General features: G+C 35.1%; 7 protein-coding genes across 8 annotated transcripts; 2 read left to right on the top strand and 5 right to left on the bottom strand.

Annotated features, from left to right (window-relative positions):
* Positions 1-13,887: 13,887 nt before the first annotated feature.
* Positions 13,888-16,931, bottom strand: LOC18601738 (PI-PLC X domain-containing protein At5g67130-like). The gene is made up of 8 exons (XM_007032786.3): positions 16,461-16,931; positions 16,248-16,370; positions 15,738-15,875; positions 15,531-15,629; positions 15,146-15,446; positions 14,728-14,951; positions 14,546-14,632; positions 13,888-14,110 (listed from the first exon to the last, which is right to left on the bottom strand). Exons 1-8 carry the CDS (start codon positions 16,545-16,547, stop codon positions 14,078-14,080), a joined length of 1,092 nt encoding a protein of 363 aa, XP_007032848.2. The 5' UTR covers positions 16,548-16,931; the 3' UTR covers positions 13,888-14,077.
* An 8,268-nt stretch (positions 16,932-25,199) lies between these two features.
* Positions 25,200-25,997, bottom strand: LOC18601737 (B12D protein). The gene is made up of 3 exons (XM_007032785.3): positions 25,867-25,997; positions 25,625-25,713; positions 25,200-25,528 (listed from the first exon to the last, which is right to left on the bottom strand). Exons 1-3 carry the CDS (start codon positions 25,888-25,890, stop codon positions 25,381-25,383), a joined length of 261 nt encoding a protein of 86 aa, XP_007032847.3. The 5' UTR covers positions 25,891-25,997; the 3' UTR covers positions 25,200-25,380.
* A 3,414-nt stretch (positions 25,998-29,411) lies between these two features.
* On the top strand, positions 29,412-31,790 carry LOC18601736 (COBRA-like protein 4). Its single transcript, XM_007032784.3, has 6 exons — positions 29,412-29,659; positions 29,755-29,834; positions 30,039-30,495; positions 30,652-30,799; positions 30,886-31,163; positions 31,260-31,790. The coding sequence occupies exons 1-6, from the start codon at positions 29,608-29,610 to the stop codon at positions 31,541-31,543; spliced, it is 1,299 nt and encodes a 432-aa protein (XP_007032846.2). The 5' UTR covers positions 29,412-29,607; the 3' UTR covers positions 31,544-31,790.
* A 245-nt stretch (positions 31,791-32,035) lies between these two features.
* LOC18601735 (COBRA-like protein 1) lies at positions 32,036-36,082 on the bottom strand. 2 transcript variants are annotated; one of them, XM_018119849.2, is made up of 6 exons: positions 35,773-36,082; positions 34,788-34,864; positions 33,961-34,417; positions 33,454-33,610; positions 33,064-33,341; positions 32,036-32,637 (listed from the first exon to the last, which is right to left on the bottom strand). In XM_018119849.2, the coding sequence occupies exons 1-6, from the start codon at positions 35,873-35,875 to the stop codon at positions 32,345-32,347; spliced, it is 1,365 nt and encodes a 454-aa protein (XP_017975338.1). In that variant the 5' UTR covers positions 35,876-36,082; the 3' UTR covers positions 32,036-32,344. The 2 variants fall into 2 exon arrangements, with proteins under 2 accessions (XP_017975338.1, XP_007032845.2); XM_007032783.3 differs by having other exon boundaries at positions 34,788-34,867; positions 35,773-36,081.
* Positions 36,083-44,197: 8,115 nt separating this feature from the next.
* LOC18601733 (Mitochondrial substrate carrier family protein) lies at positions 44,198-48,028 on the top strand. Its single transcript, XM_018118674.2, has 6 exons — positions 44,198-44,551; positions 45,339-45,720; positions 46,106-46,302; positions 46,595-46,742; positions 47,091-47,244; positions 47,591-48,028. Exons 1-6 carry the CDS (start codon positions 44,493-44,495, stop codon positions 47,614-47,616), a joined length of 966 nt encoding a protein of 321 aa, XP_017974163.1. The 5' UTR covers positions 44,198-44,492; the 3' UTR covers positions 47,617-48,028.
* Positions 48,029-48,308: 280 nt separating this feature from the next.
* On the bottom strand, positions 48,309-49,938 carry LOC18601732 (putative methyltransferase At1g29790; the record flags this gene model as incomplete). The annotated part of the gene is made up of 1 exon (XM_007032780.3): positions 48,309-49,938. A coding segment is annotated over one exon (1,323 nt), but the record flags the coding sequence as incomplete, so codon positions are not given.
* A 630-nt stretch (positions 49,939-50,568) lies between these two features.
* On the bottom strand, positions 50,569-53,922 carry LOC18601731 (small acidic-like protein). The gene is made up of 7 exons (XM_007032779.3): positions 53,730-53,922; positions 53,540-53,661; positions 53,391-53,443; positions 53,114-53,177; positions 52,988-53,030; positions 52,840-52,887; positions 50,569-51,310 (listed from the first exon to the last, which is right to left on the bottom strand). Exons 1-7 carry the CDS (start codon positions 53,808-53,810, stop codon positions 51,056-51,058), a joined length of 666 nt encoding a protein of 221 aa, XP_007032841.2. The 5' UTR covers positions 53,811-53,922; the 3' UTR covers positions 50,569-51,055.
* Between the last annotated feature and the right edge of the window lie 16,925 nt (positions 53,923-70,847).

Raw genomic sequence — 70,847 nt, 5'->3', positions numbered from 1 at the left:
TTTTTAAAAATAAATAAAGATATTTTAATCCAAAATGTTTAAATTTTATTCCCATAGGTATGGAATAGTTAATACCATGGGAGAATATGGTATTAGCTATTCCAAGCTTTTATCTAATTTTAAAGAATAGTCATTCCTTCTGAAATAGCTATTTCTTTCTCAAAAGCAAACTAAATAAGGAGATAAAATTTTGTAAGGAATAGAGAGGAAATGGCTAATCAAACATGACCTAAGAGTAACTGCCAAGCCGAATCTAAAATTCTTTAGTTTTCTTTTTTGTACTTTTAGCAAAATTTTTTACAATAGGTCCAAAATGTTAGTCAAACTTAGTCCAGAAATCCAAATGATTGAACTCCACAAATCATTCATATGTATGGAGATTCAGCTACTCAATCCATGCACACATAATTTTCCTACTCACCAACAGGAAATTTAGAAGAAAAAAAAAGAAGAAAGAAAAAGAGGGAGCCGCCTTGGCCTTATGCTCGTGGATATCCCTGGCATGTGACAAATGGCATAATAAACACCTTTTAATGTTAATAATTCGCACAGAAATGAGATAAAATAATTGAGAGAAGTATTGCCGACACGAAGATTGGTATTGATTAGAACCAGAACAATCAGAGAAACCCCCAAAAATAAAATCGAAAGAAACCATCATATATTAAAGACTTGAAAAAAAAGAAAGAAAGAAATCAGAGAGATAGTAATCACTAAATGAAAAGGGCAAAATAGAAAAGTTCTTAACTGAGTTGCAGATTTTGTAGGCTGGAAAAGGGTAATAATTAACTTAAAATAAATGTAGGTTGAAAAGTAAGTGAAAATTCTTTAGGGAGATGAGATGGAAGAGAGTGAGAGAGAGGGGGAGGGGGGGCAGAGGAGATAGGGGCAGAAGGGAAGAGAAGAGGAATGTCTACCCACACGCACACATGCAGCTCATATGCCCTTTTGCCTTCATTTAATAATTTGAGTATAAAGTTGTGATGTACATTAAAACCTTCCAGTTGTTGCACGAGGGCCTCTTTTTTGTTCTTTTCTGCCACAAATTGGTGCCCCTCTCCTTTCAATTTCCCCTTCATCACATTATTTTCTCTTCATTATTGATTTCCCCACACACACACACACACATATATACGTCCTGTACATGCATAGAAACATATGTAGAAACACACGTGTGTTGCACGCACACGCTCTTTCATATCTATGTGGCTATCAATTATTGCACTTCGACTGCTTGTCTGTAATGTATATGAAAAGAAGATGGATGTTTCTCCAAAATCTTAAAAAGGAATTGATTTCAGCGAAATTAACAGCAATTCTAAGATCACCACCTGTGTTGCACGCACTTGGATGCGCTTCTATAAATCTACATATCCATCAATCATTGCAGTCTGAACGCACACGTGCAATTATATGAAAAATAAGTAGATAATTTTTCTAAATTAAGTGCTATGCTAAGGTCATCACTCTTGTCGACACTAAAGTCTGATCGTGGAGTGAATTTTGATGCTTAGTCAACAAGTCAAGCCAAGGTCAAATTCTGATTTATCTCATTGTTTTTTTATCTTCTAGACATCGAATTGAATATCAATATCTTGGCTCTCATAAATCTAAATAATTGATTAGGATTGAAACCCTAAATTTTATTAATACAAAGATTTAAGAGATTGCATTTAATAGACGTAATTGAAATTTGACCTGGTCGGTAATGTGTTTGAAATTAAGACGCGTTCTTATTAGGCATAACGACTTATGTGTCTGGTAATACAAACGAAGCTCTTTGTCAGGTAGTTGTAGAATTGAAAGTAGTGTTGCCTAACATGTTGCATGAACAATCTCAATCGATGAACCTAGGCCGATGATTTTTCAGATGTGCCATATCTAAACAAATTTTTATCACCAAAGTTATAATGGTGAGGAGTTCGATAAGTTGTCGAAATTCGGGTTGTCTCTGTCTAAGTTAGGCAGTGATTTTGGGGGTTCTTCATCTGCTTCCCGACTAGCTCTAAGGCCGAGCATTTGTCTTCTTTTCAACCAAAATTTCATAATGAGCAATGTTTCCTGTTGGTGAGGGCATTAGGAAACGAACCATCTCAATCGCACCCAATAATTGTTTTCTTTGATAGAAACTAATATTTGCCCAAACCTTTTACATTTAATAAGTTTCTTTACAGTATTTGGATTATTATATTTTTTAAGTTTTTGCGAAATAAAGCAAAACAAATTATATAAAAATATGCATTAATTTTGTGTCTTGAGAGTTTCAATCTGAGTTTGCAGGCAGTAAAAGGAAAAAAAAAAATAGAACAGCAGAGAAAAGAGGACCCCGGTGGCACAGAAAAAAGACTATAAACAATGTCAGTTTCTTTGTAATGTAGTGAATTGACATGTTCTTATCTTTCGCCTCCCTCCCCCAATTAGCTGATCAGAAAGAGAGGTGTGGGGTTAACTCATAGGATGATTGAGTGCACGTGTGGTTACTTGTGTCCACGTGCACCTGTTTTTATTCACTGAAAATTGATTGATTTTTGTCTCGTTGCTTTCTCTCTCTCTCCCTGTTTCTCTGATATTTCTTCACCCTTTTCTCTTGTCATTTTGCTAACTGTCGCCCTCTATTTGGTCCCCTTCCTTTGTCTTATTTCTTTGCCTTAACCCCTCTTTCTTTCTTCTCATTCTTATCCCCATTCCCCCTTCCACAAGTCACAAGTTTTCCCTTTGGTAAAAGGTGAAAAAAAAAAATTCCCTACATCACTATGATATTACTTAGCATATAGGAAGAGCTATGGAGTTCAAGTGGGAGAAATAATTGATGTTCCTTGTGTTGTTACATTTGGCTTTGCCTAATGGAGTAAATTATAAGCCCTAGGCCAACAAAATTAGAATTGCTGGACCTAGGCCAATATTCTTGTTCCTACTTTTTCTTTTCTCTTCTCCCTTTTTCGTACTGGACCTAGTACAGTATTGTATGTTTGTGTCAATCTTGTACACATTATGTAGATTTACAGACTGTCTTTTAACTAAAACTATTCCTTCATCGACTTGTTTTATGATTAAAAAGAATTACTGTATATAAATTTTGGAATATCAATTTCAACAAATACTTTCAAGATTTAAATTATCAATTCTATAAATATTATTCTGTACATTGATGATAAAACGAGTTTACATTATTAAATCCATTGAAATATTCAGCTCAATTTAATAATTTCTTCATTTATAAATAAGTAGAATGTCTTTTATAAAAATTGTATATTAAGTTTTTTTTAATTGAAGAAAATGAATTCAAATTTTGCTTTTTAAGTAGAAAAATGTTATACCAATTAATATAAATTAAATACTCAAATATATATTATATATTAAATTGTACCTGTCAGGTTACTGACAGCACTTAAGGGTGAGAATATCATCTATAACTACATCTTACAAAATTTCTCGTATTTTAAAAGTGTTTTTTTTTTTATATAGAATTCTAACTAGGCTAAACTTTTCCACTCTGACAAGGAAAAGTCATAAGGATTAGGATACCATGAACTCACCAGCGACCCTACATTGAATGTTGCATTGCAGTAGCTCTTAGTAGCTCAAAAATAAGGACTTCAGGCTTAGTCTCCTTCATAGGCATTAGGGTCTACAGAGGGCAGAGAATTTGCTGCAAATGCGACAATGGGGGATGTCACGTGTGCTGGTCCAACCTAATTCTTGGACATATTGACTTCACTTTTCTTTATAGCGAGGCCTTCTGCTTAGAGAAATTATTTTAATGTCTCTCCATATAAGTCTTTGCTGATAAAGGATTTTACAAAATATAAATCTTTTATTCAACCTTAGCATGCAATACATACTTTTCATTCAAATCATGACGTGTAAACAATGCAAATATTTTTTTAATAAAAAAGCATTTATTACACACATCATATGTAAGTTATTTAATGATGTTAAGAAGAGAAGAAAAAAACTGCTTTGCTTGGAAACATGTCATAATTTAAGTAGAAAGATTATACGTTAACTTAACACAAAATAATCATTTAAAACGAGTTTTTTTTTTTTTTTACATTTTTACCACCTTGTAAAAATGCATTACTCACACGAATTTCATATCTCTATCTCATATTTGACTCTCTCTCTCTCATTGAGATTTTTCTCTAATAAAAGAATCAATTAATCATATAGTATAATAGAGTTACAAATAGCAACAGTTAGCACGACATGCACATAACTTTTAAACTTTTGGATAAGAGCTCAATCCAAAAATAAAAGGTAAGCAGCAAGGATAACATATTCAAATCTAATTTGTAACTATTTGTATTTGAAACTTATTTTATCAATTAATCTTTGAACTATAAATATATTATATTGAAAAGGATATGGAAAGGCAATTATATTTCCTTCATATTCAATTTTTTATATTGAATTTCTTTATGGTATCAGAATCATTGTAAGCTCTATTTAGTCAAGAATATTTTTTTTTTCTTCTCAATCGGCCATGGCTAGCTTAAACTAAGAAAATACAAATTACCTTTCAATCCTACACTTCTTTTCTCCAATCAATCAAATCCCTTGATTACTATTAATGTTTCTATGCACTTGCCTATAATACTCACCCCTCCTTAACTCTCTTCGATAGAGGACTCAATTCATGTCTTTTTTAATTGAATATAAGTTACTTCGATAAGTGGATGCTTCTATCCCCTAGCCTCTTGCCATTATATCACAACAAGATTTGAACCTATTTATTCTCATTGCTAACCCAACATGTGATCATTGGATTAGACAAGATTAGTTACTGCTTTTACATAAAAAATTAAACCTAGAAAAATAAGTCTTGAAATATTAGTTACAAAAGGAGGGAAAATATTAGGCAGGCACCGACATGGACACGCGGTTGCATTTGCGTGTCCTTTTTCACTTAGCTAATTTTTCTGTTTTTGGTTTTCTCTTATTCTAATTTATTAATTATTCAATTTCTTCTTAGTACTAATAGTATCATATCAGAGGTGGGACGGTGGGTCAAGACTTCAACAAAAGATTACTTCAGTCCAATATCTAGGAGGCTGGTATCCCTACCTTAATTAGCTTTCTCTTTTTAGGTAATATTAAACAAAACTTTCTCTTTCATTTTTATTAATATAAATCTCTTTCTATCTTTTATTTTTTTTATATTTGTGATCATGTATTATTTTTTATTTTTCATATCAACATTATGTAAATATTAAATAATAAATAATATTTTAAATAATTATTATTTATAAAAAAATATTTAATTTAAAATAATAATACAAAATTTTGATTAAATATAATAAAAAATAAATATTTATTTAAAAATTATATCTTATTTTAATTACAAAAGTTATTTGTACTATTGAAGGGGTTTTCAACTATATTATTTTTTTTTTATATTTTGTTCTTGCCAAGTGGTTTCACGAGAAGGAAACAAACAGTAAGATATATTTTTCAAGTACAAAAACCATCTTGTGACCCTTTATTCTGGCTCTGGCACCGACGTTATATTTTACTTCCACAATGATATATAGTTGGACATCATTCCTACAAAAATATTCTTTAAACCTAGAAAAATAAGTCTTCAAATATTAGTTACAAAAGGAGGGAAAATATCTAACTAACTAACTAAAAAATACAGAAAAGATAAATACAATGCATTTTACATAAAAATATTCCTTCTTCAAGCAACAAGTGATTTCCACATGATGCCCTGCAATCCTACTTTCTTCATTCTTCATTGATGCAGCAACCAAAGACTTCTGATTTCAAGCTCTTATTCAATATACAACAAAATTTTCTTTTTATACGCCTTCGTTTTGGTAAGATTGAAAAGGTTTTCCTAAAATGCATTTTAGCTTTTTCTCTTGTTTGGAAGGGGAGAAAATTTTTTATGAATGTAAAATGTTTTATGAGTTAATGGAAAAAATTGTGTTCACTAATATAAAATGTCTCACGCCCAAGAAAGGCGTAAGACATTTTCCTTCTATCATCTCTTCTTTTTGGGAGTGATATCACTTAGAAAATATTATCCTCATCTTCTTGTGAGATTGATCACACAAAGCAATAAAATAATAAAGTATCGTTATTTTTTTATCTCTTTATTTATTATTTTTTTCCAACAAAGCAGCACTAATTATTTTTATTCAAGCATTTCATAGGGATCATCTCACTATAATTATTTTCACTAAGAAATTGCAATCTTTAACATAATACAAAAACATTAAAGTCAATTAAAAAATTATATAAAATAAGAAATAAATTTTTCACATATGAAAATCTTTATTTTCTTTAATTTTTAATATATGATTTTTTTCAATTAACAAACTAACCAATATAACAGTATGATGAGAAATAAATAAATAAAAATGGTTAAATATTATTTATATATAATATTTTCAATGTTGAGAAAATGTTTTGAATGCATTGCATAATTGAGGAATGTTAATAGTTTTATGATGTTATGATAGAAAATATTTTTTACAAGATGATCCAAATAAGTAAAATTGATAGATTTTTTAATAAAATATTTTACACAAAAAAAATTTTCTCTCTACAAATTGTTTTACGATTATCAAAGAAAATTTACATATATTAAGAAGCTCAAGAAGAGGAAAGATATTTGAATATTAATCGTCTTAAAAGGAGGAAGTAACAATGTATTAGATCAAACTTGCCGGTGATAGAGAAGATCAAATGACAGAGCAAGAAGCGTTTAGCATAGAGGTCATAGAATCCAAAAGAGTATGGCAATGTCAAAGAAAAAAAGAAAAATTGTGATGATAAATCATAAACAAATTGAAGGACATGAAAATTAAGTCTATGTCTATAAAGAGAAGGATATTTTTTTTCTTATTAGAAGAACTATTGCGACTGCTTATTCTATAATTTTGTATATGCATTAAAGTTATTAGAGAGCGAAAGAGTGATGCATATGGATCAATAAGATTTTTCTTTGAAGCAGAATGGATGGGTGGAAATGATCGAATAGCATATGTAATTTTGAAAATATTAATAATTTTTCTTGGGAGGGGGGTTACTTCCAAAAAACATCACTCTTTTTCTTGGTACATGTTGATATATACGTGTAGAGAAAAATATGTCCAATTTATCAAACAACATGTTACCCTCCCTTGACATGTCAAAATCTGTTATTGCTTTAATTTGTGTACGGGTAGACAATTGGTTAAAAGCTCAAAATGATTTTTTTTTTTTTTATAAAATTGAGGATCAAAATTACTACACAAAAAGTATTGAAAACGATCTAAAATTATATATATGTTACCAAAAATTGTAATTGTCATCCTTATTGAAATAAATTAATCAATTCATAAAGGATATGAACTTTATTGTTTGGGTGAAGGAGGATTTGTATTCATACCCTTTACCCTTGAGCCAATTGCTTGGGTGTTTTCTTTTCTTTTTTTTATTATAATTTAATATATTGATAAAATTACTAAATTGTTAACATAAATTTCTTCTTGTGTTTCGGTTATGGAAAACACGTGTTTTGACTTTTGAGGAAGAAGGAAAGAAACCAGAATCTTATGTTTTTATTAAAATATATATATATATATTGATAGAGGCTTAGAAGAAATTATACTTGTCCATGCTTTGTAACATAAGATGCCTTTCAGCACAATTCTCCTTAATGGGCCATTGTTCAGATCCTGACTTTATACATAAAACAAAAATCATTGGTATAATATTATTTGCCACAAAGATGAGACCCTCCAATCGGCTTTACAGCAAAATCTCCTCCAATTGCATGCCCAAAGCAACAAACATTATTGCTTAAATAATTCCATAATGGAGGAACATCAATCTTTCATGTAGTGTTGATCAGTCATTTCATGTTTTTCCTTAGAACAATTCGATTATAATATTATTGACAAAACAAGTCTCATTCAGTTCAAATCATTCCTTAAAAAGAATCATAATTAGCCGATTCAATGTCAACTCATTTTTCCTCTTAGGGATCGCATTCATATTTCACAAAATGATGGTTAACTTAATTAAGCCATCCAAACCATAATGTTAAGCTTCAGTTGATACTGTTATTATAATTGGGGCTGCCATCATGTTGTTTAATCAGCTATGCTTTTAAATAAAGTGCGTCCAACATTCATTGAAGTAGGCATGAGAATGGGGTAACCATGTTTTTGTTAAGAAAGCATTTCAACCATTACAACTTAAGATTACAATTTGACAGTCTAAATTTTGAATCTTAAAACTGAAAACTGAGATTTATAATTAAGTCGGAAGATATTAGTGTTCATTTATATATATATATATATTGTTAGAAAAAAAATTAGTAACAAAGGAAAATAAAACAAGCAAAAATAGTAATTGGTTTAAGACGTGGTGTCACTGTACTTAAAGATAATTTTCACTCATTCGGAGTATAAAACTCAGTGCAAAAGGACTGTAGCGGTTATCTTTCAAAATTCAACAGACATTTAATCAAAGGCTGAAAAAACTTAAAAAAATTAAAACCAAGATATAAAAAGTCACTTCGACACAACCCACATGTATGTACGCCCGCAAGGGAGGGAATATGAAATTTTTAAAAGTTTGATTTATTTTTATGTGCGTGTGAACCCACTCTGCTTTTTTTGCTTCCAACAAATTTATAGTTGGTTTTCATATATAAAGCATTCACCTTTTATATATCTTGGTAATGTGAGATGTTTGAACATTTATGAAATATACTATTTTTCAACATATATAGTCCAAAGCATGCTCGGATTACATATGTACCACAAACTGCAGTCCATTTATATAGTTGTTTGAGGCATCTGTTACATCTAATCCTAGTATAGGAAGGGCATAGAAAAATGCTAATTAACTAATGCTTAGAAGCTCTGGCAACTGCAAATTAGGTGCATGCAGTATGATGAATTAAAGCAGCTGAAAGAAAGCATTATGTAATGGAAACAGAACAGAGAAAGGCATTGATGGCATAGAGTATTTTTAAGATAGAGACTATGAGGTGAAGATACAAGAGTTTTGCCCCAAAGTGTGTGCTTCCAACCTACATTTTGCAAAAGATTCTTAGCTTTTGGTTGGCTCGGATCCACAGCAGAAGCTGAAGGGCACCCCACCCCCATGTGTAAAGGGTCCCCATTTCGATTTGTTTTGATGCTAAAGTGCCTGTCTTTGCTGTTGTTTCTTTCATTCCCCTCTATGCAATTTAAAAAGCTTTCCCTTCTCTCCCATTTAGCCCACATTAGGTAACCTTATGTTGAAAAGGGGTACCAAAACCATGTGAGCTGGTGGCTGCTTGGCCACAATGAGGGTGAAACTTAGCTCTGGTGGGGCTAACCTCAGTCTGCAACAATCAAACAATGGAAACAATGCCCAACTGCACGTTGCCCCCTCGTGGGTATATCGTATCATAATCGTCCTTGCTAACATTGCAGACAATTGACAAGTACCAGACAGTTAAGTGAGCCCAAACATTTATTTTGGTACCAGAAATATTGAAATGCTTCATGTTCATTTTGCATCCCCTTATGGATGTATTTTCTCCACCCAATGGAAATATATAAATGGTTTGTTTTAATTAACAGGCATCCTTTTAGATTCTATTTCCCATTCTACTTGTTTTTTTCTCACTGCTCCAAGTATCCAATTTGATGAATGCTGTGTTGACTTCAAATATACAACCCAATTATTGGCTTCAAAGACTTTGTTAGCATCCATTTCTCCTCCTTTCTCAAACTCTGAGCTGGAATCTCATTTTGGGTGATCCAAATGCCTGTTGTACCTTTCAGTTCTATCCCCCTCAAGTCACTCTCTAAAGAAAACAGGTCCATGCATCTCTAATATGTTGGATAAGGAGTTTCATTTAACAAGGTAAGTTAACAGAGGAGCACTCAAAAGGAGTTGGCTGTCTATCACTCAACAGCTAACAATTTCCATGATAAAATCTAAACATCTTAATGATATGAAAATGAAAAATTAGAGGTAGCTAGAGACTGAATAAAACACAAAACACTATAGAGTTTAATAGTTATATATATATATATATATCTATGTACGCTACTATCAGATTATCTTTTCTGATGCATTATCTAGGTGAATTCTAAGAACTCCCCTCATAATACATTAAAAATCCAGACCCTTTTTTAGTTTCGAAATGACACTTTTTGTCCCTTTAATTATTTACTCTGTTAATCATTTCAGACCCCACTGTCGCATTGTTCAAAAATGCAAGTGGATAATTCGCAGACAACAAGTCTCTAATTTTTTCCACCGATTTCCTTCAATTTTTCTTCTGCGCTCATATTTCCAAATTTGTTTCTCTCCAACATTAAATCTTCGTGGAATCATTAAGAGTATGAACTATATATATATATATGTGTGTGTGTGTGTGTGTGTGTAATAAAATCGAGGGGAAAAACAGACAGCAATGGTGGGAAAAATGAGAAATGTGGCAGCAATGAAGGAGACCTCTAGTGATATGAATGACAAAGGGTCAAAAGAAAGAGAGAGGGAGAGCTGAATACCGAGAAAAAAAAAAGGGAAATAAAAAGTAAGCTTAAAATCTCCATTTGCAGATAAGTTTCAGAACAGAAACTCTGATATTTCTTTAATGCTTGAGGCTGGTAACCTACTTGAACTATGCTTAATCAATCTGGTTACTGTTACATTGGCAACAAATCAAAATTCTTCGCCACAACAAAGTTTAGGATTATGTTGTATATTAAATGAAATCCATGTAATGCCTTGAATCACCAATAACATGAAGCCTATTATTTCTGGCACGAAACTTCTTGGAAGCAAGCTAGCTGCTGTATATCAAACGGGGTTGTTAGGTTAATGATCATGCAGATCTAAGATTGATCATTTCATATAAAACTAAACGAGACTCTGTATCATAGCTCTTAGTTCTTGTACAATATTTATTGTTATCCAAAGATTGGCAGCATGTGTTAGATGCCTTCTAAACCAACCAACTCACATGCTCTGCACAAAAGTATGGATAGTTACTGATAAAATTTGACAATTGACCACTCAAGTCTTGAATCACCAGCGCCACCCTGCATTAAATTGACTGATGCAAATCATTTAGCACTATCTTTTTGACTCTTGCATGATCTTTCTTTATCTCATGATCATAAAATCAGTAAGTATTGATGTGTTTACATCAGTTTAAAGAAAACAATGAGTAAAAATCGATTAGATAACCTCATATTTTTAGAGTAATTAACACCAATTGATCAGGGGGTTTAATTAGAAAGGTGGCATGAGCTGGGATCAAATTGCTTCTTTTTCTTTTTAAGTGTTCTAATTAATTCTAGTCAATTTGCTTAATCAGAATTCTGACTTTTGTGTCTCACTATATATCTGCTTTAAGATTAATTAGTAGAATAATGCTAAGAACTGCAAAACCTGACGGTATATTTCTAGTCAAGAGACAAGAGTCAAGACTCATAATTAAAAGTTAAAAATATTAGCCTGACCATAGGGTATTATTAGACTATCCTTTAATTACAAGATTTGTGGGAAATTTGTCCTAGGAAACATAATGTCCACTCAAATAAACTGATGATTAATTATAATCACTAATCAAGCTAGACTAAATCAAATATGTCTCTTGCATCTAAACTAAATATGCATTTTCAATGAGATAAATTGGTTGCGGGCATGGCAAGCATGTACCAAGCCCTTCACGTGAACTCAAGAAGTTGATGAAAGAAAAGATTTAAAACCCTATATTTGGATATAGTACTTTGGCAAAGCAATGAAGCAAACTCTATTATTGAAATGGACAAAGGAAAGACGTATCGTTGATTGCCCTACCAGTTTGGCCAATATGTCGGGCCATCGGGGGAAGCTAGATGCTCATTGCCACCATGCTTGCAAAGAGTGAAGGTATCATTACAATTAAGGATCTTTCTTTGCATTTGTTATTTACTTATTTTAACCACTTTTAATCACTACGCTAATCTTTGTAGGCCATTTTTCATGCAAAGGAACATGGGATAACACCTTATTGTGCTCCAAGAAAAGTAATTATCTTAGCAAAAAAAAAATCAATAATCAAATATATATTTATATAGCAAATCAAAATGAAAGCACATTTTAGTTAGTACACGGGGAAAAGTCATGATTTTCCACTTCTTTTTTAATGGGAAAGAAAGATTTATATCTGACTTTTTAAACAAGATATATATAGATATGTACACTTAATGATCGAACCAAACGTCGAGATTATGATATTTCACTTTTAAAGCTTCATTATTGTGCAAAGCTGGAGAATAAAAGTGCATTTGCATTAATCTTTGTCCAGATTCCATATTTAAGTTCAATTAATATGCTTTCCTATATTAATTTATTCCATTGGAATTGGAGAGCATAATTGTCGACTACTTTAAGATCATGACAACAAAGGTTTATTTGTTATTGGATATGATAGTCCTAAGAATCATAAAACATAATTCAGCTAATTATTATTCTAAGTGGATGCATGAAACGACAGATTATCACCTTAATCTTTGCTACTAATTACATTGTCTTTTCAATTAAAGAAATTTGAGTTGTCTTTTATGAGTGTATTATTGCACATGGGAGCAGTTAGTGTCTATACACACCCATGTGTGTTTTAGTATTTTAATGGTTGTAATAACTATGAAAAAAATAAAATTATTAAACTTAAGTGGGAAAAAGGAAAAAAAAAACAGAAGAAAAGGAATATTAATAGAATTCAGATGCTGAAGAATAAGAATAACAGTAACAAACGAAAATATTGATTGATTGTGGATTTGTATGGAGGCCAATAGGCCGCATTTCTATAAGAAGAATCCGGCGGATGAAGCTCATGTAGGAGAGAATGATAAAGGGCCCAGTCCATCAATCTGTGCGTCAAAGATGTTATGGGCCTTCTTAGCTTTCTAAGAAGAACGTTCAGTTTAGCTATTTGAGACTTCAAGTCTAGTGTTGACAAGTCGATACTGCCTTACTATTTTTTTATACATCTATCTATGAGATCGTATATGTGAATGATGGTGAAAGCTATATTAAAAAAAAGAAAGAAGGGAGTCGAACTTACTTTTTTTTTAATTATGTAAACATTCCATTTTTTTTCTGATCAATTTGACTACTTTTGGTTTGTTCTATTTCTTTTGTTCTTATTTTCATTTATTTATTTTTTTTTATTTTGTTGATTTTTAAATTATTTCGAGATTATTTGTCTATTCTTTGAGTCTGAATCAGATTGGGTTTGATTTACGAATTGGGTTTTGAAACTAATCCAATTTGCTTTTCTTTGGATTGGTTCTAAGTTTTATTTTCTTCTTCTCGAGGCCCATGAAGCCCAATGGGATTTTTTTCAATCAGCTCATAAATTTTCCTTTTGCTACGTTAAAATTTTTTAAGTTAAAAAAATAAATTTTCACAAAGTAAAAATAAAAGAAAATCTAAAACTATAAAAATTTAAGGACAAATGATACTTGCAACCACTTATAGGGATTGCTCGTGGTTGTAAGTGTCATAAATTTCACATTAATAAAAAATGAGATAAATTTTGCATTGATAAATAAAGGTTTTCTTCTCCTTCATTTAATAGGTATGTCTTTTATGTTGAAAGTAAGATAATGACAAATAGTATCAGAACTTATTTAAATCTTTATTGATATAAAGACTCTCATGAGCAATACTTTCATCTACAGAATCGAAAGTATTGTCGATCGAATTTTCTGTCAATAATACTATTTTTTTTTTTTTTGTAATGAACCTGAATGTAACAACAAATCTTAAATTTGATTTGAACAATATTTGATTATATTATTATTATTATTATTATTATTATTATTATTATGTTAGATAATAGAGAGATCCTCCACTCTTTCTCATGCTGCACAATCACACAAACCCTAGTGTAGATAAGGATGCCAAGAGGTTTTATTAAATACTTGAACTCAGTATAGATGTTATAGTATCATGCATGTGTATATATATACAATTACTGTCAAAAGTTGTGTGAATAAAAGTAAATCTTATTGCTAAAAACACCTTCTTCACAATAAACTTGATGAAGCCCTCACCTCCGAATTTCCTCTAGCTGGAATTAATATTATGGTGTGCAGGCCCCTGAAGTTAATCCAGGCTGCAACAAGAAAGAAACACAGCATTTTCATTTGTCAGAAATTGTCTGACGGAGTAACTATTTTAGAGTAGGCTGCTACTTCTGTGCATAAGGTCCAAAACAGTGGAACCATACTTCTAAGAGAAAATTCGATGAGATGAAAGTTGCCCTAAGCATAAATTTTGCCGACACTACAAACTTTTCATTTTCATGAACATGCAATATTTTTTTTAATTTTTGTAAAAAATCAGATGTAACACTTTAACTTACATATATAAGATTTAAGATTCAATATATGATTTGAGAGATCATTTTTAAAGAAAAAGGTACATAAATATAATATCTGAAACTCACGATTATAAAAATATAAATAATTGAATATAAATTTAAAAAATAGTTAATATTAATAGGTTACGAACTAATCATGACATTATTTGTAATGTAATTTTGGCTTACCACACATGCATGAATATCGTCGCACCCACATAACAGCTTCCCATTCAAAGTGTCCACAGCTTGAAATGATCCTCCACCTTCACTCCTCTATGCAAACCAAACAAGTATGTATATATATAGGGTTTAATATTTCTCCCATCACACCAAATTAACAACAAAGAAGTAATTTAGAGCTAAAATACCTTGTAATAATCAACTGCAACAAAGTTAGCCCAACGGTTGCCAGCAGCACCATAGCAAGTGTGAAGCATGTTAATCAAATCCCCTGAGTTGTCCTTACATGTCGCTGAGTCGCTTGGTATTGAGTGAAAGTAATTTACCAATACTAAAGATTTGCTCGTATCATCCAGAGCTGATGACTCTCCCCTGTTTGGGCAACTTCCTGCTTGCATTCCACCGTTCCCATCTGCCAAATTAACATCCACGGAAAGGATATTTAAAAAAGATAATCCCTTCATTAAAATACAATTATATATATATATATTGTTAGCAAATGTTTAAAATTGTTAGCCATAGTTATGACTATTTGCACAATCTAATTTTATTTATTTACATATTTTTAACTAGTCTTTAATGTGTAATATAATTAGGATTGCTTACATTGATTTTCGACCATGTAATTCCACTGGTAAGCAATTCCTTCACTTGCTTCCTTGGACTGAATTGAAGTGAAAACAAGCAGTCTTTGGTTATTAGCAACCATGTCACTAACAAGAGGCCAATCTTCACCATTTTTAGGCATGCTTGATACAGGGAACCAATATTTCATCAAGCCAGCATCAGTAAAGACCTTTGTCAATCCATTTGGACCAACATAGTCTTCCAAGATCAATGTAACAATTTCCTCCGGATTTGCTGATAAGAAAGCTTCAATTTCCTTCAAATAGTCTATGGCTGGTCCCTGTTAGGCCAATTAAAAAAGAAACTTATGAAAGGGCAATATTAATGTAAGATAGGGTTGCCTAATAAGGGAAAATATACTTACAAATGCAGTATAATCATGACAGTTTCCTCCGAATGAATGGCACATCCACACATCTCCATCAAAATCATATGTATCAAGCATCAATCCCCTGGCCCCATTCTGCAGGTGGACTAGGCTAGTTTAATTAAGGTAGCAAATGGCTCTCTAGATAAGTAATCACAGAAACTAATTAACATGAAAAACCACTTTGAGAAAATTAAAACATACATTGAGCTGATTAGTAATGCTGTCTTCCTGATTGGTGAAAGTAACTCGAGGAACTGGGGTATGCAAAGGATATCCGTCGATGGCATAAGCATTGTGGGTTGTCAAGAATGCGTATTTGTTGAAAGGAAGAGAGTTATTCTATCCAGAAGCAGAAGAATTAGTATGTGCATGTGGTATTTGTCAGTGCCAAGGCTGAAATTACTTAAGAGATCTTAAATCCGAGCGGTAACCAAAGAAACCAATATGACATAATTACCGTAAAAATTCAAAAACTTAGAATATTCACTCTTTTGAAAGTGACAAACCAAATGGGCCAAGAGATTGGTTCCATGGCTCTTTCTCAGTCAAAATGAGCAAACGATTAGAAATAGTGTACCAGACCTACTGATGTGAAAGTGTTTAATGCGGCTGTGACTTTCCTTGAAGCTAGCCGTAAATGTCTACGACGTCCTTATTCATTTCTTTAACGAAGTAGAGAAAGAAAGAGTGGTTTGTTAGCTCATCACTAACCAGAAGCTTGAATTGGTCTGTAATGGTTGATCTTACGCATCTGGAACCTGAAAATCCTTGGGAGCAAGCGAAACAATAGAGTCCAGCCTCGCAATCTCCATCCGAAGAACATTCATCAAGCAACTGCATATTGTGACTAAGAACAATAAGGAATTCCAAAAATGCAACAAATTAAAACCATATACAATTAGAATGGAAATATTTGAGACAAACCCTGCACTGTCCATCAGAGCAAGCTGAAGCAACACTGAGAAACAGAGAAACTGCTGTGAGAAGAAGCAAATTTTGATAAGGACTCATAGTTGGAGATTGCAAGGATTGCAACAGAGAAGAGGCAGAGGTACAAGCCTTGTTAAATAAAATAAATCATACAAAAGCGATCTTCTTGGGGGAAAATTGCGGGGTTTTCCCGCTTAGGCTGAGAAAACAAAGGAAAATTTTCATGAGAAACAAGCATGATGCTTCGACATAGAATAAATATGGAAAAAGCAAGAAAACTGGAAAGTGGTTGGCAACCCCCTCAAAGACGATGGGATTAAGCAACAAGTTAAAAAAGTCCACCAAAAATGTGAACTCTATTATACAATACTCATGCTTACTACACTATGAACCGTGTAAGAGTAGGACCTTAGAATTCCTAATGAAAGAATTCTATGGTTGCAATCATAGAATCGATGGTTTCAAGGGTTGGATGCAAAGTGAGGTCCAACAAGAAATCTTAAATTAAGGTGTAAAACTGACGGAATTACTTTTTCTTCTTCTTTAATTAGTTGCTGTTGTTTCTTTCCTTTCGACAAGTAGCGCAAATAGTTGTTCACCTACGTCACTGAGTTAGTATTAGTTTTGCTTTGATTTGATCCCATCCAGAAATGTGGCAGTGAGTAAGAAAAAACGAGTCAAACTTAATAGCGTAGGAGTACTTTGCATTCTCCATTAATTGAAGGTTTATATTGTTATTCCCTAATTCTACAACATCAAATCTACGATCCACAATTGTCAAATGAATAATGAAGAGAGATGACCACAAGATTGTTCGGTCCTAAATCATAAATTGACCTTCTTTTTTTATAAATAAAATTAAATACTCTTTTTAAAATTAATGTTTTTTGAATTTTTCATTTCAAAATTCAATTTATTGTTTCTGTCAAATTAGGATGTAATATTTTTTTATTTTTTTAAAATATATATGGGAGTTTCAAAAGAAAATGAGAATTCAAATTTCAAATCTTAATTTTCTTAAGGAGGTAACATCTGCTAAACTATTAAAATAAAAAAAAGTTAATAATCACCGTTAATTGGAACTAATTCTTTGACAAATATAAATATGGATAGCATAAGTTATTTTAATTAGGTATAATATTTAAAAAAGTCTCTAAACTATTTAAAAAAATTTTAATAAATTTTTATTTTTTTATTGCGTTCAATTAAGTCACTATATATTTATTTTGATCCAATAAGTTTTTATATTTTTCTTTTTAACCAAATGAGCTCTTATGATAATAGTTGACTTAATTAAAATATCACTTGTTATTATATGACGTGATGTGTTGAAATATCAAAATTAATAATAATGTCGCATGTTAACATTTAATAATTGACGATAATATAGTTATGTAATATTTTTCGCCCTCCACGTCAACATCACATCAGTGTCATATAAATATAAAATACCAAACGATATTTTAATTAATAAAAATTAGTCAACTATTAGTCATAAAAGTTTATTTGATTCAAAATAAAAGTATTGAAACTTGATTGAATGTAATAAAAGAATAAGGGTTTATTTAAATCTTAACTAGTTGAAAGGCTTTTCAAACATTATGCCTTGTAATTAATATATTTAATTTAATTTTATTTATTTTTAATCTAAAAATTAATGTATTTATTTCATAGCCTTTATTCTTATTCTAAGCTTTTTTTATACCTTAAAAATGCATTGCCTCTTACAAATCTAAGGACTAAAATTGGAAGAGAATTAAATGGCATTTAATATATATATATATATATATATATATATATATATATATATATAAATGGGAGAATCACATTTGAAAAGGTTGAATTTATTATTAAATTATGCAAGAAATTTTTTTAAGAAAATTAGGCAAGGATTAATAATTTTAAATATTTTATTTGTAATAGTTTTTGCTAGCATCATTCACTTAGAATACAATAAATCGAATGCTATGAACTTTGTTAAATTACTCTCATCTTAATTTAGATTTGCATTAGGTAAACTTTATCATTTGAGTTATAATTAAATTAAGCTTAAGGAGCTTGTTACACAGAGAATGCTTTTCTTTGTAGTGTTATGGTCGTTATGGTTGTGCCGAAACGAGGTGATTTTTCAAAACAAGACCTTTGAATCCAAATAGATTGTTGATATAATCATTCTTCACCACACTTTATGGTGCAAAAGCAAATGGAATTTGAGTCATCACCCTGCCAACATGTGTCTCAATTATCCCACCATCTCCATCAACAACACCAAAAAGAGTAGGTGGAAAGAAAAACTCACATGGATTCCTCCCTCCTACGGCTCCTTAAAGCTCAACGTTGACAGAGCCGTTAAAAGGAAGCTCGGGCCTGCAGGCATTAGAGGAGCTTCAAGAGACCACAAAGGTGTCTTTCTAGGTACCTTATCCCACTCAATTGGCATCGAAGATTCTAACTTTACAGAGCTTCAAGCTATCCTCCAAGGAATTAGATTTTTCCTTGCTTCCCTATGGGTTGCCACTCACAATTTTGAAGTTGAAAGCGATTCTTCCAATGCCATCATTTAGGTAAAAGATCACAACAAGGTTCCATGGTGTATGAAACTCACCTCCAACACTATTAAAGCTCTCTTTAAAACCATCCAAAAGGTTACTTTCGGCCACATCAGAAGAGAAATGAACTCACTAGCAGACGATTTTGTTGAAGACGGGAGTCTGCAATGAGGAAATTCTTGTTGCTAAAATGTTTGAAGCTATTGGAAAAGAAGAACACATAATCTTATCTGTTTTTAACTTTTATCTTTATAGTATTTTATATTTTATTTTCTTGTATCAGAATAACCTGTGAGCTATCAAGAGTTAGTTGTAGAAGGCATGTGGCATTTTTTGGTTGTAAGTCACTGTCCACTTAGCCGACAAGGTGCAAGATGGTACTACTGTGTAAGTGCCCTATCCTATTTGTCTTTATTTCCTCCAAAGGGTGGTTATAGACCACACCATGTTCACAAAATGAAGATATTCCAATTACTATCTTCTTTATTCAGTATTTAATATTTTTACTCTGTTATTATGTCTGATCTGTGACTAATTTTCTTTATGAAATTTTTCATGGTATCAAAGCATTTTTGAGATCTTGAGGGACCGTGGTTGGTAAAAGAGAAGCTACTACTCATCTGTGTAAAGCTCTAGAGAAACCACATATGGCATCAACAAGCTACAACACTTTTACTCCTCCAATTTTCAATGGTGAATATTATCCTATATGGGTAGTGAAAATGAAAGCCTATTTACGTGCTTTTGATTTGTGGGACATGATTGAGGTAGGTGGAGAGCTTCCAGTCTTATTAAAGCAAGCAAACCTCACCATTGCTAAACTAAAACAACATAGTGAGGATGTAACCAAAAGATTTAAGGCACTGCCATGTATTCATTCTGCCGTCTCAAACTCCATTTTTACTCATATTATAGTGTATGAGTCACCAAAAGAAGCTTGAGACAAGTTAATAGCGGAGTTCCAAGGAAGTGATCGAACATGGTAAATACAAGTATTAAATCTATTGAGGGAATTTGAAGTCTTGAAGATGAGGGAGGATGAGTTGATAAAAGAGTATTCTAACAAGATTTTGAAGGTGGTCAACTAGCTTAGACTTCTCGGAAAAGATCTACCTGAGAAGCGTAAAATGAACAACGTGCTTGTGAGCCTGCTAGAGAAGTTTGAGGCTAAAATATCTTCTTTTGAGGACTCTAAAGATCTTACTAAGATCACTATCACAGAGCTTGTGAATGCTCTTCAAGCTCAAAAGCAAATGAGAGCCATTCGACAAGAAGACCATACTGAGGAAGCTTTTATGGCTATAGCAAAAGGTAAATCTTTTTCTAGAGAAAAGAAAATTAATAGTGACAAGAAATATAAAAGGAAAAAGGTGAATGAAAAAAAACCAGTGAAGTAGAAGAACCAATATCTTCCCTGCTAATATTGCAAGAAACGAAATCATATTGAGAAGTTTTGTTGGTTTCGACCAAATGTTAAATACAGATCTTGCAATCAACTTGGTCATGTGGAAAGGGTCTGTAAAGCCAAAGGAACTGCAAATGAAGAGAAGGCTGTTATTATGGAAGAAATAGAAGAAAAAGAAGAAGAAGTTTTCTTTGTTACATAAAAAGTTTTTAAGGTTGGAAAGAAAGATAGTTGGCTAATAGACAACGCCTATTCAAGCCATCTGACTGGGAATGAAGCCTTATTCACTACTCTGGATAGAAACTACAAGTCAAGAGTTAGAATCAGTAATGGTGATCATTTTCAAGTTATGGGTAGTAGCATGGTTGGAGTTCAAACTTCATAAGGAATCAGGTACAATTCTCAAGTTTTATATGTCCTTAAAGCTAGTCAAAATCTTTTAAGCATTGGTCAGTTACTCAAAAGTAATTATGAACTAGTTTTTAAAAACCTCAACTGTTCTGTGTTTGATTCCTATGGTAAGGAACTTTTTACTATACCCATGAAAGGTAAATGTTTTCCTGTCAATTGGATGGAAGTTAAGCAATATAACTATATGTCAACTAATGATGATAACAAGAAATGGCACAGGAGGCTTGGGCATATAAATTATAAGTCTCTAAAAATGATGTCTATTACAAATTTAGTTGATGGTCTGCCTAAAATTACATATGGTTATCATTTATGTGATACATGTATGCATAGAAAGCATGCCAAAAAACCATTTCCAAAACATAGCAAGTCAAGAACCACATATGTCCTTCAGGTGGTGCACTCAAATGTTAGAGGACTAGTTAAAGCAGCATCACTAAGTGGCAGCAGGTATTATTTGCTATCATAGATGATTTTAGCAAATTTGGTTGGATTTGTTTTATTAAAGCTAAATCTAAGATTTTAAGCTACTTTGTTAAGTTTATTGCTATGGTTGAAAAGGAGTCAAGCCATGCTATTAAAGTTTTGAGAACAGACAATGGTAAAGAGTATACTTTAGGAAAGTTTATAGATTATCTAAGTTACAAGGGAATAAAGCATCAGTATACCATCACATATAGCCCCAAACAGAATGGGGTTTGTGAGAAAAGGAATAGAACACTTATGGAGATGGTTCGATGCCTTTTATTTGAAAAAAAATGCCCAAAAGTTTCTGGTAAAAACTGTTCATGTTGCTACTACTCTATTGAATATGTTTCTTACCAGGGCACTTAACAATACAACTCCTTTTGAGGTCTGGTACAAGACAAAACCAAGTGTTACTCACTTAAGGGTGTTTGGTTGCATTTGCTATGCTAATATACCTCAAGCTGAAAGAACAAAGCTTGATGCAAAGTCACAGTTGGCTATTCATATTGGTTTTGGTGAAACTACAAAAGTATACAGACTCTACAACTTGGAAACAATGAAAGTTTTTATGTCTAGGGATGTAAAGTTTGAAGAAAATTTAAGGTGGAATTGGGAGAAACAAGAAATAGAAAAATCAGTTAACATTGATGTCGTTGCTGATTCAAATACTGGAAGGTATGTGCTGGATGATGATAACATTGATGAATTACTTGTGAAAAGTACTAGAACTCTACAAGATGTTTATGAAAGATGTAACGTGGCATTACTTGAACCAGTAAATTTCAATGAAGCTCAAGAAAATGAGGAATGGAAACAAGCAATGAAGGTCGAGATTAATATGATTTACAGGAACAACACGTGGACTCTAGTAGAAAAACCAAAGAACCAAAAGGTAATAGGTGTGAAATAGATCTTTAGAGCTAAGTATAATGCAGATGGATCGATAAATAAATGCAAGGCTCTACTGGTAGTAAAAGGGTACTCACAAGTGTATGGGTTCGATTACTTGGAAACTTTCGCTCTAGTTACAAGACATGACACAATCCAATTACTTATGGCTTTGGCAGCTCGAGAAGGTTGGAGAATTTGGCATATGGATGTAAAGTGTACGTTCTTGAATGGCTTTCTTACAGATGATATATTTACTGAACAACCTAAAGGGTTCATCAAGCAAGGAGATGAAACCAAAGTCTATAAGTTGAACAAAGCTTTATATGGGCTTAAGCAAGCACCAAGAAGTTGGTATGAAAGAATCAACTCCTACCTTTGTAGCAAAGGTTTCAAAAGAAGTGACACAGAGCATATTCTTTATGTTAAGAAAATAGATGAAAAATCTCAACTGATTGTTGCTATATATGTGGATGATCTGCTTATTACAGGTCTAAATGGTGATGAATAACAAAGTTAAAACTCAAATGACTTAATAATTTGACATGATTGATCTTGGTGAAATGTCTTATTTCTTGGGAATAGAGGTGATTTAAGGAGTAAATGGAATGAAAATTCATCAACATAAGTATGCAAAAGATCTGTTGAAGAGATTCAAGATGGATGCTTGTAAAGGTTAGCACACCAGCTGTGTTTGGAAACAAATTATGTAAGGAAGATGGAAGTCTTAAAGCTAATGAGTACCGTTTCAAAAGTATGACAGGTTGTTTGTTATATCTAATAGCAATGAGACCTGATATTATGCAAACTGTAAGTGTGCTTTCCAAGTACATGAACTTTCCCTCAAAAATTCATTATTCTGCTACAAAGAGAGTGCTAAGGTACTTAAAAGGAACCTTGAGTTTTGGACTAGTCTACTGTAAGAAAGATAGCTTAAACTTGCAAAGGTTTAGTGATAACGACTAGGCAGGCTGTTTAGATGATTCTTAAAGTACAACTAGTTATTGCTTCTCCTTTGGTAGTGGTATGTTCTCTTGGAATTCCAAAAAGCAAGAAGTTGTCGCACTATCGTCTACGGAGGCTGAATATATAGCTACTACTTCAGCAATAAACAATGCTTTATGGTTGAGAAAGATGCAAAATGATTTGGGTTTTATTCAAACAGAAGGAATAGTGCTCAGAGTAGACAATCAGTCAGCAATTGCGATTGCAAAAAACCCAATTCAACAGGGAAGGACAAAACATATTAGAGCAAAGTTTCATGCTATTCGTGATGCAGTAACAAATGATGAGATTGAGTTGGAATACTACTAAACGGATGAACAAGTTGCTGATATACTCACTAAGACTCTCAGCAAGGAGAAGTTCATCACTTTACGCACCAAGTTGAGAGTGCTCATGGTAAATCCCATGGAGATGTGTTGAATATGGGAACTGCATGAGGAAATTCTTGGTGCTAAAATGTTTGAAGCTATTGGAGAAAAAGAACACATGATTTTATCTGTCTTTAACTTTTATCTTTATAGTATTTTATATTTTTTTTTTCTATTAGAATAGCCTGTGAGCTATCAGGAATTAGTTGTAGAGGGCATGTGGCATTTCTTAATTGGAAGCCACTGTTCACCTAGCCGACAAAGTGCAATATGGTACTGCTATGCAGTTGCCCTGTCCTATTTGTCTTTATTTCTTCCAAAGCATGGTTATATATTGCACCATTTTCACCAAATGAAGATATTCCAGCTACTGTCTTCTTTATTCAGTATTTGATATTTTTACTCTATTTTTATGTCTGCTCTGTGACTAATTTTCTTTATGACATTCTTCAGGTTTGGCCAAAGTTGGAGTCTTAAGGGATGCTAATTTCAATACCTACTTTGTTCACCAAAGGGATGAAAAAATTTTGAACCTCTTGAGGATCTCTTGTAAATGATTATAAGGTTGATTGTCATGTTAAGCAAACCTTTTAATGGATTATTCGTGGGGTTTTGTGTTGGTTGATTTATCATTTTTGTTCTATTGGCACATCATGTACTTTTGATGTTTTGCCAAGCCTCGTGTGGAGGACCTTTTGTAGCTCTAAGCCTTAAGTGGCTCTGCTGTTCGCGCTTTGATGAGACAATGCTCAATATAATTTTTCCTTTAAAAAAAAAAATACATTATGGAATTACTTGCGTGTTGATCAGTTTGTGTAGCACAAATATCCTATGCTACAACCCTTTTCACCAAAACGGCTTTAGTACCTGCCTCAAGCACCATATTAATTATTTATCACAAAGGCCCAGCTTGTTTTAAAGCAAGGTCCAACAAGTCTGTTCGAGGCCAGCTATTCGTCAACTGGCCAGTCGTAAGGAGGCCGAAGGTGTGATTAACAGTTTGGAAATTGAACTACTATTACTTTCAAATTATGCCTATTAGATTAGATAAGCTATTTCTTAATCAAAAGTCCGAAGCGTATTCCCAGAATAGGATCGGAAAAATTAGCCTATCTTTAAGATTTCCCTTTCACATTTTAACATCTTAATTTTTCTTTTAAACATTTCTCATTCACATTTCAAAAACATAATTATTCTTTTCTTCTTAATCGAGTTATTATACTTTATTTTTTATTTTTAATTAATTTTTTAAAAAATATAATTTCAATTCAAATTTGTTACCATAAACAATCCCGTCCCAGATTCCATTCGATACAACATTACAGCTGCATTTTAGCATGAACAAATAGAGACTCGGACACCCCGCATATATAACCTTGCAAGAGTGACCCCCTCTGTTTTAGAGAAGCCTCCCTTCTTTTAATCAATATGTGTTGGATACATAGAAATACTTCAAAACATCTATGTATGAGAGGATTTAGCACTTATAAATATAAGCAAAAGTATTATTGTATTTATGTTTAATACATACGATCCATACATAAAAACACTTAAACCCTCGAACCTGAATAATATAAATATATAGCCTAATTTCACTGTATCAAGGATCCATAATCAAATAATATTCATGCAAAATAAGTAAACGAAAATCAAATAACTATGTCTGTTATTTTATTTACATAACAATAAAGAAAATCCTTAATTGCATCAATTAATGCTGTGTAAACCAAACCCCAAAAAGAAAGGAAAACTGAAGACTGTCATTTCTTTTTTCCATAAACAAATTTCTGCAAGCTTGAGATGGTTTTAGTTTGAATAGATCATTTATCTTCGGAGAAGAAATGGTTAATGGCAGGCATGACTTCGGGCGGGCGGGTTCGGAGGAACTTGCGTAGTCCATGTTCAGCATATTTTTCTCCTTCCTCGTAGTTTTCTAGCACTGCCTTGCTACGGTCAGCTTTGTTGATTCTGCAGTATCAAGAATGGGAGCAAGACAAAGCCAAAACATTAAAACATAATAATTAGAAGAACATTTATGAAGGAGATTATAGTTTTCTTATATACCTGACAGCAGGATTTAGGAAAACATTCCTTGTAAGCTGAAAGATGCACATGCTTGTTACAAAGGTCATGGCACCTAGTAGGGGGTACACCTGAATATTTAAGCCATCAACAAAACAAAAATGAAAAAAGTGACAATTTATTCATAGGAAAAACAAAAATAATGTGGTAGCTATCTCCAATAAACATTCTCACATAAAGTTAAATAAATCATTGCATTTGGCACCATTTTGCCTGCTCCTTACCTCTGGCTTCATCCAACGCCCCATCAGAAAACTTTTCTTCTTCTTTTCCCTTGTGAAACCTTAAAACACTCCCAAAAAAGGGTTACTGGATTTGCTTCACCTGGCAGATTTTGCTGATTATATTACTATTTGAAATTCATTTCAGTGCCCTTTGAGTATTTATAGTGTTAATGGGATTTGAAAGAGCCAGCCTAGGAAGCTTACCTGGCTGGCTAGACGTGTATTTCATTTCAGTGGGCTACATTTAACATTTTGACTCTACCCTCACAATCAATACCAAAACCAGGTGCTTTGGCCTCTTGTTTTCCTGAGTTGGTAACTTTGGAATAAGCCATTTTTAGCCTCCTTGATTGGGTTGACAAGTTGGGTTTAATTTGAAAGACTACGTAGAATGTTCTGATTCTCTTGGAACTCATCCACCAACGCAGCTTGTTACTAGGTAATGACTAGGAAGTTGTTTGTTTTTGTGGATTAGAATTTTCTTATGGACTTTGACTTTTATGTGTTTTTGCCGTTCCAAACTTATCTATCCTTACAACATGGTTATTAATTTAAGAATAATCAGTCTAGCTTATCTTCTTATCTCTAGCATCTCTTAATTTTCCATTAAATAAAAAAAAAAAGTAGATGTCATTCACTTTCTAGATTGGTAATACTACTATACATTCCTCCCTTTTAACTTTTTCCATCAAAACATGTTAAAAATTCACAATTTGGGCAAATAATATGTACTTTTGTGGTAAAATTCCCTTTTCCTTTTCCACCCAGTCTGTAATATATTGTTGGCAATGTAATTCTGGTAGATTTCTCAAACAGAAATAGAAGGAAATATCTGTAATAGGGTGTTCAGACCTCAGAGGTTGAGTAATTGAATCTGCATCTTATGTAAAATTGGATATGATTGGCTCAGCCCAAGGTCCAAGGCTTTTATGGTTAGGGCTGGGCCTAAACTTGGGCATTTGCTAATGTTGTTAAGATATGGCATTAGAATCTTACTTAAATCGAGAATTACATAGATCACGTCAATTAAGTTAAAAAATTAAGATTGAATATATAATTAAAAATTATTATACTTATAATTTCACGTTTTGACTAATTTTTTATATTTTCATTTTAGATCAAACAAATTTTATAATTATAAGTTAATTAATTATCATTGATTAAAACTCTATTTATCATTTTCATGTCAAATAATATTAACGTGACATATTAATATATCATAGTGGATAATAACGTAGTATGGTTATATTATATTTTTAATCCTCTACATCAACATCATATTAGCATTATGTAAGAATAAAATGACAAGTAACGTTTTGACTAACAGTTAATCAACCGTTAATTATAAAAACTAATTTAATCTAAAATAAAAGTATAAAGACTTCACTCCAAAAAAAAAAGTATAAAGACTTGATTAGATATAATAGAAGAATAAAAACTTCATTGCATTTTGTTAAGTAATGTTTTAAGGTACTTATGCATAATTTTTAATACATGTCACATCTTGATTTTTTAAATTTATTATGGACGTAATTAAATAGACCTATATAATGTAGATGAGGAGCTTAAGTCTCAAAGCCAAATATCTGCCAGCTCAATCTTTGGTAGAAGAAAATTTTATTGTTAAGAATTTTAATAGGGAAGTTTCTACGTTTCCTATTAGTAACTGAATAATTAGATTACGCATTAATGAGGTGGTGATAGCATTGTTTCTTAATTTCCCAACTATGACTGATGCTCACTTTGAACTTTGAAGCTTGAAAAAGTGCAAGACTCACTCAAAATTTCGAGATTTACCTAACATTTGATCATTACCTTTGATTCTTGCTATTGTTTAAATGATGCATGATATGAAAGATTCTTATTAATGAAGCAAATTCAAATGTGTGAATATCGTGTATTTTAACTCTAAGCTTTACATGACAAACTGCTGAGGCAGCCATATAATTTGAACCTTCATTTACTACAAGCAAAATACTAGAGAATGGAGAGGCTAACACCCAAAAATGGGAGAAATTAATAGACTAGTGTTGCAGCATAAACACGCCGATTGTGATAAGTTAATCGTGTGAGAAGGTAGAATGAGTCGGAAATAAATTGGAAAATGGCGATTAACAGATTGAAGAATGCACCAAACAGGTAAGAAGCAAGAAAGGCAAGGAAGAGAGATGGAAACCATGCCTTTTAACTTTCCTATGGAAGGGTAGGGTAACAAGAAGCATTAGGCCGATTGAGTAGAGGTTCGATCAAGTGCTGGTGCTTTACCTCTTTGCGTTTTTGCAAGTTTCACCATTAATGGCCTTTGGGAACCATGGTTGAGAGAGTTCCTTCTTTGCATTTCGTTCCTCTCCGGGGGGTGGGGGCCATAAAGAAAAGAGAAGCATTGCAAAAGACTGCAGGCAGAAAGAGAAGCATGCATGTGAGAAATTTTATTGTTGAAGCATTCAAATGATTTGTTGGCTTGTCATTTTATAAGAAGGGAACTCACTACTTGTCCCTACACTGTTTACTTGCCTGTAACTCTTCCTTCTGCTTCTACAAAAACGTGGGAAGAAAATCAAAGCTTTGAATAATGATTTCTTTTGTATTCATTTTCTCATGCACATTTTCCCAGTTAATTTCTTTAGCTATGCGAATGTTCAAAGACAATATTGGTTACAATTAAACTATGGCCTCTGCGTTCAATTGCATCTATTCTTATTCTTACACGTTAATTTCATACAATCATTTTTTATTTTCTAATCTTAGATTGACAAGTTTTTTAATAATTTAAATTAACACAAAAATTCAGACGATTCAAATTTAATCCAATAGTTGCTACTCTATTCAAAAAGATTAAGATTAAAATTAAAAAATTGAAATACCTATTCATCTCATACCTCGTTATTCATACTTCAAAAAAGGGAAAAAATATACACAAAATTAGTTCTTATAGGTCTTATTAGTATGTAAGATCAATAAAGAATTGAGTGATTATAGAAAAAAGAAAATACAGAATTGAGTGATTGAAAGATTGAAAGCAACCATCAGCTGATGCTTTAATATATAAAGAAGGAAAATTGTGATTCAAAAGCTTAACACTGTTCTCATTATTATAATGCTTTTGGCTATAAATTTTAATTATTATATATATGGGTTTTAAACCGGACAAAAAATGGACTGAGCTTGAACCTTATTCCTAACCAGGGCAGGACAGTCCAAACTCAAGTGCCCTATGTCAGCGAATTACATGTAACAAGGAAAATTTGATTATTTTTTCTATGTATGGAAAAGATAAGGCTTCTGGAAATAACACGAATCTTGTTAAAAAAAACCTGTCAAAAGTCACTCTCAACGGGGGCCGTTGAGATGTTGTGCTCAGACAACTCTTTAAGTCTCCCGCTTTGTCTCGACCTAGCAGTTGCTTCAAGATATGGAAAGCGAAAAACTAGAAGGTTGAGAGAGATATATATATATATAACTATAAGACACAATTCAAGTAGTTAACAACCAGTAGGTAAGCCATCCTCCCAACTCTAGATAATTCCTATAATGGAAATGTGGAAAATGTATGTTATTTATCTTTCTTAACACTCTTACATAACCGATATTTCCTCTTACATATGGCAGCCTTTGCAGTTGCTTTTCATTGTTGAAGAACACATACGAGTTTGGATTCAGCAATTGCCAAAATCCGGGTTTCGGAATATTGTTGCTTCAAAACCGAACCCAACTCCCTGCCATTGCTACAACCCGGTGGAGATGAGATTTGTCAACTCGGCTTTGTTTCTTTTTGTTCTCTTTTCTCATGCAGGTGAACATTTATTTAGTTCCTGAATTGTTTTTCTCGGTGGGTTCATTTCTGTTTATTCAATGGCGTTCGCATTTTCTTTGGCTTTGTGGCTGCAGCTGCGTATGATCCTTTGGATCCAAATGGAAATGTAACGATCAAATGGGATATTGTGTCTTGGACACCAGATGGCTACGTGGTAAGTGCTCAATATTCATCAGCAAAATTAGGTTCAATCATCAATGGTCCGCATTTTCTCTCTCTTAGAATTCGTTCACAAAGAGACTAAACTGATAATTATTAATTCATTATCCAAGATTCTGATCGTATTCAGAATCATGTATGTTTTAATGATCGTAGATATCCAATATCTGAGCTTATGGTGCCTAATGACATTTTCCAGGCTGTTGTAACAATGGACAATTTTCAAATGTATCGGCACATCATGAGCCCTGGATGGACCTTGGGGTGGACGTGGGCTAAGAAAGAAGTTATATGGTCCATGGTAGGGGCTCAAACTACTGAGCAAGGTGACTGCTCCAAGTTCAAAGGAAACATTCCTCACTGCTGCAAGAAAACCCCCACAGTTGTAGACCTGCTCCCAGGTGTTCCTTACAACCAACAATTCACCAATTGCTGCAAAGGTGGAGTACTTTCAGCATGGGGTCAAGATCCTCAAGCTGCTGTCTCAGCTTTCCAAGTGAGTATTGGATTAGCCGGTACTTCAAACAAGACTGTGAAACTTCCCAAGAACTTCACTTTACTTGGTCCAGGACCAGGATACACCTGTGGTCCTGCAAAGGTTGTGCCTTCCACCACTTTTCTCACCCCTGATCGCCGCAGAAGAACTCAGGCCCTCAGTAAGATCTTTTGGCTCACATGATCTATATTTATCTTAATTCATGGAAGATTGTTTAGTACGAGTATACTTAGAACTGGTGCAATCATATTGATCTCCTTAACAAAGTAACGTGATCCGAATTTACTGTAATTAATCATGTCTTTATTCTATGCAGTGACATGGAACGTGACCTGCACTTATTCACAGTTTCTCGCTAGGAAAAACCCGAATTGTTGTGTCTCTTTCTCGTCTTTCTACAATGAAACCATCACTCCTTGCCCATCTTGTGCTTGCGGATGCCAGAACAAAAAGAACTGTGTCAAGTAAGCTGGCATTTCTGATACCTTAACTTGATTTACTTATCAGATAGCATGAGCATCAAAATGTTACGGTGAATGATGATATGCAGGAGTGACTCCAAGATTCTTAAAATGGTGGGAGTAAACACTCCAAGGAAAGATAATGCCCCGCTGCTTCAGTGCACGCACCACATGTGCCCAGTTCGGGTGCACTGGCATGTCAAACTCAACTACAAGGACTACTGGCGTGTTAAGGTCTCCATTACCAACTTCAACTACCGCTTGAACTACACACTTTGGAGCCTCGTTGTCCAGCACCCTAATCTTAATAATGTAACACAAGTTTTCAGTTTTGATTACAAGCCTCTTGTTCCGTACGAGTCAATAAGTGAGTACTTTAACCAGTTTTTGCTTACATTTCTCAGTTCAATCAAATGTTATTATCAGATAATTACAGTTAATCATGCTATTTATTTATGCACAGACGACACAGGGATGTTCTACGGCATGAAGTACTACAATGACCTATTGATGGAAGCAGGGCCATTTGGGAATGTTCAATCCGAAGTGCTTCTCCAGAAGGACCAGAATACCTTCACTTTCAAGGAGGGATGGGCATTTCCAAGGAAAGTCTACTTCAATGGTGATGAATGCATGCTACCCCCACCTGATACATACCCATTTCTACCAAATTCTGCCCATCAAGGCCTATTCTCCATCTCAACAGTAATTGCTGCAATCCTTTTCTTGCTAATGAGCTTTTGGTGATTGTTGCCATGGAGTATGAATTGGTGGGGGAAGTAGCATTTGAAGTTTTGGCCTGGGGAGATTCTACCAGAGATAACAGGGAGCATAGATATACAGATTCAAAATTCTTTAAACGAATCAAAAAAATCATCTTGTAACAAAATTCTATCACCATGGAATCCGAGTTTGTGAGCAGAGAGATCATATGCACCCCCTCTTCATAACAAAAATTACTCATGAATTTCTTACACTTTTCATATTCCAATGCCATAAAATAGATTCCTTTAAGCTTAAGATGCATTACAGAGGGGTTTCTCATTAATGTATAAAGGTGATGCACCCTACTGAAATGCATCCTTTTTTTTCCCTTTTTGGTTGGTGATGCACCTTAATGAAATGCATTCAATTTTACCCCACGACTGCCCTCAACATTTCAGTAAATCATGAAACGAATATAATAAGTCGAACTAAGATTCAGAAGAAAAACAACCAGTACAACACTGCAAGCATAAATTAGCTAAATTTTTTATGTTAATGACTTATTTTTGTTACAACTATCATAAAATATTGTGGAAATTCTACAATCAGATGATTAAGTACAGAAATGAGCATGCATACAACAGTACAAGTGATCAAATCATAGTGAATTCACCTGACCATACATCAAAAAGAAACCACCGCAACCTGACTCACTTGACATGCTGAACTTCATTACAACAAACAGGGGAACTTCTTGTTGTGCCAGTTATGTGTTCTAGAGTTGAACTGATTTAGTCAAAAATGGTAGCAAACCAGATTTTGCAGTAAAACAATGATTGAAGTTTATGCATATCCGAATAAAAATGCAATTGCTGATAGGAGAGTCATCAACAGACTAAGTGTGGAGATAAACTGGTGGGAACTTGCATTAGGCAACCAAGGATAGGCATCAGGAGGAGGCATAACACAAATATCTCCATTGAAGTAAATTCTTCTAGGGAAAGCCCAACCCTTCTCAAAAGTAAAAGTTGATTTATCCTTTCGGAAAAGTAGCTCTGACTGCACATTACCAAGCGGACCAGCTTGCGAAAGCAAATCATTGTAGAATTTAACACCCCATAACATTGCAGTATCATCTGTTGAATTAATTGAACAGATAAAATTTATAATTTTAGTAACTTTTTTAAAAAATAAATATTCAAATTTCATTCTTCAACAGTTTGGAAGCACGGGAGAAAATTAGCGTATTTCCTATTTACATGTAACATTTGCTGCTATGCATACTCTGAAACAACAAAATTAACCAGAAACTAAGAACTGATTCACAGATTTCATGCACTAAGTCATCCCGATCATGCATGGACCAATTACTCTCACCATACATGTTTTATTTTCCTGAATATTTTACCAACCTTGCACCCGCTCTTAGTTCCCATTCCTCCCATCAAATGATATACAGAGAATCTAAAAATGAGTTTTATCTGAACTACCATTCCACTTTATGACATAAGATGCAAAGAGCACAAAACATACAAAAAGTGAACGAGAGCGATTGAACTTACTTATTGCAGCATATGGAGTTATAGACTTATAGTTAAAGCTGAAAATCTGAGTCAGATTGTCAAAGTTGGGATGTTGCACAACTAAGTTCCACAGTGTATAGTTCATGTTGTAATTGAAATTAGTAATTGAGATCTTAACCCGCCAGTACTCCTTGTAGTTAAGCTTCACATGCCAATGAATTCTGACTGGACACATATGGCTTGTACATTGGACCAAAGGTGTATAGCTGTTTTTCCCTGTACTTGGAATAACCGAAGCTATATGTGGAGTTTCTGGACTGCACATTAGCAACAAAAACCTTTAGGAAGCAATAAACAAATAAGCATACAAATCCCAACCAACATAAACTCCAAGAAATAAGTATCATTTTTTTGGCTGAGAGAACTTACTCTAAACAGCTCCCTGGCTGAGAAGTATTTTGGCAGCCACAAGAACATTGAGGGCAAGGTACTATGGTGTCATTATAGAAGGACGACAGAGAGACACAACAAGTGGGTGTTTTCTGAGCTAGGAATTGTGAATATGTGCATGTAACATTCCATGTCACTGTCACAAAGAACTAATGTCAATTACAACCATCTATATAACTACAAGTTCAAGTTATATTCTAGGTGAGAAAATTTGCTTCCACAAATCTCTTTGTGCAAAGCAATTAACAAGAACAATATAGCAATGATTAAATGCAGTATGTCAATAAAACGAGTGGCAGCAAGAAAAACCATATCCACTAGGGACATCTTTCTGTAATAAGTTGGCTAAATAATAATGTAAGCAAATCGTAGTATAGTTCAGAATGCCATTTGAGCAAAGTTCAGTGATGAGAAACATGACACGCAGATTAGCTAAAGGAACATAAATATGGGTATAGCATTTCAGATCTTCATCAAGTAACTTACTCAAAGCTTGTGTGACTCTTCTTTTGTCCGGACTAACGAATCTACTGGGTTTCACAATTTTTGCCGGTCCACAAGTATAACCAGGCCCTGGTGCCTTCAAAGTGAAGTTCTTGGGCACTCTAACTGTCTTATTTGTGGTTCCGGCTTGACCTACACTCACCTGGAATGAGCTTGCTGCAGCGGCTGGATCTTGCACCCATGAGTTTAACACTCCCCCTTTACAGCAATTTGCAATCTGCTGATTGTAAGGAGTTCCAGGCAATAAATCCACAACTGTTGGGTCCTTCTTACAGCAATGTGGAATGTTCCCTTTGAATCTTGAACAATCCCCTTGTTCAGTTGTTTGCCCTCCCATCATGCCCCAAATCACCTCCTTCTTAGCCCATTTCCATCCTAATGTCCACCCTGGTGATTGAATATGACGGTATTGCTGGAAGTTATAGATTGTGACAACTGCCTGCTCATGTCATTGAGATGCTAATCACATTTTCAGCCAACAGGGACAATAGGTGAATCATGCTTAAGGCAAAATGATGCCCATTTGTGCAAACCGTTGTTTCTTCATTTGTTTATCTTAACTGAAGACCAAGTTTTACTTCTACCTATTGAATTATGTTCAGTCTTACCAGCATTAGTTTAAAAAGAATTTTGAAAATACAAAGCAAGTGCACCTCCAAGAAAGTAAATCTAGACTTCCTTTTTTGTACTAGCCATGCTAGATGGCCAAATTATTAAATTCTAACTTTTTGTCACACTGCATACAAAAACCTTGCTTACATATATAAATTTCTGCATGTAATATGTAATACAAATGAAACAATACTTACAACATAGCCATCAGGAGTCCAGCTCATGATATCCCATTTGATTGTGATATTTCCATTTGGGTCCAGAGGATCATAGGCTTCTAACCATAAGTAAAAAGAATAAAAGAATTTTAATTCCCAATTCCTAAATTATGATAAATTAACTTGCATCAAGAAATGAAGCAGAAAATTAGAATCAGATAATCGCTAGTCAGAAGCCTAAAAGGACCAAGGTTCACAAAGTTCATATTCTGGCTAAATCAATAGTGTTAGGTAAATAACATACAGATGACATGACATAACTAGCAAACAGCCTTAAAACGTGTGTTAATATTAGCCTTTCACATCAATCTTGTTTCATTGACATTGGAACAGGCGTATTACACCATCAACTATGGATTATGTTAAGAAAACTAAGTTTTCTTCAAGGAAAGGGAAGTTATTATTCTAAATTGAACATTATCTATAAACCATTAATTACTCAAACCTCATCATTAATTGCTGACCTTTCTTTAACCCATTAATCTAAAGATTATTATTTTTAATTCACAGTTAATTGAGTTGTCTTGTTCATGAAAGAGAATATTTCTTTGCAAGTTCATTAGTCTAGAAAGAAAATTATTTCAAAATAGAAAATAATCTATTCCTCATTTCCTTTTTAACTTCTGACCATCACTAGAAAAGCAGTCAAGTTTTATACTTAACAAATCAAAGCTGAACTGGAAAAACAGAACCCAATTTTCCATAGAAAATCCATAGCCCATTACAGAAATATAAAATTATAGAGCTAAATCCCGGGCAATCCAACAAAAAACCATCAACATAACATCACAAACAAATAAAAAATCAAAACAAAAGAGAGCTTTCACATAACCCATTTCCCAAATTCATCAAGGAATAAAAAATACTATTGAAAAAAGAACAAATTTTTCAACAAAAAAACCAACCAATGATTCCAAGTATGGAAACATTTTAAAGAAAGAAGAAAGAGAAAGATTCTACTAACCTGTTGTAGTTAAACTTGAGAAAGAAAGCAAAAAGAGAAGCAAAATGCTAAAAGAACTTAGCTTGAAGAAAGATCTAGTAATGAACAAGAAAAGATTAGCCATTTCTTTGCTGCAAAAAATTTGTTCTTTTGGGTTTTAAGAGTCTGTTCTTTTTGTGTTCTTGACTGTGGCTCAAGATCCGTGACAGGGAAGACTCAGACAATGAGAGAGATAGAAAGGACGAGAGAGAGAGAGTAGAGAGAGTGGGAGAACGCGGAAGCGAGTAGCTTTATGTCCAAAGGCCACAGCCATAGGACATGACAAGTCAGTTTAAGTAGTGGAACACTTTAAGCCTACCGTAAAATTTTCTTTAATTAAGCGGACAATAATGAAGGGTAAAGAAACTGTGTGATGGCAAAGCACTGAGGGCAAAGTAGATGGGGCGCGCATGCATGCCTTGATGCCAGTGAATTAAAAATGGAAAGAAACAAAGGGAGTTGAATTGGCTTCATTAATACGGAATAAGGAAAAAAGTGGGCTGATTACAGCTGAGATAGTCTGGACGCATGACAGTTGTTTGGGAGACAATAGAAAATGACAGCTTTGGAATCATCGTGTTCTAGAGGAGGAGGAGGAGCCCAGCTGCTCCAGTTTGACTAATCAGGCATCAACGGCTTTGATCATGGAGTCGGTGCCACGCAATGCCTGGTAATGGTTTGTCTGTCGTTCAATAAAGCCACAGCCCCCTTCTTTGGTTTTGTGTGTGGAGGAAGGGTCATGGTTAGAAACTTCACACAATGTTAACAATACACTAAGATTTAAGATTGTAAACAAATCAAGTCAGTAATCTGTTGAAGATTACCCTGATTTTGGTCTTGATTCATAACGTTTTATAAATTAAATTTGAAGTTGAATTGACATTGGAATTAAATGATTAATGAAGTTAAATCAAATTCCAATTTAAGTTCAACTCAAATTTTCACTATTTCACTTTTATTTTTTTAATTGATGTAAAAGTCTTCGGTTCAATTTTGTACTTGACTTCAGCTTATTCCGTTAACAATCACATTATTAGAAGATGAGAATAGAGAGAGAAATTAGAGAAATAATTTATTATATAGAATTATTTTGGTATAATATTTTCAAAAGCCTCTAAATTATTTAAAAAATTTTAATACTTTTATTTCAGAATAATAATTAATTAAATATTATTAATCAAAATTGTATTTGCTATTTTATACTCAAAAAACTTTAACGTGAAACTAACGGAAGAGTTAAAATATCAAAAGGATATGACATCATGCCATGTCATGTTTTTAATATTGATTTTCGAATGTCCTTAGCTTGTATGTTTCATTGACCTAAATTATATCAACATGGAGTAATTAAAGCCTTTTATTATTATTATTATTTTTTTGGACTAGATAAATTAGCCCATTTAGCACGTTTGACCAATGAAAACATATTGCTAAACTATACAAATCAATTCAATAGAATGAAAGCGAAATTAGATATATGAATGTATGTGAAAATGCAGCAATGACCAATCAATGTGAAAACCTTACCATTGTTTTTCTAAACCAAATTTTAAGTTAAGATGTAGACACTTTTACATTTTGATATGTGGCTTTGGACTCAAGGGCCACTGATTTTCTCTTTGGTGCATAGATAATAGAATCGATCAAAAATTCAAATATGCTGAGCTATCTGGTTTTGACCTTACAAACTTCCAGAATTTAATTGCTGCCTTTTAACCTTTTTGGACTTCTCCTCCTGCCTCCTCACTGTTCCTTGCTTGTTGCCTATCTCTTTAGTCTTTTCTGATCTTTCTATTGAAACTGAAACAATCCTATTTGATTTCTCTTACTGTGTTCTATGCAAGTTTTCCTATTTTCCTTTTCATTTTGGAAGGTGATGATTGATTAAGATCTTATGATCGATAATTAAGTACGACTAATCATACTATTTTAGGATTAAAACGATCTAATTGAGCTTTATTAACTTGTACGAAAGGTTTAAAATAATGTTATTTTCAGCCAAAAAAAACATGGCTTCATCCAATTCCAAATTTGTTCACCTTTTTTTTAGGCTCGTTTCAATGTCTAACCATGTAAGTCAAATGATAATGAAGCAAAAATAGGCTATTTTTCGATAAAATTAACCACTAAAATTACAAGCCATGGAGGCCGGATTATAAGAGAATGAAATAATTCTTGTTTAAGCAATAACTTTCTGAATGAGAATTGAACTCTTGGATTTCATAGTAAAACATTCCTAGGAAATTTTTTTGAAAAGATACTTTTGTCTAACCTTATATCATCTTGGAATTTTCAAAATAAAGTTGCATCCTTGAAGACACATATACAATAATATTTTTTTTCAAGAATAGAAAGTGTTTTTTTCAAAATTTGAAAGTTAGAAGCATTTGATTTAATATATAGTCATAACTTCAAATTATATATCTTAACAAATTAAAGTTTAATATAATTATAGCAATTGTATAAATTATAGATTAAATCACTATGATTATGTTAGATTATAATATTATTAGTTTAATTCTCGTCTAAATCATTAAAAATCTTTTGTGTATGTATGTGTGTGTATATACACACACTTTATGAGTCTCTTTGTAAAAACACAATTCTCAATATAAAATTTCTCCTTTCGTAACATGTAAAAGAGTAAGATTATTTGTTTTTAGGTTGTATGAATCCACATCACTTTTCAACCACCAAATGGCAGAATTAGCACCTCTAACCATCTGGCCTTTTCCAAATTTGTCAGAGGACATTCGTCAAAGTTCCATTAAACGTTACATGCACTCCCACACGTCACCAAGAGTTGAAAGCTCTTGCCTCACGTGTCACACGCCGATTGCCCTACCTTGATGTTGTTTGCCACATTGTTAATCTACATAACCACGTCATTTACCATGTGTTCTACCATGTTAATGGTTTAGCATGTGTCCCGCCACATCTTTTATTGGTGTTCTACCACGTCATGTGTCTGCTACATAATCAACCACATCATCTACCATGTGCTCTACCATATCATCCATTTCTGACATGTCTTGCCACGTCAGCATTTTTGTGAGGTCACTATTTTTACTAATTTTGGCCTCTTAATTTTGATTTTAACTTCAATTCTTACTAATTTTGATTGTTAGAAGGAATCTAAAATTTTTAAGCTCGTTACAATTGTTTTCATGAGAAATAATTACAATTTGTGAGTCCAAGGTATGAGAATTTTTTTTTTTTTTTAAAGTCAATTAAACTAATTTCATTACTTATGGAGATTTTACAAAAGTCTACCCATCTGTGGTAGAAGAAGCCAAGACATATAGGACCCTAAGCTTCCTGTCAAAGTTAAGGCCGTAAGAACCATCATAAAAACATGAAGTACAAAAATCAGGTTGCCAAGTGGATGAGGCCACCATTATGAGTATTTTCAAGCTCCCTATTAAAATCAAAAAGATCCAGGGACCACCAAAGCGTCATCAGACTGCAACCCAATGTCATTTGCCTCCACAATCAGAGTCATCCATCAAAAGCATTGGTCAAAAACAGGATCGCTTGGAACTCAGTCAACAATTGGACCAGCATCATGACTCCTTACATCTTTAATTTGCATAACACTCTTAAGTTAACCGACCTCTTCTAGCTAAACAGAACAACAACCTCCATCATCACAGCATCCTAAGGACAAGACGAACATTAGAACCCCAGGACAAGACAAATCCTCCCAAGAGGCCTCACTCTAGTGAACAAACAAAAATATACTTGCAGGAGAAGAGCCCAAAAAAAACAGAAGAGCAAAAATCCCTCAACAACCGAACAAAAACACCTAGGGGCAGTCCAATAATCAAGCTAAAAGATACTGGACCTACAAAAACCCCAAGAGGGTAGAGGACACCCCAAAGGAACTATGAATTCCATGAAAGCAAAAAAATCATAACGCATAGAAAATCACCCTACTTCATCCATTTTATGAAAATAGGCTCCACCACAACCTCTTTCATCCGACCATCTATCTGTCAGCCAAATTCCATCTTAACACCACTCACATTTGACCATAGAAGAAAAGGGAAACCTTACATGAAAATTCTCATAATCTCATACTAGAGTTGCACACATTCTTTCGCTAAGGTGTCAGCTCTCTGGTTTGACTATCTTTTAACATGTCTAATCTCCCAATCCTTGACCTCAACTTTCAGTCTCTCCATTTACAGAATCAGTTGTCTCATTCTCCATGGAGCTGAATTGGGATGCTTAGTCCACTTCACGGCATTGCTTGAATCACTCCCGATGAGGAGTTTGTGATTCTTATTCCATCTTGAAACAAAAAAGATCAGAAATGCTTCCTTCACTACCATCATCTTTGCTAAGTTAGAGTCAGTTTCTCTTAGAGCTTTAGAGAAGATAATTTTAACCTCCCCACAGCAGTCCCTCAAGATCCCACCAATTCCAGCAAGCCTCAGACATCCTCTAGCAGCACCATCAACGTTGAACTTCATTTGTCCTTGGTCTGGCTTTCCCATTTTGTTCCTTTCCTTTCTTGGCTTTTCTTGGTCAACTGACTTTGAGCTAGAGGTTGACGGTATACATCTAGAACTGACGGATAGGTCTTTGGCCATTTAGCATTAGCCTAGGTAGCCACTCTGATCCTTGCAAGCTCTAAGACTTGCTCCATTTTCCATTCTCTGCCTTGGAAAACAATTTCATTTCTCATTTTTCAGACTGACCAAACCACTGTAAAATAATTCATTTTCCATATCCTAATGTCCAAACCCCCAACCTGCCATTCATTCCACACCATAAATAACTCCTTTATGCTCCTTGGAGAAACCTACACTATACCCCGTGATATGCACCATCCTGCCCATATCTTTTATGATTCTCTACACGTAGCAAAAAGATGATCACAAGTTTCCTTTTTAGCACTACATAACACGCATTGCAGCATGTTGTTCAGGATCAATCTTCTCTTAACCAATTCATCCTTGACCTCGATTTTGCCTTGCAACAGTTGCCACACAAACACTTCAAATCTCAATGGTACCAAGTTAGCCTACACCTAACTCCAAATCTTGTCTACACTCACATTGGAGCTAAGAACATACTTGCAGAAGGATTTTGGAGTGTAAGTCTCACTTGCTTCTTTTTTCCAAACAAGCTCATCATTAAACTCTGCACTTAGAGTGAAGTCTTTAATTTTATCTTCAAAATACTACCATTGCTCAATCTCCTAATCGAAAAGCTGTCTACATAGTTGAATGTTTCATATCCACCTTTTCTCATCCCATTTGTTGAAATCTGTAATTTTCCCACTCCTATTCACTGCTAGTGCGAATATTCTCGAAAAAGTGGATGCAAGAGTCGTTCCTTCAAACCATTCGTCTTGCCAGAACCTTAAGTTTTTACCATTTCTCACGACGAAACCAAAGTTAGCCTGAACCTCCAAAAAATAGTGGTTAGAAGGGGAGAGGGGGCTGATAATTTTTTTCCACAATGTTGAAACTCTCTTATTTACACTCAAGTTTGGCAAAAGCTCAATCAAATCACTACCATTTTTCTATACTAGCACTTTTCTCCATAAACTGTTTCTCTCCTTCCCATACCTCCAAATCCACTTATTAAGGAGAGCCCTATTCTTAACCTCCAGATCAATCAACCCTATCCTTCCGTACTCCTTGTAATTACATACTTTTCCCACTTCACATATTGTATCCCTCTTTTCTGATCAGATCCTCCCCAAAGAAATTTTCTTTGTAATTCTCCAAGTTCCTCTTTCACTTTAATAAGGATGGGAAACAATGACATATAAAAAATGAGTAAGTTAGCCAATACTGACCTCAACATTGTAACTCCACCTCCAGCTAAAAGTGTCTTCACTTTCCATCCTGCCAACTTTGCTCCCACTCTATTAATGACTGGTTTCCAAAATTTTGCCGAATTGTGATTGACTCCCAAGGGCAACCCTAAGTACACAGTTGGAATCCCCCCAACCTGATAATCAATTTGTTCAGCCCATCTCTTAATAGTTTCCGGTTCCACTTCGATACTAATGAGATGACTATTTTGGAAGTTAATCTTTAATCTCGACTCCCAAAGGTATGAGAAATTTTCTAATTGGAAACAATTTTGACACATTGTTATCAAAGACATTATTCAATATACACACAGGGTTGATGAGATTGCAATCAAGTTTGCATGTCATGAAAATTGGGATAACAAAAATCATTAGATCATAACTTGATTTTAGAACACTTCTATTTCAAATATTCGTGTTCAATTCGTTGATTTTGAAACAACAAAGGAGATTTTGGATTTTCTTGCTACCAAGTATGAAACTTTTGGACTTGTTCACTATTATTAGTTGTAAACTACTATTCTCATCTAAAACAAGAGTCTAGTCAATCAATGAATGATTTTTTGGCCCTATAGCTCAACTTATTTGGAACTGTTTGACTTAAGCTAATATTAGTAAGGATCATTTTCATCTTATTCATGTTCTCATGGCTCTTCATCTAGAATATGAAGCTGCCGAGGTTTTGTTACTACGTCGAAATCCAATTCTGACATTAGATACTATTATTTGGGAAATTATTCTTTAGGAGACACGTCTTGATTGGGATAAATCTCAACGAATTGGTATTGCTATTGCTAAAATCTACTACAATCCATCAAACTAGAAAGTCAAATATAAGTTTTATAAGAATTATCGACAAAGAGGTGACAATTTTTTTATCTCCCCACAATTGAATGCGGGTATTATAACAAGATTGGGAATATTATTGACAACTATCATATGCGCCCATCAAGAACTAAGAGCAGAACCTTTAAACTTAAGGGAGATTTCTCAATATCTAATCTTTATCTATTATTGTCGTTGCATATAAAGGAAATACTACTCTCATTGTAAGTGACATTGAGACTCTAATAAAATAGGTAATCTTTTCCAATTCTTTTTCTCACACTACTTTCTCTGTTACTTCGAGTAATTCATCTTGATTCCTTAACTCTGCTTATTGTAATCTTATACTCCTAATCCATATTGTCAATGCTACATAAATGATTTCACTCACGTTGGATATGCTTATACTCATATGTTAGTTTTCTTGATGCCTACTATCTTCTTACTTTAGCAGCAAATCTCATGTGATTTAGGCCTCAGTATTCTCTTCTCTTCTTCTAGTTGTCAAGTACAAGATCCACAAACATGGAAGATTCTTGAGACGAGTTACAAGGTGGGGAGATTATTTGAGTTTTCTCTTTCCATATTCTTGTGAAACATGTGTCAACTGTCATTATATCCAATTCATTTTTATATTAGTGGCATCTTTGATCATGCTTCAACTATTAAAATTCATCTTTTGAGTTTCTCGTAAATTGTGAGGATTTACTAATTTGAGTCTTTTCATTATTTGAATTGTTAACTTGCAAAAAATCAATTTTTGGTCTAATAATAGTACTTCTATTTTTTATTCCCATTTTGAGCTTGTTCACTCTAACATTTAGAGTCCTTTTTCTATTTCTTTCGTGAATGGTTATTTATAGTTATGTCTATTCTCGTTTTATTTGGATTTATTTTCTTAAATAAAAATATGAGTCACTCCTAATTTACATACATTAAGTATGCTACCATGATCAAAACTCAATTTTCTCGTACCATTAAATCTTTGAAGTATGAAGATTTTTCACCTTATTAAGTCCTTGGTCAATAGAGCACTATCATTCAATGATCTTTTTCTCGTACATCTCAACAAAATGGTAAGGTTGAATGTTAACATCATCACATATTTGATTCGATTGGAGCTCTTCTTTTTTCTGTCTCAAGTCTTGAAAAATGTTAAAGGTGAAGCTGTCTTAATTGTCATGTATGCAATAAATCATACTCTTACTTTAATCCTTAATAATCTTTCTCCTTTTGAATATTTGTTTGGTAGTCATCTTGATTATTCAATTTTTAAACCTTTTGAGTGTGTCTATTTTGTTCTACTGTAACCACATGTCGACTTTGTTGTATCCTTGGTTGTGGGATTGAACACAAGGGTTACCATCGTTGGGATCCTATTTCAACTAGGTTACTTATCTTAATATCTTAATTCCTTGGTTTCCTCTTTATCAAACTTTCATTCTTCGTTTTCTCAATTTCTTATGTTATATACTAAACCAGCATGATTACGTTATATTACAATATTATTAGATTACGATACTATGAGCTTGAATCCCTCCTTAATAATTGAGGACTCCTTATGCATACATACCGACCTTATTAGACTCTTGGTAAAAGCACAATTTCAAAATATAATATTTCTCTTTTGGTAACATATGGTATGAAATTTTCTACGCAAGTATGAATAAAATTTGATTGCGGTCTAGTAAAAGGGTCAGAAAAAGAAATACGAGGTAAAAAAAAAATGATAAAATGAATTGTTTAGACAGAATGTCCAGTTTAGCAATAAAGTAGGAAGCAGTACACGTTGTAAGAAATCAGCCGCCAAAAGTAACCTAATTTTCCGGTCAAAACAAATTGCTAAATAAGAATTTTTAGTTAAAAAAAAGAAAAAGAAAAATTTTGTTTTGGCTCCAAGAAATCTGAAATGCGGGAACTTTGAAGATTGGAAAAGGGAAAAACCAAGACAAGGAAAGAAAGCAAGAAATCATTTCTTTCTTTCTTTCTTTCTTTCTTTCATTTCAATACTTTTCTCCTTTTGCGAATCGTTTTTGATTGATTTAGAATGGAAGCTTCGACTTCTCAAATGCAGACGTTCGGTCAGACGGAGATTAATTGGGACAAGTACGTATCATCAACTTTATTCCTTAATCCTATTTAAAGCTTATTTCTTTATCTGATCGGATTTTAGTTCTTTTTCTTTACGCTTTAATCTTTAATTCCTTTCTTTTTAATGAATTGCTTAAGCTATTTTCCTTTTGTCCAAATTTAACGGTCGCGTGCTTGGATTCTTGTTTTGAATGAAAAAAAAAAATTCTGCCTTTTTTCAATGAAAGTTTGAATTTTCGTTGATTTTTTTTAAACAAGTTTTGGGTTTGGATTGGATGATTTCAATCTTTTTATGAAGCTTTGGGGTATGCAATAAGGTGAATTTTTTAGTTTATTCGTATATATTTTTTTATGTTCAATGGCTTAATGGGTTAGCTCAAGATTTGATTTTATTCTAACTGTTTTCCTCTAAGTTGGTTTTTGAATTGTTGTTGAATGAACCATGTATAGTTGTGATCTTTATGCCTTGCTTGAGAACCATGTATAGTTTTCGAATTATTTTTACCTGCTTAATAAACTTTGTGCATTTCTTTCGCTTAATTGCACTTTATGTCATCCATCATTTAGCATTTTATTAGTGGAAATCATTCAATTAATAATGAAGAATTTCGAGTAGGGAAAGTTTCAAACAGTGGAAGTCTTGAAGGCAATCCTTTGTTAGATGATGTTTTCCTGTTGCTCTTTGTGATATCTTGATTGTTATTTTATGGTCATCAGAAATCTGCAAATAGTTTCGCCTTTTCTGCTGTGAATTTTTTATTGGTATCTTTTTAATGTTTATTAGTTTCTCCTGTTGGTGCAGACTCGACAAAACTAAATTTTACGTTGTAGGAGCTGGAATCTTTACCGGAGTTACTGTAGCATTGTACCCAGTCTCTGTTGTAAAAACCAGACTTCAGGTTGCTTCGAAGGACACCGTTGAGAAAAGTGCAGTTTCTGTCATCAGAGGCTTGTTAAGAACCGATGGAATCCCTGGTCTATATCGAGGGTTTGGAACAGTCATCACTGGTGCAATTCCTGCCAGGGTTATATTTCTTACTGCTTTGGAAACTACAAAAGTGACTGCTTTCAGAATGATTGAACCATTTAAATTGTCTGAACCTACACAAGCAGCTATAGCAAATGGAATTGCTGGAATGACAGCATCACTATTGTCTCAAGCTGTTTTTGTTCCAATTGATGTGGTCAGTAGTTCAGATTCATACATGAGAATTTTACTCTCTACTATCTTAATTTAGTATTTTCTTCTATTATATAAGCAAAATTACATGCCCACATACAAGCTGCTGCCTGAGCTTATTTCATTGAACTTATTCTCCCTTCTCCCCAAGAAGAAAAATTAGTTTCATGGTTTTGTCTACAAGTATAGCCTTTCTAGTTGAGATCCTGCTAGAAGTTTGGCATGGTAGGTGTCTGGATGACTGTTGTCCAGACTCTCTTTGAAATGCTCTACTGCAGAGTAAAATTCACTCCATCTAAGGCTGTCCTTCTTATTTCTCTTTTTTCTTTAGCTAAAACTGTAAAAGAGATGTTGCATAAGTAAATTTCTTTCTTATGAATTATGCTCAGATTAGTCAAAAGTTGATGGTCCAAGGATACTCGGGCCATGCAAAATACAGTGGGGGTTTGGATGTTGCTCGTAAGGTTTTAAAGTCTGATGGAATCCGAGGGTTATACAGAGGATTTGGTCTATCAGTCATGACTTACTCTCCATCCAGTGCTGTATGGTGGGCTAGTTATGGTTCAAGCCAACGTGTTATCTGGAGGTCAGTTGTCATTGTTTTTGTTGTTATCTTCGCTCCTTTGTCTTTGGGTGGGTTAAATTTCTTTGTTGAGAAAAGGGTTGATGTGCTTTTAGAGCTGGTTACCTTAGGTCTTTGTGCAACAACTTATCGTCTTTAGATCAAACAAGACACACTTATTCTTTAGATCAAATGTAGGCTTCCAAAGGTAATAGTTTTTTCTCCATTATGATATTGGGTGTGGCTGAATTTCTGGCATTTGATGCTTTCGTCTTAATTTAACTCTGCATTACCATGTGTACTACTTTTTTGGCAGGTTCTTAGGCCATGGCACAGACCTTAAGGAAGCTGCTGCTCCTGACACATGGAAAATAGTGTCAGTGCAAGCTGCAGGAGGAATCATTGCAGGTGCTACAGCTTCCTGCATCACAACTCCATTGGATACTATTAAGACTCGCTTACAGGTATTCTTAGGACCTTATTGATATTAATCCTTCTTGGAATTTTTCTTCCTCTCTGTGATGGCTGCTTCATGTGTCTTGTTCTTGTTCTTGTTCTTCCTTTTTTTCTTTTGCGTTGTGGTTTAGATAATTCCATTTTTGAAATTGGAATTATATGTTCCTTTGATAATTTATGTGGTGTTTTAGTATTACAACATTTTTCTCTCTGATTATAATAGGTAGACCACTTTATGTGAAGGTTGAAAGACCTTTTTCCTTTTCAAGATTCAAATAATGGTTTGTTTAGTCTCCATACTGCATTTTTGTGTGTCTGTGTTGTTATTCATTTTTAGTTGCATTTTGCCATTCTAGGTGATGGGGCATGAGAAACGACCCTCTACAAGACAAGTTGTAAAAAACTTAATTGCAGATGATGGTTGGAAAGGTTTGTACAAAGGGTTGGGTCCAAGGTTCTTCAGTATGTCAGCATGGGGAACCTCAATGATATTGTCATATGAATACCTGAGTATGGATCCTTTCCTCTCTTTTATTATTTTTACTTTCGTTTAATGTTAAAATGGATGATGTGATGTGCAAAGCACAAAGACATTTAATTTCTGGACTTTGATAATTGAACCTGGTGAAAATAAATTACTATCTGTGTTCTTTAGAGTTAAAACTATTGCTGGTACTACTATATTTAAAATAATCATTTGTTCTTTGTACTATAAGCTCATGCTTTCCATCTTGATGAATTAGTTATAGATCTACATTATGGATATCCATGACAATAGCTGCTATGAGTCTATTTAATGCTGCCATTCAAATTATAACCTGAACTCAGTCTGAAAATGTTTTTTATTTTCTTTCAGAGCGCTTATGTGTGAAAGAGGAGTAGAAGTGACCAACAACTGTCAAACAGTTTTGCTTCTTGTTGCATGAAGAGCATAGATTTAGGTCCTAGGCTGGCTGTGAGTCGTTATATTTCTGAAGACAGCTGTGCCAGACATTCTCAAAGATTATTTTCTTTCATTCTCCAGATCCAGAAATGGCTTGCGATTGTGCAGCAACTTTTATTGTCTTCTCATAGAAACCAACTCAATGATTCATTAAACAGATTAGTGACTGATTGTTTAAGAGACACATTGGATCTGGCTAAGATTCTTTGATGCTAGATTTTTTTTTTGCTTATTAGGATGAAATTGCTGACACCTAGAAACTGAAGCAAGTAGCAATTGTATCTCTCTCACAAAATTCAACATAAATTGTATGTTTACACAAGATTTTTAGTAAGGCACACAGTTATTCTATCTGATTTTTGTTTTTGGATATTTGAACTTATGTTCTGTTCCCTATCATTTGAAGTAATGGAAATAAGCTGTTTTGAGATTTGTGAGCTTGTCATAAGCAAATCAACAGTTCACTATTTGGTTCTGTCATTCAATAGTTTTAAAGATGACAAGTCTTGAAGCTACTGCATGGTTAAATATGTGAATGAAATTGCCCCTTGTTCTTGATATGAAACTAGCATGGTCAGATGATGAGATTTTCATTGCTTATACAAAAGCTGTAATCATTATAGCATGTAAGTAGTTAAAAATGTATTGAATTCCCAACTTACAGCAGCTTATTAATGTTTTATACATCAGAATTTACCAGATACTAGGCTACAACTTATTCTTGGACACTTCCTTGTTCCTCTGTCGGACCTAACCTGTCACAATAGAATGAACCGAGCAGCTGATTTTTCTGGTTTTATTCTCTACTGTTATAGAGACCAAAGGTAAAATCTTTTCCCGATTAGTAGAAATATGTGAAAATTCTGTTTGAACTCTGTTTAGAGCTGTAGCAATGCCTCTACTCGTTTATTTACACAACTTCTAGCATTCTGGTGAATTCAGCTTCTAAGTGGTTTTTCCAATACAGCAGAAAAGTAAAACTCATCCTCCAACTTATCAGTCTTTGGTACAACCCTCCACAGTAGCTTTTTGTAGCCTAGCCTGGAAAATTCATTCAAATAGATCTCCAAACCATCCCTTTTACAGAAGAAACGATCCACCCAAAGGAGTCCTTTGGGTCGAAGAACACGGTCCCAATCAAAAAGCACAAACTGGAGAAGTCCTACTCCAATCCAGCCATCCAGGAAGAGTGTAGAATGTATGATGTCGAGTGTGTTGTCAAAGAATGGCAACCTTGAGCCAATTGATAGGTAGAGCGGTAGGAGGCCCCTGAGTGCAATCACCTCATTGAAAGGAGCCCCTAAATTTAAGGTGGCTGATGCGATGGTTACATTTCTTTCTCTCATTAGAGCAGCAAAGGTGCCGGTTGAAGGGCTAAAATCGAGTCCAATCCTCATTTCCCCTGACTTCAATCTCAGAACTTCATCTATGGTGAATTCAGCTGAAATAGATTCATTCATTGGGATTTCCCATCCTCTCTTCGAAAGATCAAAACAATTTGAACATTTGAAGAAGCCTCTTTTGCCCATTGTTTCATTTGAAACAAGACAGGTGTAATCTTTGCACTTGTAATGACTCCATAAGATATTGGTATCACTAGGCTGAGACCAAAGGGACGCGTTTATAGGAAGCGGCTTACTGTAACGTGGAGGTGTTTTAGAGAAGCATCTCCTTCTTGGCAATGGGTCACAGCCATCAACAATAAGCTTCTGAGCAATGTCCCAGTCATCAGGGCACGTCTCATATATCTTATAACTCATGAAACGATCTACATTTGGGGCCATATTGGCACAAGCTAGTGCTACAGATGGACTAATTGCTTCCACCCCGAGGAAGTTTCTCTTCCCAGTCAGCCTATTTGGTTTCAATGCAGTGTAGTTATGAGGCTCACCTGAGTTAAAACGATGAGTTGATCCTTCCTCAATTTCACTATCCTCTGGCTCGCTGAAGTCTTCGTCCACATTGCTGATTTCATTGCTACTAGTAGTACTGCCGTACAAACCTGATAAGGCTTCTACAAACTTGTCTAAAGATATGGCAATATGTAGAAGTTGATCAGCAAATTTTGTTAGTGCTTTAGATTCTGGATTTGCAACATGAAGCTGTTCCAGAAGAATTCCCACTTGGCTTTGCAAACTAGAGATTTGATTCTGAAGTGAATGAGGCAAGACAAGTTGGCCTTGGTAGATACCGACCGTGGAGGTGGTGGTTTTGAGGATTGTCTGAGAACAGATGATGTTGGAACTTAAGATTTGTAACCGTTAGGATGATTGCCAATACAAGCAGACATAGCATTACAGGCAGGGCAGCAGGAAGCCATTTTGGCGATTTAGACACATTTGGTTTCTGCATTTCTTGGTTGAGTTTGTGATCCTGGCTACGTATGAGGAGCTACCATCTATTCTTTGTTATATCCCAAGAGGACTCAGATTTCCTGGCTCTTCATTTCTGGTTTTGCTCTTTTCGAAGTGTTTGAATTAAAAAATAATTTCTTTTTCCCTGCAAATGTGGACAACTTGGGAATTTCTTTATCTTTGATAATCCCAAAGCGGTAAAGGGTGTTTTCGTTAATGAAGTGATCAGAGATGAGGTTTTGAATTGCACTTGAAGCAATGATTAGACATAGGAAGCTCTTTCAATGCCCACCAATATAAAGAAACTACTTGGTCAATGTAAATGAGCAGACTTTGTTATGCAATAATACAAATACGATGTGAAACATCACATGGGGCTGTAGAGAGGAGTATGAACAAATTGTTGCTTAGTCAAATGACATTACTTAGAACTTTGGGGAAGAGAAAAGTAAAAGATTAAGCACTGAGGTTGATCCATGCCACAGGAATTCCTAAATATCATGAATGCAAGTTGACATGAATGCAAGCTAAAGCACATTATAAACATTTAGATTCTAGCAAGTTGACATTTCTTGTTACAAATTAGTGAGAAACAAGTTCATTGGACTTCTAGAACCAACAGAACTTCTGACCCCAAGCCGTAGGGTATGTGTTCCGATCAAAACTTAAGCCAAAATACAACCACTGTTAAAGTAGAGCTGTTACCATGTAGTGATGACTGAGCTGAACATGGTTTGGACAAAGGTCAAGCAAAATATAGAAGATTCTGGTGGCAGATAATGTATTCCCAGATTCCTTCTCCCTCAAATAAAAAAAAAAAAAAACAAATACTGATGTGAAAAGAAGCACATGGCTCCTTCAGACATTTTAGGGGAGAAGGGATCTTATCCAGATTTTGCTGCAATGGACAATGAGACTGGTAATTCAAAGTGGCAAAAAATTCATTTCACAGAACTATCTGATGATCTGAGACCCACACAAGAAATGCAGATCTGAAAATCATAGTAATCAATGTGCATCTCAGTTACACACTTGGTTCATCGTCACCATCTTCACCATCCTCACAGTCCTCATCGTTGTCTTCGTTATCATTTTCATTGTCATCGTGGTCGTTAATATCATCATTCCCAGAGTCATAGCAATCATCATGATTGCCATCATCTTTTCTACCTAGCTTGGCATATTCCTCAAGGGATGTTGAAGGAAATATTTCACCCACCCTACCATTTTCTTTGTTGGCTGTGGTTTTTGATGAACCTTTGGATTTACTTTTGCTCATCTGTTACAATAAAGAAGGTCAACATTGTAGCACTTGGCAGAATAAAAGTACTAGAAAATAACAAAAACATTAGAGAATGGATCCTGCTGAAATAATTAACTGTGCCAAAGAGAATGTATGTATCTGAGCTGCTATGAAATATGATCTTCATAGCCAATGCAGATATATCAAGAATAACTTCAACTTCAATTACATATGTCTTACTCAGCTAAGAAGCACTTCAGACGACTAAGAACAAGACAGATGTTTAACTTTTGGGTGTGAAATGTAATTCATCGACAAATAGAGTTGCTTTTAGCTTTCAATACTTGCCAATAGAAAGGTATGCAGGAGCGATATTTAGCACATTCAAAAGCAGTGCCCAATTCCAAATGCAAGGGGTCTTGCAAATCCCAGTTATTTTTTTGCTTTGATGATTATGTTGATGATAGGAAAAATGCAGAATCAACCTTGATTCACGTTCTAATTTTAAGTAACTTATTTAAAAAGAAATATGTGCCTGTACTATTTTTCTTTCAAGCAGAAGCTGAAGACAGCATCCTGAGAAGTGTATGAGCACAGTTATGCACACTCTGCCTTGTCAAACTAACAAAGACTGAATTGTTATTTAGACAAGGATATATATTTGTTCTGAAATAGATAACAGCTAGCAGTTTAGGTTAAACAAATTTTATATCAAACAAAGGGAGCAACACTCAAGTTATTGAATGACCATGCCTTTGGGGTCAGATACATACCCTTCCGCAGGGAAGGGAGGGGGGTGCTGGGTTCTGTGGGTCTTTGAACATTCAAGTGCCCTTACCCCATTGGATCTTGTTAAACAAATTTTATATCAGACAAAGAGAGCAACATCCAAGTTATTGTATGACCATGCCCTTGGGTTAGATACATGTCCTTTAGGGGGGCCGTGAGTCTTCAAGGTTCAAGTGCCCTTGTCCCATTGGATCTTTCAAATAAGAACCATATCAGCTCAACAAAGATTTACTCAATTCAAGAAGGCCTTGTATAACCTTTAAGCATTGAATTAATCTTTCCTTCTTATGTTAATATCAAGAAGATATTGTTGAACCTAGAAGTGTATACCACACTGAGCTCAATTCATGATCTAGTTTAAAAACGACACCCGGGAGAACTGATCAACAATCATGCCTTCACAATAGACAAATTTAACCTCCATCAACCAGCCCTTACTTAAACCATTTACCACATAATAGCCTACAATAAGAAAGAAGACTGAAATCTCATATTGAAAAGGTAATACCTTCCATGCTTTTGCTATATTAGAAGTTTGGATCCACCATGAAATTATATCAGACGCCATCAAAAGAATAATTAATTGGATAAAACTCCTAATTATTAACCATAAACATGAACTATCTCACAAATAATATCATCAAACAGGTAATTCTTTCCTATGCAAAGCCTTTTGTTTATCAATAGCAAAGCAACTACCGGAGACAAATACTTATTTACCATATAAATAAACTATATAATTTAACACAAGAAGAGAATTATTCTGAGACACTTACAGCACGTAATAGTGTCCTCCTATCCCTTTCTCGAGCATTCTTTATTGCCTGAAACAACATTGATCAAAGTCAAGTATCAGTGCAAAATTAACACCTAAGATGCATATTAGTAACTCATAAAAAAGAGAAGATATTGCTCCAAACCAACCTCCTCAAGCATCTTTTGCTCTTCTTCAACATCGGCAGAGTCCCTATACAAATTACACGGTCAACACATTCAATGTTCAAGCTTTTGCTCAAACATATGCATTGGAAATGAGAAATCAAAACAAACCTTCCAACTATTTGATCAACACGACAACGACACTTTGCGCATACTTTTTGCTCCTTAGCACATCCTAAAACAAAAATCCATCCCAATGATCAAATGAACAAAAATATCCACACAAAAAAAAAAAAAAAACCATTCCCTAATAAAAAGAAACACCCTTTGACATACATTTTGCTCAATTGAACTTTAAACGTTTCCACGGGAAAGAGTTCCTTCTATTTTTCCAGAGAAAACGCGTTCCATCAAAACAAACAGAGAACTAATAACAGGAGAAACTAACCAGAACAAAGATTATGATAAGCTTGGCGCACATTACGTTTCGAGCAAAGCTGACTGCGGAAAAACCCAAAAAAAAAACCTTAAAAAGAATTCACAAAAGCTTCAAAAAAAAAAAACCAATTTTTTTTGGGTCTAAAAGAAAAAGGTTACCATTTAGCAGGCTCAGCTAAGGGTTTATATTTGCCGTAACGGCGTTTCCAATCAATTTGTTCTTTACATCGAGGACACACTCCGGTTATTTCAGAGAAAGGCCTTAGCTTCCCTCCAACTTCCTATTAAAAAACATGGAATTTTTAGTAATTGAAATAAAATGGTAGAAAGTTAAGTAGTATTCATTTACCGTCTCGTTGATTTTAATGCCGGCGTTTGGCTTCCAGGCATAGTGGTTTTGATGCTTCGGTGGCCCTCGCCGACTGCTCATTCTATTGCTTGCCGGCCGCCGACTGAGATAGCCTTAGCTTATGTTTGGAATTCCTTTTTTTTTTTTTTTTTATGAATTATTTGGAATTCTATTTAACCTAAACACTGTTCTTTTATGTTATTAATATTTGTTTCTTTTTATTTTCTTTTTCTATTTAGAAAATTTGTTAAAAGAGTAAGAAAACAAAATTATATTGATTAAAATCTAACAAATTTTGGCTAAGATTATAACTAAGCATCTAAATATGTTTGTTCATGTGACCTACCAAGAAAAAAAAATACTTGTGTTTGTTCTTTATAAAATAAAATTATGCAAATATTGAAAAAAACAACAATGATAAAAGAATAGAATATTAATATTGCAGAATTATATCCAAATATTGAAAAAAAAAAACTCTTTTCAAATACATTTTTAAAAAATTATTTTATTTCATTTCCAATGTAGAAATTATTTTCTTTTATAGAAAGTTTAAAATAAAATAGTTTTAGCTAAATAACAAGCTCATGAAAACATTAACTAGAAATCATTTGAGTTGGACATATTAGATTTCGTAAGGATTACTATGATTCAAATGTAAATTCAAAATTACAATATCAATACATGGTAATATTTTAATTTCAAAACAAAATATTTAACTTAAATTTAATGGCTAAAATTGTTAAATTTTAAACCGAACATTACGAGCCTGTTAGGTTTAGTTTTGTTTTTTTAGTTTAAAAGTTATTATGAAGCTCTTATGAAAAATAATAATTTTTAAAAATTTAAATTAAAGCTTTTAGTAAGTTATTTGATAAAATAAATTATATAAGCTCTAATTTTGATTAAAATTACCATAAAAGGTATTTATATCATCTTTAATCACCTAATAAATTAAAATGAAATAAGTCTGTTTCGAGTTTATATACAATTTTTAATATTAAAATAAAAAAATCTATAAAAAAAGAATAATTTTTAAACTTGTATAATAGTAATAATATTAAATTTTCTAGTAAAGATAGAAAAACTTTAAACAGTACACGAGCTTTGAATTTTGGGCATTTTTTTTCTTAATCTTTGTAAGAATAAAAAAATCTTAGATTTCACTATTTTGTTGCTCAGTGTTTTTTTTAATAGTTTTTATAGAGAGAGATAGATGAGGGGGAAATCGTAATTTTACGTTGAAGAAGATGATTTGAAAAGAGAGGGAGAGAGGGAGGTATTTCTGAAAAGCTGATGTGTTTTAAAAAAAAAAAAGGAAAAAACTCATCTCTAGAACTTTTTTTAAAATTCTTTTTTTTTTAAATTTTAGTTTTTAAAAAAAATTACTTTTTTTAAACTACTTTTTTTAAGACCTTCTCAAAAATCTTGTTTGGCTTGGGATTTTTGAGAAGCACTTGAAAATAATAGTTTTTTTGAAGAAAAAAATAAAAAAAAAAGCTTAAAGAAAAACTCTAAAGTGGAGCTTTCTCTTTAAAAAAAAAAAACACACCAATTTTTCAAAAAATATTCCTTTCACTCATTCAATCTCCTTTTCCTCTCCCTTTTTTTTCCAAATTATCTTTTTCCAAGGCAAAATCGCGATCTCTAAAAGACTCAGCAACAAAATAACAAAACTTAGAATTTTTTTATTCTTACAAAGATTAAAAGAAAAGAAAACTCAAAATTCAAAGTTATATTCAGGTAAAGATTAAAGGTAAAGAAAACGCAATCGCTATCTGTATATGCTTTTAAGCATAATTTTGAATCCAAGCTCAACAATATTTCTTGCCCAATAGCATTTTTCAAGTACCTGTAGACACCTAAATAAAAAAAATTTTAATTTTAAATTAAATTAAATTAAATAAATAAATAAAACAATAATAATTAAAAAAAAAATGGGGATGGCTGGGCGTACGCCCAGCCATCCCTTCGCCATCCCATCCCCCACCCACTACGCGTGATGGGGGTTCTGGCCACCAACTTCAGGGGGTGCCAGAACCCCCTCGCCGGGTTGTCCAATTTTTTGGACAACCCGGCTCTTTAAAAAACCCTGCAACCTGCAAAAGGAGGGGATCGACCAGCAGTTAGCCACAAAAAAGAAAAACAAAAGAAAGAAACAAAACAAAAAACGAAAAGAAGAGGGGGTGAGATCTGAGAGGAGAGAGAGAGAGGCCGACGAAAGAGAGGGATCGGCCGACAGAAGGCGAAGAGATTCGTCGGGAGAGAGAGAAGAGAGAGAGAAGTCGGCGGGAAGAGAGGGGAAGACGCCGGCGTCGGCGAAGAAAAGGAAGAAAACTTTTTAGAGAGAAGGGAGAGGGTGCGGCTAGAGAGAGAAAAAGAAATGAGAAAATGAATAAAAAAGGCTAAAAGAGAGCTTTTATACCCAGAGAAAGGAGGGCAAAACGGTGTCGTTTCAAAGGAAGGAGGGCAAAACGGCGTCGTTTCAGAGAGGCAAGCAGAAGCTGGAAGGTCCGGGCCAAACGGCGTCGTTTTGAGTGGCTTTGCAGGCATCAAGCGGTGCGTTTTGGATCCTACCTCGTGGGCTTCCAGAAGCAGGCCGGGGTGTTAGACTTGGGCTCCCGCGGGCCACCGAGTTGGGCCAATCGCAGCCCAACAAGGTATAACCCTTTTTTTTTTTTTTTGTTTTGCTTGGGTTTCTTAGTGTTGGGTCTAGCCCATTTTAATTAAAATGCATTTATTTTTTTTTTAGGAAAGAAATATTTATATAATATGGACACTTATATTTAATATTAAAAATCAAAAATAAAATAAAAAAATAATGATAGTAATAAAAAATAATGGTAAAAATGCATAGTCTAAAAGAACATATATATCAAATAAGTAAATAAATAAAAGAATTCATAAAAATAAAAATAAAAATATATATGTAAATAATAACAATGACAAATAATAAAAAATGTTAATATTATAAATATATTTGGAGGCTTGCAAAAAAATAAAATAGTAATAATAATAATTCGTGATGCAAATATATATATATTATATTATATTTTTTGAATAAAAAATAAAAAAATATAAAAATATAAAAATATAAAAAAAATAATGATAATAATAAAATGAAAAATAAATAAATAATAATAATAAATAATATAATTGGAACAAACATTTGAGTATTACCACCAAAAAGGGGCAAAGAGTTGCCTCTTTCCGGTGGATATTTTCGAGTGTGAAGTTAGAGACGGATTTTCACCGAAGCGTCGGGATAAATCCGAACTCTAAACTCCAATACCCGTTAAGTCAAATAGTTATTGTTAAAAAAATAATATATGTAAGAAAATTTTGTTACATTCGAATTAATTTAAATAAATATTACTAAATAATCCAATCGTTTAAAAATTAATTAATTATTTATTAGATAAGCTTTGTAACCAAGTAAAAAATTGACCAACAACAAATATGGATTTGAATAGAAAACCAAAAAAATAAAGTATATATATAAATAATAAATAATAAATAATAAATAATCAATTTTTTTTAAAAAAAACAATCAATAAAAACGCGCATATAGATACCATCACTTTATACTGTCATTGCATGCCACTCTTATTTTGCAAATGGCGCGAGAATCTCGATGATGGGATTTCCCCGAGGAGCTCGTAGAGACGAGTTCTTCCGGGGATATCTCTAGGTGAGGAGAATTTCGAGACTTCACCAAAGCGTTGGGATAGTCTTCGGATAATTTTCTAATAAAAGATTACCGACTCCATCATTTAAAATAAACAAGTCACGACATCATTCTACGCTTGCATCACATGCATACGTAAAATCAAGCGAAAAACTCAGTCTGGCAATTCAATAAAAATATAATTAATAAAATAGGGATTAAACTAAGAAAAGGCTATATTAAGATAATTTAAGATTACATGGTACCGTTCGTAGAACGGGCGTCACGGAGGTGCTAACCCTTCTCCGTGCGTAACCGCACTCCCGAACCCATCTTTGAAAAACGTGGACCAGTTCTCGTTTTTTCGACGGACCTAAAATTAATTTAGGACTCCGTCGATTAAGAATCGGGTTAATAGGTGACCAATCACATCTTAGATAAAAAAAATTGGTGGTGACTCCCACACCCACACGATTTTAATTTTCGCCCGCGTCTGGCGGACGGGTTCCCGGACCCGCACGTCACGACAGATGGCGACTCCACTGGGGACATACATAGAGAGTCAAGCCATTAATTAATCATAAGTTATCTTAAGCCTTAAATAATTTGTTATTTTCCCTAGCGTCAATTTTGCATATTTTTGTTTAATGTATTCATTTATTTTGTTATTATTACTTCACTATTTTTAATAGTTGTGGGAAATTTAGGATAAGGGGAATGTGAAATTATTGATCCAAGGTCGGTATATTCCTTCTCACACACTACACATCTTGCATTCATGCATAAGCCTTCCACCCGGGCTTTATCCTTAATTAGGAGGGAGTTAAGTAGCTACGCTCTCGTGAGGTGATAACCTCCGCATGGGCTAGTGAAGACTCCCACTCAAATCGAACCTAGTCCGTTTGAAGCCTGTAATGGGTGAGGACCGGGGTGCCTTACTAGTCCGTGTGGACGACAGTGAGGAGCGATTTGAGAACCTTTAGCTCCATTTTCAACCCAAACTCAGCATGTAGAATACCGAGAGTCGCCTTTGCTTAGGTAGAGCTTCACCCGTGAGAATATACCTTTTGACTAGGTACACATGAAGGAATTTTCATAATCCCCTTGTTCTAAATTCTTCTCCGCGAATAATAAAGGTATCAGGTTACTAATTACTTTCATTCATCTTTTGGAATTTTTGTTTGTAGTGCTAACTTGAATTTTTTGTCATATGCATATTTGCATCATAATAGGAAAAGTATTTGTCACTTGACAACCATTAACAGAGTAGATCCAGTTGCAGACATGGAGTCATCATGGACATCCTCAAGTTACGATGGAATTTATCAAGTGACTCAGCATATGGCGAGTACCCAACAAAGTGAAGGAGATTGCTTGTCAAAGGATCACTTCTCATCACTACCTGATAGGGTCCACCTTGATCTCAAACAGAACGACTTCACCGATTTGCTCAACATATGGGATAAGTGGGGGGCTACCACTCGGACAAATTTTGATAGGAAATATGGCCACATAGCTCGACTCCTCAAGGTTCAGATAGATGAACATTTGTTGAAGGCCATTGTGCAATTTTGGGATCCGTCGTATAGATGCTTCGTGTTCAATAAGGTGGATATGGTCCCCACAATCGAAGAATACTCGGCTCTCCTGCAAATAGATCTCGATAATCCGGACAAGATATATTGGAGAGGACAGAAGACCGGACACAGGCGAAAGTTAGCCAAGATGATGGGTATTACTTCGGGGGAAGTTGATCAGAACCTAAGGAAAAAATGGGACAATGAATGTATCCCGTGGAGTTTTCTACGTAGTTATATCATGAAGCAATGGGACACCGAGCAAGGACAGCTTGTGATGGCCTTGGGAATTTATGGGCTAGTGATCTTCCCCAAAGTTTTGGGGCATATAGAAGTCGGAATTATAGACTTCTTCGAGCAAGTCATCAACAAAGCCAATCCTTCGCCCTCTATTCTAGCAGAAACTCTCAGATCACTGAATCACTGTCGAAGAAAAGGTGAGGGACGATTTGTGGGATGTGCACAGCTTCTTTCCATCTGGATAGTGAGCCACTTTGAATGCAAGGTCGATAAATTCAGAAAGCCATTTCATCCGCAAACCGCCCCTATCAGAGAATTTTGTGAGAGTGAATGGCCAGAAAATAGGACTAAGGAACAATGGATCTCTAGACTTCGGGAACTCATGAGTGTGGAAGTAACATGGAGAGCCCCGTGGATGCCGCATCACCCTGTCTTATACAAATGCGGAAATGAACCTTGGGTACCGTTAATGGGGCCATGGGGAGCCATCAGTTACGCCCCAATTATGGTGAGAAGACAATTTGGGTCAGAGCAGTTTGTGCCAATGACACACCGACTTAATACTTTGGAGTTTGCTTATGGAGAGCCGGGTTTTCTAAAAAGGATTGAAGAGATTGCGCAAGCTTGGAAGAAAACCAGCCGAGTGGATCAAGGGAGGTACACCGACGAAGTGACTACCGGATATCAGATGTGGCATGGCCAACGAGTTAAGGATGTGGTATATCCGAAAGAAGATGCACTACGTGGCCCAGTTGATCCAGAACCACGAGACGCTTTGCTCGAAAGTGAGTTGGCTCGAAAGAAGTCCGAAGCTGAAAATGCCAGTTGGAAGCAACGATATGAAGACCTCCAAAAAGAGTGTGAGAAAATGAAAAGAGAAGTAAGTGAGCAAAGAAAGAAAGTCCGAAAAATGGAAGGGAAGTATGAGAGCCTGAATGATAAGTTTTCTGCCACAACCAGTGAACTTCAAAGGGAAATACAAGTGAGAGAAAATCGAGGCAATGAACTTCAAAAGCACAATGATGGGTTAAGAAGACAAGTGTGATTCCAACAAGAGTCCATCCAATTACTAAGATAAGAGTATGAAGAGCTCGAAGGGGTCATGACAACTTATCAACAGGAATATGAGCGCCTCAAGCAATAGAGCATCAGAATCCAAGAATGGGGTGAATCTTACAGACAAACTTATACAGAGAAATACGACCAGATGGATTACTTGGTTTGGCAAATGAGGGAGGTGGCTTACAAGGCAAGAAGCATGGCTTGGAAAACGGACATATCAAAGAGCCAGATCTTTCCAGTTGGAAAACAAGAGCAACAGTTGATCAAGTATTTAGATGAGGTGTATAACCATTATAATAAGATTGGCGAATATTTCTAGATGGCCTTTGAGTTGTAATCTAAGACAAATATCTTATGCAATGGATGACTTTTGTTGTTGGGTGTCATGTGATGAATACTTTTAGTACATAATCATTCATACATGCATAAATCATCATTTCATGGCAATAAGTATTTTCATTTAAAAATAAAGATAATGGGTTCACTCATGCATCAAATACGCATCTAATTCATGTTTATGATCAATAATAAGGTTCCAAAATAGCTCGACCACCTAAGTCAAGTGACCAACGTGTTCATAATACGCGTTAGCGAGCAAGGATCATGGAAGAAGAACAAAGAGAATGAATGGACAGAATGGAAAGAGCTCAGGAAGAAATGAGAGAACAGTTAGCAAAGATGATGGAATTGATGATGAGTCTTAGTAAAGGAAAAAGAGCGATCGAAGAACCAGCTCCGTCAGAAAACCCACCAGCACAAGACAGTGGAAACCAAAGGGAAGATCCACCCTATCCTCTAGGGTTCACTCCACCACATGCCCAAACCTCTCAAAGGGTCCACCCTCAAGTGATGCCATCTGTTTATTACAATGCACCACCCCCGCTAGGCCATCAACCGACTCAAGGGCAATTTGGGCCATATCCTGGGATAAATCCTGCTGAACCAATACACGTCCCAGATTTAGACGACCCAAAAGAACAAGAGAAACTGAGAAAAGACTCGTTGCAAACAGGAGAAAATGAAAAAGACTAGAAGAAGTACGACTTATTGGAAGAGCGTCTCCGTGCTATCGAGGGAGTTGATAGGTTTGGTACCATGGACGCAACTGAGCTATGCTTAGTGCCGGATGTATTGATCCCTGCCAAGTTCAAGGTTCCGAAATTTGAAAAATATGACGGAACAAAATGTCCCATGGCACATATTACCATGTATTGTCGGAAGATGGCTGCACAGTCTCACGATGATAAGTTACTGATCCATTTTTTCCAAGACAGCTTGACTGGGTCAGCTGCTCGGTGGTACGTACAGCTAGATCGAAACCGTATTAAGACTTGGAAAGATTTAGCAAGAGCCTTCATAGCTCAATACAAGCATGTGGCTGAATTAGCCCCTGATCGGTTGTCATTGCAGACTATGGAAAAGAAGCAAAGCGAGAACTTCAAGGAATATGCCCAAAGGTGGAGAAATACAGCAGCGCAAGTTCAGCCACCTCTCACTGATAAGGAGATGACTGTTTTGTTCATAAATACCCTCCGTGCTCCATTCTATGAGCGCTTGATCGGCAATGCCACGAAAAACTTTACAGATTTGGTCTTATCGGGAGAAATAATAGAAGGAGCTATCAAAAGTGGAAAAATTGAAGGGCGTGAAGTTACCAGCTCAAAGAAAGGGAGTACGCCCAAGAAGAAAGAATGGGATGTGCAAGCAGTCGCTCACGATAGCCAACAAGCCCACAACTTTAACCCATATTACCCGTACCCCCCATACCAACCCTTCTATCCAAACATAGGCAACATCACGTAAAACCCATATGTGTACCAACCTGTCCCGCAACCAACATTCCAAACCAATGTTCTTCCACAAACTCCACCACCAAGACCAGTAGCTTCAACCAATAATCCTGGCAATGGTCAAAGAGGACCTAAAACGACCCTAGAAAGACCAAAGTTTGATCCTATTCCAGTCTCTTACACTACATTGCTGCCAGAACTCATAGAAAATCGACTCCTTGCTCGAACCCCTTTAGAACCACTCCGACCACCTTTCCCGAAATGGTATGATCCGAGTGCGCATTGTGATTACCATTTTGGAATTCAAGGGCACTCCACCGAGAATTGCACTGCTTTAAAACACAAGGTCCAAGCGCTCATTAAGGCAGGGCTTTTAAATTTTGCCAAAAAAGACAATTCGAGTGTTGATAGGAACCCGTTACCTAATAATGGAAGACCGACTGTGAATGCCATACATGAAGGGATGATTCGAAGGGTGAAAAAGGGTATTGATGAGATTCAAACGCCGATGGATAAAGTGTTTGAGGCGTTGTCCAAGATAAATGCCATCACTCCAAAACCCATCGACACAAAGGAATTGGGGCATGATCTCGCATATTCTTGCAAATTTCATATGGGGGCAATTGGGCATTCCATTCAAAATTGTGATGGCTTTCGTCGTAAGTTGCAAGAATTGATGGATTCATCGATAATTGAGTTTTATGAAGGAGCTGAAGAGAATTTGGTCGGAACCATAAATGGAGACACCCCAGCTGAAGTGGCATCAAGTTCATTCGGGGCAAACAAACCTAAACCTCTCACCATCTTCTATGAAGAAAACAGAAGCCCGATGAATGATACATCCCCAACTATGATCAGAAATGGTATCACCATCGAAGTCCCCAGCCCATTCCCTTACAAGAGCGATAAGGCTGTCCCATGGAATTATGAGTGTAATATTTTGGGCACAGCTTCATCCGCCCCCCAAGCATCTTTTGAAGACATAACTGGTGTGGGGGGTATAACGCGAAGCGGGCGATGTTATTCCCCTGAGGTAGCAGAAAAAGTTGGAAAAGGGAAACCAGCACAGGGAGAGGGAGGCCTAAAGAAAGCAGATACCTTTTCCAAGGACCAAGTTGACGAATCCGTAGTTGCCCCGAACAATGAGGTCAAAAATCCTGTCACCGAGAAAGAAGCGGGTGAATTTCTCAAGTTTATCAAACACAGTGAATACAGCGTGGTAGAACAATTAACCAAGATGCCCGCTCGCATCTCGTTGTTGTCTTTACTGTTGAATTCGGAAGCACACAGGAACACACTGCTCAAAGTCTTGAACCAAGCTTATGTGGCACAAGATATATCAGTGGAAAAGCTAGACCACATCGTGGGGAACATTACAGTGGGAAACTTCATTGCCTTTAATGATGAAGAAATACCATCGGGTGGTCGAGGAAGTAACAAAGTGCTGCATATTACCATCAAATGCAAGGACCATGCCGTACCTAGGGTCTTGGTCGATAATGGTTCAGCTTTAAATGTCATGCCTCGCTCTACTTTAACCAAGTTGTCAGTAGATGTGTCGTATATGAGAACCCGCCGCATGGTTGTAAGGGCCTTCGACGGGACCACAAGGGAGGTGGTAGGAGACATTGAACTACCGATAAAAATTGGTCCTTGCATTTTTGAGGTCCAATTTCAAGTCATAGACATTGCCCCGTCATACAATTGCTTGTTAGGGCGTCCATGGATTCATATGGCTGGAGCCATACCATCTTCCCTTCATCAAAAAGTTAAATTCATAGCTGAAGGCCAACTGATAAGTGTATGTGCGGAGGAAGACATACTGGCTATTCAACCATCATCTGCTCCCTATGTAGAGGCGACAGAAGAAGTCCCAGAATGCTCTTTCAGATCTTTTGAATTTGTTAATGCTACTTATGTGGGGGAAAGAAAAGTGATACCGACCCCTCGTTTGTCAGTAGCCACTAAAATGGGAGTTAAGCAGACTGTGGGTAAAGGATGTCGTGCTGGTTTGGGGTTAGGAAAGAATTTACAAGGAATTAACCGTCCTCTGACTCCAATGAAAAACGAAGAAAGGTTTGGTTTGGGGTACAAGCCTACCAAAGAAAAGAGAAGGAAACTGACAGCTCAAAAGAAGATTAAAAGGATGGCTCAACTTGAGGGAAAGGAAGAAGAATTCGGGGAACGGACAATCCCACACCTATATGAGACTTTTCGCTCTGCAGGTTTCATTCATCCCGAAGCGCCACCAAAGGTCAATCAGGTTCTACGGATATTTGATGAGCTATCAATCCATATGATCAGAGATGAAGAACCTGATGGGAAGATCCCTGTGGTGTATCCAGTACTGCCAGGAGAGGAGCTAAGCAATTGGACAGCCACGGAACTGCCCATCATCTTTAAGTCTTTCAAAATGTAATGAATAATTTTATCTAAATGCCTATGCCCAAGGGTGTTGAGATTAATTTCCTGTTTAAGTAAGGCTTTCTGTTACCTTCAGCATTTGAATAAATGACAATGCATAATGTGTTTCATAATTCATCAATCTTTTTGCATATTTCTTTTCATCTATTCTTTTAGTCAATAAATACTTGCCCATACACCCGTCCAACTTTACCTGTTTGCAGGTCTTTAAATAATGAACACGAAGACAATCTAGACAACGATTTGAATATCGATTTTGAGATAATTCCGAACATTGATGAATTGAAAAATGAAGAGGAGGTGGATGACTACAGCTTACCCCCTGATTTGTCGAGAATGTTGGAACAGGAAGAAAAGGAGATTTTACCTCATCAGGAACTCACAGAAATGATTAACCTCAGAAATGGGGAAGAGAAGAAAGAGGTTAAGATTGGCACCTCGCTGTCATCCGATGAACGGCAGAAGCTGGAAGAATTGCTCCGTGAATATGTGGACGTGTTTGCTTGGTCATATCAGTACATGCCAGGTCTTAATACTGACATGGTTGTTCACAAGTTACCTTTGGAACCAGATTGCAAGCCTATTAAACAGAAGTTGAGAAGGATGAAGCTAGAGATGTTGCGGAAGATTAAAGAGGAAGTAAAAAGGCAATTCGATGCTGGATTTTTAGAGGTGGCTAAGTACCCTGAATGGGTAGCTAATATAGTTCCAGTTCCTAAGAAGGATGGAAAAGTTCGAATGTGCGTCGATTATAGGGATTTGAACAGAGCGAGTCCGAAGAATAGCTTCCCTTTGCCACATATTGATACTCTTGTGGACAACACGGCAAAACATGCTTTGTTCTCATTCATGAATGGCTTTTCTGGTTACAATCAGATTAAGATGGCACCCGAAGATATGGAAAAAACAACGTTCGTGACCATGTGGGGAACGTTTTGTTACAAAGTAATGCCATTTGGATTAAAGAATGCAGGCGCCACTTACCAAAGGGCAATGGTAGCTTTGTTCCATGATATGATGCATAAAGAGATAGAGGTATACGTGGATGACATGATTGCAAAATCTCATACAGAAAGGGATCATACTGTCAATCTCAAGAAACTGTTCGAGAGATTACGGAAGTTCCAGCTTAAGTTGAATCCTGCAAAATGCACTTTCGGTGTAACCTCTGGGAAATTGTTGGGGTTCATAGTCAGTGAAAAAGGAATTGAAGTGGACCCGGATAAAATACGAGCTATTCAAGAGCTACCACCTCCCAAAACGCAAAAAGAAGTGAGAGGATTTTTAGGGAGGCTGAATTACATTGCTCGATTTATATCCCAGCTCACCTGCAAATGTGATCCAATCTTCAAGCTGCTTCGGAAACGAGACCCAGGAGAGTGGAATGAAGAATGTCAAATAGCCTTTGATAAAATCAAAGAATATCTCACAAATCCACCGGTATTGATGCTACCGACGGTCGAAAAACCTCTCATTCTGTATTTGACTGTGAACAAGAATTCTATGGGATGTGTATTGGGACAACATGATGAAACTGGGAAGAAAGAACGAGCCGTATATTACTTGAGCAAGAAATTCATGGAGTATGAGTCCAAATATTCTGCGCTCGAAAAGATGTGTTGTGCACTAGCATGGACCGCTCAGAGGCTTCGGCAGTATATGTTGTATCACACAACATGGTTGGTGGCGAAATTAGATCCCATCAAGTATATTTTTGAAAAACCCTGCCTGTCCGGAAGAATAGCTCGATGGCAAGTGCTATTGTCTGAGTATGACATTGTGTATGTGTCCCAAAAATCAATCAAAGGGAGCGCCATCGCCGATTTCCTTGCAGATCGAGCTAATGAAGATTATGAATCTGTAAGTTTCGATTTTTCAGATGAAGATTTGATGGCCGTCTTGCATATAGAAGAGGTTGGTCCCAATGAACTTAATCCATGGAAGGTGTATTTTGATGGAGCATCCAATGCTTTGGGGCACGGAATTGGGGCAGTGTTGATTTCTCCAAATGGAAAGTACTATCCAGCCACGGTGAGATTGAATTTCAATTGTACTAACAATATGGCGGAGTATGAGGCGTTGGTAATGGGATTACAAGCAGCAATTGATATGAAGGCTGACACGATAGATGTTTACGGAGATTCGGCTTTAGTGATATGTCAAATGAAAGGTGAATGGGAAACTAGAGATCCTAAACTAGTTCCATATAAAAAGCTGGTTACAGAATTAAGCAAATAGTTCAAAGAAATCAGCTTCAACCATTTGCCTCGAGAAGAGAATCAGATTGCTGATGCTTTGGCCACCCTCGCAGAGATGTTCAAAATAAAAGAGGCGGCCGATGTACGCCCTTTTGATTTAGAAGTTCGTGAAGTCTCCGCACACTGCTTGAATGTTGAAGAAGAGGTTGATGGTAAGTCGTGGTATCATGATATCATGCAATACATCAAGCATCAGGCATATCCTGAGAATGTCACGGATAATGACAAGCGAACTCTTCGAAGATTAGCAATGGGTTTCTTCCTTAGCGGAGAAGTGCTCTACAAAAGGAGTCGAGATTAAGTACTCTTGAGATGTGTGGATGTTGCGGAAGCCAACAAAATAATGAAAGAAGTCCATGAAGGAACTTGTGGAGCTCATGCTAATAGACATATGTTGGCTAGACAAATTATGAGAGCTGGTTATTATTGGTTGACATTGGAATCAGACTGCATAAACTTTGCTCGAAAATGCCACAAGTGTCAAGTATACGCCGATAGAATCCATGCTCCATCTGCCCCATTGCACGTTTTCACGGCACCTTGGCCATTTTCAATGTGGGGAATAGACGTGATTGGACTTATTACGCCAAAAGCCTCTAATGGACATCGATTCATATTAGTGGCCGTTGATTATTTCACGAAATGGGTAGAAGCAGCTTCCTATGCCAATGTGACACAAAAGGTGGTGTGCAGGTTCATCCAAAAGGAGATCATATGTCGGTATGGGCTTCCAGAAAGGATCATTACGGATAATGCAAGCAATTTGAATGGTGCGATGGTGAAGGATGTTTGCGCTAAATTCAAGATCAAGCATCATAACTCGACAACTTACCGTCCGAAGATGAACGGAACAGTAGAGGCGGCCAACAAAAACATCAAAAAGATTATCGAAAAGATGACTGAAGTTTATAAAGACTGGCATGAGAAACTTCCTTTTGCCTTACATGCATATCGAACTTCAGTGCGTACCTCCACCGGGGCAACTCCGTACTCATTAGTATACGGTGCAGAAGCAGTTCTACCTGTTGAAGTAGAAATCCCATCATTGAGGGTGTTGATGGAAACGAAATTGGAAGATGCTGAGTGGGTCCGCTCCCGCTACGAATAGTTGAATCTGATTGAGGAGAAAAGGCTGGCGGCTCTTTGTCATGGTCAGATGTACCAACGAAGGATGATGCGAGTATACGAGAAAAAAGTTCATCCCAGGCAGTTCCGAGAAAGAGAGTTGGTTCTCAAGAGAATACTCCCTAATCAAACTGATTTTCGGGGAAAATGGATGCCGAATTGGGAAGGGCCATACGTGGTAAAGAAGGCTTTTTCAGGAGGAGCTTTGATTTTGGCTGACATGGATGGGGGAGATCTGCCTAATCCAATAAATGCGGATGCGGTGAAGAAGTACTATGCCTAACAAAAAAAAAAAAAACGGAAGGGGTTCGTGCTGAAAACCCGAAAAGGGCGGCTCGTACCTAAAGGGGGGGGTTTGTGCTTAAAACCCGAAAAGGGCAGCTCGTACCTGAGGGAGGAGGCTCATGCCGAAAACCCGAAAAAGGGCGGCTTGAGGCCGAAAAACAGGAAGATAGAATGGAATTTGGGGATGTCAGCCTAAAGATTGAGGTAGAAATACACCATGGATGGAGCTCCACAATTTCACAAAGTAGGGGAAGTTAAGGAATCTGCAACCTACAGATTTGCTCAAAGCATCAATCAAGGACAATTCTTGAAGTCGAATATCAGATTGTTTTCTCTTAGTGGTCTGGGTGTTCATTATTTAAAAGATCTAATGTCTGCCCTGTAAATTCTGTTTACCTTGAACTATTTGATTCCTCATATATGAAGTTTTTCTTCGCCTCTTTATTTTAACTCTTTCGTTATTTACCATCCCATGATTCACATAGTGATTGTCATAGAAATGAATGATAATTGGTAAAAGAAATAAACTAATTAAGCAAGAAATTACACTCATTGTTCAGCAAAAGACTTAAGGATGAAAAAAGGAATGGCAGAGCCCTGAACCTAAGGCAAAGTCAAATGTCAAAGGAGAGGGTACTTAAGGGAAAGTCTGGAGTTACCTGAATTCTACAGAAGGAAAGAAAACAGGCAAAGAAGATCGAAAGTTGCAGTGAAAAATCGAATGAAGCGAAAAGGTCTTGAAACCTTAATCATAAACATGAAAAACATTCTATCATGTCAATCATGCATACATGCCTAGCCATGCACTCGACAAGAATCAAAATTAATTCATGTCCCAAGCGTCGAAGGTAGAAAGTCACTCGACCTAAAGGGTTGAGATTGTAAAACTTCAATGGAAGGATTTGAGTCTTTTCATTTGATGTTATTCCAATTAAGTTAGCATTAAAGGAATTTCAATTTTTAAATCGAACCTGTTGTGAGATAGGTCGAGCCTAGATTAAGTCTAGGAATTTTAATTTTGTTTAAATCGAACCTGTTGTGAGATAGGTCGAGCCTAGATTAAGTCTAGGAACTTCAATTTTTAGATCGAATCTGTTGTGAGATAGGTCGAGCCTAGATTAAGTCTAGGAATTTTAATTTTGTTTAAATCGAACCTGTTGTGAGATAGGTCGAGCCTAGATTAAGTCTAAGAACTTCAATTTTTAGATCGAACCTGTTGTGAGATAGGTCGAGCCTAGATTAAGTCTAGGAATTTTAATTTTGTTTAAATCGAACCTGTTGTGAGATAGGTCGAGCCTATATTAAGTCTAAGAATTTTAATTTTTTTTAAATCGAACTTGCTGTGAGATGGGCCGAGTCTAGATTAAGTCTAGAAATTTTAATTTTGTTCAAATCGAACCTGTTGTGAGATAGTTCGAGCCAAGATTAAGTCTAAGAATTTTAATTGAATTTGTTCTAACATGGGTCAAGCCCAGATCAAGTCTAGAAATTTCATTTTCGTTTAAAATCGAACTTATTTTGAGATAAGTCGATTCTAGATCGATTTGATTAAACCAACTGGCTTCGAGATAAGCCAAATGTGGTGTCTACGTTTTTGCACTATCCTTGATTCTCAAGAATGTACAAAGAGGGGCAACTGTAGACACCTAAATAAAAAAAATTTTAATTTTAAATTAAATTAAATTAAATAAATAAATAAAACAATAATAATTAAAAAAAATGGGGATGGCTGGGCGTACAAAAGGAGGGGATCGACCAGCAGTTAGCCACAAAAAAGAAAAATAAAAGAAAGAAACAAAACAAAAAACGAAAAGAAGAGGGGGTGAGATCTGAGAGGAGAGAGAGAGAGGCCGACGAAAGAGAGGGATTGGCCGACAGAAGGCGAAGAGATCCGTCGAGAGAGAGAGAAGAGAGAGAGAAGCCGGAGGGAAGAGAGGGGAAGACGCCGGCGTCGGCGAAGAAAAGGAAGAAAACTTTTTAGAGAGAAGGGAGAGGGTGCGGCTAGAGAGAGAAAAAGAAATGAGAAAATGAATAAAAAAGGCTAAAATAGAGCTTTTATACCTAGAGAAAGGAGGGCAAAACGGTGTCGTTTCAGAGGAAGGAGGGCAAAACGGCGTCGTTTCAGAGAGGCAAGCAGAAGCTGGAAGGTCCGGGCCAAACGGCGTCGTTTTGAGTGGCTTTGCAGGCATCAAGCGGTGTTTTTTGGATCCTACCTCGTGGGCTTCCAGAAGCAGGCCGGGGTGTTAGACTTGGGCTCTCGCGGGCCACCGAGTTGGGCCAATCGCAGCCCAACAAGGAATAACCCTTTTTTTTTTGTTTTGTTTTGCTTGGGTTTCTTAGTGTTGGGTCTAGCCCATTTTAATTAAAATGCATTTATTTTTTTTTTAGGAAAGAAATATTTATATAATATGGACACTTATATTTAATATTAAAAATCAAAAATAAAATAAAAAAATAATGATAGTAATAAAAAATAATGGTAAAAATGCATAGTCTAAAAGAACATATATATCAAATAAGTAAATAAATAAAAGAATTCATAAAAATAAAAATAAAAATATATATGTAAATAATAACAATGACAAATAATAAAAAATGTTAATATTATAAATATATTTGGAGGCTTGCAAAAAAATAAAATAGTAATAATAATAATTCGTGATGCAAATATATATATATTATATTATATTTTT

This window comes from Theobroma cacao, chromosome 4 (genome assembly GCF_053813885.1).
Source record: "Theobroma cacao isolate CCN51 chromosome 4, ASM5381388v1, whole genome shotgun sequence".
NCBI classification, from domain to species: Eukaryota; Viridiplantae; Streptophyta; class Magnoliopsida; order Malvales; family Malvaceae; genus Theobroma; species Theobroma cacao.
Note: the sequence above shows the minus strand (reverse complement) of the source record. Positions and strands in the feature narration are given on the sequence as shown.

What these genes read in the sequence shown, in the direction of transcription:
- LOC18601737 (XM_007032785.3), bottom strand. Translation starts at nt 25,890, where the DNA reads ATGGGGCGTTGGATGAAGCCAGAG. An exon ending in GGCGTTGGATGAAGCCAGAG is followed by an intron (nt 25,714 to 25,866) that starts GTAAGGAGCAGG and finishes TTAAATATTCAG; the next exon opens with GTGTACCCCCTACTAGGTGC. An exon ending in TTCCTAAATCCTGCTGTCAG is followed by an intron (nt 25,529 to 25,624) that starts GTATATAAGAAA and finishes TTGATACTGCAG; the next exon opens with AATCAACAAAGCTGACCGTA.
- LOC18601733 (XM_018118674.2), top strand. Translation starts at nt 44,493, where the DNA reads ATGGAAGCTTCGACTTCTCAAATGCAGACGTTCGGTCAGACGGAGATT. An exon ending in AGCCAACGTGTTATCTGGAG is followed by an intron (nt 46,303 to 46,594) that starts GTCAGTTGTCAT and finishes CTTTTTTGGCAG; the next exon opens with GTTCTTAGGCCATGGCACAG. An exon ending in CTATTAAGACTCGCTTACAG is followed by an intron (nt 46,743 to 47,090) that starts GTATTCTTAGGA and finishes TTGCCATTCTAG; the next exon opens with GTGATGGGGCATGAGAAACG.
- LOC18601731 (XM_007032779.3), bottom strand. Translation starts at nt 53,810, where the DNA reads ATGAGCAGTCGGCGAGGGCCACCGAAGCATCAAAACCACTATGCCTGG. An exon ending in GTTGATCAAATAGTTGGAAG is followed by an intron (nt 53,031 to 53,113) that starts GTTTGTTTTGAT and finishes TAATTTGTATAG; the next exon opens with GGACTCTGCCGATGTTGAAG. An exon ending in AGCAAAAGATGCTTGAGGAG is followed by an intron (nt 52,888 to 52,987) that starts GTTGGTTTGGAG and finishes ATGTTGTTTCAG; the next exon opens with GCAATAAAGAATGCTCGAGA.
- LOC18601738 (XM_007032786.3), bottom strand. Translation starts at nt 16,547, where the DNA reads ATGAGTCCTTATCAAAATTTGCTTCTTCTCACAGCAGTTTCTCTGTTT. An exon ending in GTCATGATTATACTGCATTT is followed by an intron (nt 15,447 to 15,530) that starts GTAAGTATATTT and finishes TTGGCCTAACAG; the next exon opens with GGACCAGCCATAGACTATTT. An exon ending in TTGCAGTTGATTATTACAAG is followed by an intron (nt 14,633 to 14,727) that starts GTATTTTAGCTC and finishes TGGTTTGCATAG; the next exon opens with AGGAGTGAAGGTGGAGGATC.
- LOC18601735 (XM_007032783.3), bottom strand. Translation starts at nt 35,875, where the DNA reads ATGGCTAATCTTTTCTTGTTCATTACTAGATCTTTCTTCAAGCTAAGT. An exon ending in GGACTCCTGATGGCTATGTT is followed by an intron (nt 34,418 to 34,787) that starts GTAAGTATTGTT and finishes TGACATGAGCAG; the next exon opens with GCAGTTGTCACAATCTATAA. An exon ending in AACTCCATATGCTGCAATAA is followed by an intron (nt 32,638 to 33,063) that starts GTAAGTTCAATC and finishes TTAATTCAACAG; the next exon opens with ATGATACTGCAATGTTATGG.
- LOC18601736 (XM_007032784.3), top strand. Translation starts at nt 29,608, where the DNA reads ATGAGATTTGTCAACTCGGCTTTGTTTCTTTTTGTTCTCTTTTCTCAT. An exon ending in GGACACCAGATGGCTACGTG is followed by an intron (nt 29,835 to 30,038) that starts GTAAGTGCTCAA and finishes GACATTTTCCAG; the next exon opens with GCTGTTGTAACAATGGACAA. An exon ending in AACAAAAAGAACTGTGTCAA is followed by an intron (nt 30,800 to 30,885) that starts GTAAGCTGGCAT and finishes GATGATATGCAG; the next exon opens with GAGTGACTCCAAGATTCTTA.